The sequence below is a fragment of the Carya illinoinensis genome, chromosome 5 (assembly GCF_018687715.1).
Source record: "Carya illinoinensis cultivar Pawnee chromosome 5, C.illinoinensisPawnee_v1, whole genome shotgun sequence".
Lineage (NCBI taxonomy): Eukaryota > Viridiplantae > Streptophyta > Magnoliopsida > Fagales > Juglandaceae > Carya > Carya illinoinensis.
This window is the reverse complement of record NC_056756.1, coordinates 5,518,455-5,571,392: the sequence shown is the minus strand read 5'-3', so window position 1 is coordinate 5,571,392 and position 52,938 is coordinate 5,518,455. Positions and strand designations below refer to the sequence as shown.

General features: G+C 36.3%; 3 protein-coding genes across 4 annotated transcripts; 1 reads left to right on the top strand and 2 right to left on the bottom strand.

Annotated features, from left to right (window-relative positions):
• The first annotated feature begins 7,448 nt into the window (after positions 1 to 7,448).
• LOC122311404 (scopoletin 8-hydroxylase) lies at positions 7,449 to 9,151 on the top strand. The gene is made up of 3 exons (XM_043125954.1): positions 7,449 to 8,025; positions 8,168 to 8,519; positions 8,666 to 9,151. The coding sequence occupies exons 1-3, from the start codon at positions 7,526 to 7,528 to the stop codon at positions 8,921 to 8,923; spliced, it is 1,110 nt and encodes a 369-aa protein (XP_042981888.1). The 5' UTR covers positions 7,449 to 7,525; the 3' UTR covers positions 8,924 to 9,151.
• Positions 9,152 to 23,304: 14,153 nt separating this feature from the next.
• On the bottom strand, positions 23,305 to 28,031 carry LOC122311650 (cytochrome P450 81E8-like). The gene is made up of 2 exons (XM_043126271.1): positions 27,074 to 28,031; positions 23,305 to 24,108 (listed from the first exon to the last, which is right to left on the bottom strand). Exons 1-2 carry the CDS (start codon positions 27,971 to 27,973, stop codon positions 23,476 to 23,478), a joined length of 1,533 nt encoding a protein of 510 aa, XP_042982205.1. The 5' UTR covers positions 27,974 to 28,031; the 3' UTR covers positions 23,305 to 23,475.
• An 11,723-nt stretch (positions 28,032 to 39,754) lies between these two features.
• Positions 39,755 to 51,362, bottom strand: LOC122309884 (cytochrome P450 81Q32-like). Of its 2 annotated transcripts, XM_043123642.1 has the most exons (3): positions 50,643 to 51,362; positions 50,397 to 50,519; positions 39,755 to 40,715 (listed from the first exon to the last, which is right to left on the bottom strand). In XM_043123642.1, exons 1-3 carry the CDS (start codon positions 51,294 to 51,296, stop codon positions 40,083 to 40,085), a joined length of 1,410 nt encoding a protein of 469 aa, XP_042979576.1. In that variant the 5' UTR covers positions 51,297 to 51,362; the 3' UTR covers positions 39,755 to 40,082. The 2 variants fall into 2 exon arrangements, with proteins under 2 accessions (XP_042979576.1, XP_042979575.1); XM_043123641.1 differs by having other exon boundaries at positions 50,397 to 51,360.
• Between the last annotated feature and the right edge of the window lie 1,576 nt (positions 51,363 to 52,938).

Sequence of the window (52,938 nt, the reverse complement as noted above, 5' to 3'; positions counted from 1 at the left end):
TTCTCTAGAGCATCTCTCTCTATCTTCTCTCTCTAGTTTGTTCTCTATTGTCTTGAGTCCTTTAGAAGGCTTACTTAGGAGCTTTGTGGGAGAGAAAGCCTCCTAAGGCCGCACGGGTCGAGTGAAGAAATTCTAAGTCCGTGACAGTTGGTATCAGAGCCAACCAAGTTAGGATGGCGGATCCAAGTGAGATCACCATGGAGGTCCAGGAGACAAGAAAGAGCAAGAGGTCGAAGGACTCAAGCTCATCTATGGAGTCTCGTCTCGATGGGATCGAGAGGGCCATGGCCAAGATATTGGCCAAGATCGAGGAATGGGATCAGTCTCACAGGGAGGTGAGCACCCTCGACAACACGGTGACCAGGATGGAGGTGGCAGTAGCGGATGTCAGGGACCGGCTTGACATCGTGGAGCAAGGTATGGAGGAGCTAGGATTGGAAAGACAATCCGAGTCGCTCAAGGAGTCCATTCTAAGCACCATCCAACCTACCATCGAAGCACAACGTGTTGAGAACGTTGCTTTCCAAGACCGGGTCTTGGGGGAGCTAACGAAACTCCAGGGGCAAATGGAGGAATACCGCGTCGGTCTAGAGGAGACCAAGGCGGATTGGGCTATATGCAAGCGTGCAGTGGCCAATGGGGGCGTCGTCGGAGCTGGGATGATGGCGACACCAAGGGTGGATACCCCCAAACCAAAAGAGTTCGATGGCAAGCGGGATGCCAAAGAACTTGACAACTACATGTGGCACATGGAGCGCTACTTTGAAGCTTTGAACATGCAAGACGAGCGTGTCAAGGTACGTACTGCTTCCCTCTATCTTACTAATCTTGCTGGTACTTGGTGGCGTCGGAAGCATAGTGAGATAGAGAAGGGTACTTGCTCCATTGATTCTTGGGAAGAGTTCAAGCGTGAACTCAAGAGGCAATTCTATCCCGAGAATGTGGCAATTCATGCGCGGAAGAGAATGAAGGAGTTGAAGCACACTTCTTCTATCCGTAACTATGTTGAGGAATTTTCTGCCCTCATGCTTCAAATTACAAACATGAGTGAAGAAGATCTCCTCTTCAACTTCATCGATGGTCTCAAATCTTGGGTGGCTCAAGAACTCAAGCGTCGTGGAGTCAACGACATCTCCACCGCCCTGACCGTGGCAGAGACCTTAGAAGAATTTGAGTACCATAAGAGTGACAACTCTTCAAAACCCAAGTCTTCGAAGGACAATCACACTAAGGGTGGGGGAGCGAAGGGGTTCAAGCCGCCACAATACAAAGACCGTGGAGACAAGCCTTCAACATCAAAGGAGGGCAAGAAGGACTACTCAAAGGACAAGAAGCCAAAGGATGCTTGCTTCCTTTGTAACGGCCCACATTGGGCTAGAGATTGTCCTAAGCGGAAGGCCCTCAACGCTATGTTGGAGGAGAAGGAAGTTCAAGAGAAGTCGCACCTGGGGTGTCTACAACTTCTCAACTCTCTGAAGGCAAGCACGAAGCCAACCACCAAGGATGGATCCTTGATGTTTGTAGAGGTGCTAGTCAATGGGAAGAAGAGTCACGCCATGGTCGACTCAGGAGCTTCTCATAACTTCATTAAGAAGGAAGAGGCCACACGGCTAGGGATTCCTCTTAAGAAGGGTCAAGGGTGGCTGAAGACTGTGAATTCTGAAGCCAAACCCCTCGATGGCGTAGCTCACGGGGTGGAGCTACAACTTGGCACTTGGAGAGGCACGGTGGATTTCTCGGTCGCTCCTATGGATGATTTTGACATCGTGTTGGGGATGGAATTCTTGAGACAGTTCAATGTAGTGTCTCTTCCCCACTATAACTCGGTGTGCATCTTGGAAGGAGGTCCATGCATGATACCCACCGTGTCCAAGCCAAACACCACCCAACTTCTATCCGCCATGCAATTCAAGAAGGGATGGAAGAAGGGCGAGGTGTCATACTTGGCTTCTATGGAGGAAGGTGAAGTGAAGATTTCCTCCCCTCCACCCAAAGAAATCAAAAGGGTCCTCAGTGACTATGAGGATGTCATGCCGCCAGAGTTGCCCAAGCAACTACCACCTAGGAGAGAGGTGGATCATCAGATCGAGATGGAACCCGGCGCCAAACCACCCGCCAAAGCCCCTTATCGCATGTCACCTCCAGAACTTGAAGAACTGAGGAGGCAACTAAAGGAGCTACTTGATGCCGGATTCATCCAACCCTCCAAGGCACCATACGGGGCACCTGTGTTGTTCCAAAGGAAACATGATGGGTCGTTGCGGCTGTGCATCGACTACCGAGCTCTAAACAAGGTAACCATCAAAAACAAATACCCAATTCCTTTGATTGCTGATTTATTTGATCAACTAGGCCATGCAAAGTACTTCTCCAAGCTTGATCTAAGATCGGGATATTATCAAGTAAGAATTGCGGAAGGAGATGAAGCCAAAACAACTTGTGTAACTCGCTATGGGGCATACGAGTTCCTAGTGATGCCCTTCGGCCTCACAAATGCTCCAGCTACCTTCTGCACGCTCATGAACAAGATCTTTCATCCCTATCTTGATCAGTTCGTGGTAGTCTATCTAGATGATATTGTCATCTATAGTTCTACCCTTGAAGAACATGTGGAGCATCTAAGGGTTGTTTTCCGTGTCTTAAGGGAAAACCAACTCTATGTCAAGAAGGAGAAGTGCTCATTCGCTCTAAACGAAGTTCATTTCCTTGGCCACAAAATCCAAGGGGGAAAGCTCAGCATGGAGGAGGGAAAAATTGAGGCAATCAAGAAGTGGGAGCCTCCCACTAAGGTTACCGAGCTCCGATCCTTCCTTGGGCTTGTCAACTATTATAGGAGATTTATAAAGGGATACTCCACAAGAGCATCCCCCCTCACCGACTTGCTCAAGAAGAACAGGGCCTGGGAGTGGTCATCAAGGTGTCAGGAAGCCTTCGACGATCTGAAGACAGCCATCACGGAGAAACCGGTCATGGCCTTACCAGATTGTACCAAGCCTTTTGAGGTACAATCAGATGCATCGGATTTTGCCATAGGGGGAGTGCTCATGCAAGACGGACATCCTATTGCATATGAGAGTCGCAAACTCAATGAGACTGAGAGGCGATACACCGTGCAGGAGAAGGAGATGACGGCCATCATCCATTGCCTCAGAGTTTGGCGACACTATCTACTTGGCTCCCGTTTTGTAGTCAAGACAGACAACATTGCCACTAGTTACTTCCAGAGTCAGAAGAAACTAAGCCCAAAGCAAGCTAGATGGCAAGACTTCTTGGCAGAATTTGACTTTGTCTTGGAGTACAAACCGGGCAAGGCCAACCTTGTTGCTGATGCATTGAGTAGGAAGGGTGAACTTGCTGCTATCACTCAAGCTCAAGGGGAGCTACTCGATGTGATCCGTGAAGGCATGGAGCATGATCCCTTAGCCAAGAACTTGGTGAACTTGGCTAAAGAAGGCAAAACCAATAGATTCTGGGTAGAGGACGGTCTTCTCTACACCATCAGGCGGAGAATCTATGTTCCAAAGTGGGGAAACCTACGTAGGAACCTTATCAAGGAATGCCATGATTCCTTGTGGGCTGGACACCCGGGCCAACGACGTACTCGAGCTTTGCTGGAAGCTTCATACTATTGGCCTCAACTAAGAGATGAGGTGGAACTCTTTGTGAAGACCTGTCTTGTGTGTCAACAAGATAAGGTGGAGAATCGGAGTCCTGCAGGATTGCTAGAACCACTACCCATTCCTTCACATCCATGGGAGAGTGTGAGCATGGATTTCATAGTGGCTCTACCTAAATCCGAGGGTTGCGGTACCCTCATTGTGGTGGTAGATCGATTCTCCAAGTATGCCACCTTCATCGCGGCTCCTAAAGATTGCTCAGCTGAAGAAACTGCAAAATTATTCTTCAAGCATGTGGTTAAGTATTGGGGCTTGCCACGGAGCATTATTAGTGATCGAGACCCTCGCTTCACAGGAAAGTTCTGGTCAGGACTATTCAAGCTTATGGGGTCTGCCCTACATTTCTCTACTAGCTTCCACCCTCAGACAGATGGGCAAACTGAGAGGGTGAATGCCTTGTTAGAGTTATACTTGAGGCACTTTGTAAGTGCCAACCAATCCGATTGGGCCAAGCTATTGGATGTCGCTCAATTCTCCTACAATTTACAAAGGAGCGAGTCCACAAACAAGAGCCCATTTGAGATTGTAATGGGACAACAGCCACTTACTCCCCAGTCATTGGAGACAAGCTACGCGGGGAATTGTCCGACAGCCTTCAAGGTTGCTAAGTCTTGGAACGAGCAATTGGATGTGACCCGTTCCTACTTAGACAAAGCAACCAGGAAGATGAAGAAGTGGGCTGATCAGAAGAGGAGGCACGCAGAGTATCGTATAGGCGACTTGGTGTTAGTAAAGATCTTGTCGAGCCAACACAAGTTCACAAGAAAGCTACACAAGGGGCTTGTACGACGTTACGAGGGACCATTCCCAATCATCAAGAAAGTAGGGAAGGTCTCCTACAAGCTGGACTTACCCTCCAAGTTCAAACTTCATCCAGTCTTCCATGTCAGCTGCTTGAAGCCTTACCATGGTGATGAAGAAGAGCCAACACGAGGAGAGTCCAAGCGTGCACCATTGGGCATAACTACCACTTTCGACAAAGAAGTAGAAGAAATCTTGGCGGACCGTGTCATCAGGCGAAAGAGTCATATGCCACGCCAAGAATACTTGATCAAGTGGAAGGGATTGCCCGAGAGCGAGACAACTTGGGAACCAAAGGAGTCATTGTGGCAGTTTGAAGATCACATCCGAAGGTTCCATGAAGACACCGCGTCGAGGACGTCGCGAAGCTTGGTGGGGGAGAATGTCACCACCTAGGGTTTTTTTAGAGAATTTGCTAACCTTCTAGAAGCCTCCAAGTCTTTTGTAATCTTGTGGAATTGTGTGGAGTCATCTAGAAGGGGCGTTCTAGACAATTTAGAGTAGTGTTCTAGAAAGGGCCTTATAGACAATTCTAGAGTAGGAATCTAGAAAGTTCTTTACCGTTGGATTGATGACAAGTGTCACAATCCTAACCATTCTTTGTACCAAGAGTTCCCTATAAATAGAGGGGCTCTCATTTGTGTAAATCACCAAGCAATAAGAGAAACAAGTTCTCTAGAGCATCTCTCTCTATCTTCTCTCTCTAGTTTGTTCTCTATTGTCTTGAGTCCTTTAGAAGGCTTACTTAGGAGCTTTGTGGGAGAGAAAGCCTCCTAAGGCCGCACGGGTCGAGTGAAGAAATTCTAAGTCCGTGACAACTAGCATTGGCTTCCTCAAAACTCAAAAGTCAATGCATCTTCAAATTTTGATGAATTTATTTAAAATGAACCTACATTGAATTCATCAAAGAGGTATTTGGAAAACTTTGAGCTACAGTAATTGTTGCTCCTCCTTTAAATTTGAAGGTCTACTATTCCACATTCAAACTAATATTTTATTCTAATTTTAATAAACAATGGTTTTATTTTATTTTATTCTAAATTAGTTGGGAATCAATTATTTAAGTACTAAATTAAACTATTAATGTCCATATAGTTAGTATAATTACAAAATATAAAGAAAAAAAATTAAAAATATTATTATTAAGAAAATAATATTATATTATTATTTTGATGAATCTAATGGCTAATCCAATGTGGAATTATAGATATGAAGGTTTTGAATTTATGAAAAATGTGTACTTTTCATCAAATTTTAAAGATAAATTTAATGAGTCCAATGCTAGTGCTCTTACTTGTTTGGTAAAAGGTTCGCTGGCGAGTGCGACAAATTAATTCGGGCAGTGGGAGGGAGCCGAAAGATAACCGAAGAATTGAACCGATGAAGTGAAAATGCATTTTTTTTTAATATCTTTTACACAATTTTAAATTTTTTTAAAAAAATAATTTATTAATATTCACATCCTTAATCATTAAATAAAAATTTAATTAATTACTTTTATCGGTTGAATTAGTATTTTCAAATTAATTATAACCCAAGATATAAAGTTGCGTCGGATATGGGGTTTAGGCTATATTTGGATATTAGGTTAAATTAAGCTCTTTTATAAATAGTAATAAGTTGAATAGATAGAGTGATTTATGTAGAGCTTATATTAAATGAATTTATATATATTTAAATATTAAGATGAGTTTAGTATTATTTATAAAAAATTAAAAAAATTATAAGTCTTATATATAAAGACGTATTAAGTTAAAAAAGATTTTGAGTTTTATATATAAAGAGATTTTAAGTTAAAAAAATTAATAATTAAGTAGTTAAATGTTTAGAACTTAAAATTAAATTAAGATACTATTTGGGTATAAAAAATTTTCATCTCAAACATAAAATTTTTATCTTATCATTATAATTTTCTAAATTTTTATATAAAATATAATAAAAAATTTAATTTTTTTCTTAATTTTTTAAATTTTAAAATAATAATAATATTAAAATATAATATTTTAATATTTAATCTTAAAATTTAAAAAATTTCAGCAGTGAAGCAAAATCTAAATTGAATCGGTAGTCTGGCAAACAAATGAAGCTTATACTTTATACGTGTCGAGCATTAATTGACCTCCCGAGTCGGCGCGCCGTGACCCATGCCGCACGCAGAATGAAACTTCTCACCGTTGCAGTCTTTTTCCTGCGTCTATAATATGAGGAAGAAAACAAAAAACAATAATAATAACGTGTTGTATTAATTTCTGTTCTACTTTACATAAAAATACTAGATGGTTCAGACATACCAAAATCTCTGTTCGTTCTTCATCCGAATTATAAGTCTGCTACCACTTGTTAACACAAACTTACATTTTGTATGTTATAATTTTGAGGGATATTATAGACACAATATTAATTTGTAGCATCTACAAATTATATTATGACAATCAGATAATACCAACAAAGACCCACAAAGAGAGGATATAGATCTTACTTTACCTTCATGATCTTATTTATTATTACGAAGATCAGATCATCAGAACATGCCATGCATGAGTTGAAATGCGATTCAATTAATTAAAAAAGAAATGTATGAATAATTAAGGGTGACACGTTTGAACGGCCGACCAATCAATTAAACATTATTCCTTGTGTTTAATTATATAGATCTATCGATATTTTTATATCTAATTGATCAGTGGCCAAAAATATTCAACGATCGATCGATATCTTTATGCTCATGTCGAGTATCATAAATTAGAAAGAAATTACATGATATGCTTCATTGAAAGAAAGAAAGGAACGGCATTATACGTGCTTGCTTTTTCTTAAAATATAATCCAACTCAAAAGCCATGCGTGCACCTTGCCTAGCTAGCGGCCAATTTCCACCAATCCCATTCCCACCAACCCCCGGTCCATATCCAAGTTATAATCAGAAAGACAGTATTTATTACCACCCAATTGCACAATCAATATTCATTGATCAGCCCCCATAGCTCTCTCTCTATCTCCTCTAATTCTAGCTAGTAGCTACGTCCAACGGACGTGGACAACAAGAAAATGGCTTCGCATTTTGACAATGAAAACTCGCTATTCGACTTTGTCGTCCGAGAAGGCAATGGTGTGAAAGGACTGGTGGATTCGGGCCTCTCAATGGTACCGGACCGATACATCCAACCGATACAGGAGCGTATACACAAGCAAAACACCATCTCACACAAACTTCAGCCAATCGATTTGTCAAAACTTGATGGGCCGAACCATGACCAGGTGGTGGAGGACATCGCTGCGGCTGCTGAGACACTCGGGTTCTTCCAAGTTATCAACCATGGCGTGCCGGTGGAACTGCTGGAGTCACTCAAAGATGCGGCCCACAGGTTCTTCGGCCGATCGCCTGCAGAGAAAGCTGTTTACCGCAACGGAGTGAGCCCGAATCCGCATGTGAAATATGGGACCAGCTTTGTGCCGGATAAAGAGAAGGCTTTGGAGTGGAAGGACTATATTAGCATGGCGTATACCAGCGACACTGATGCTCTTGATTATTGGCCAAAGGACTGCAAGTAAGCTAATTAGCTAGCTAACTATTTTTTAATGAGTAATGCTATGGAAAAATCTTAAATTTTAATTAACCATGAATGTATGCACGTTCAGTACTTTCTAGCTAGAACCTTTATAAGTACTACTCTGGCCTCTAATGTTCAGGGAAGCTGCACTCGAGTACCTAAAGACATCAAGCAAGATGGTGAGAAGATTAATGGAGATTTTGATGAGTAAGCTTGGCGAGACAGTAGTAGATGACTCAAGAATCGATGCCCTGATTGGTTTAAAAATGGTTAACATGAACTTCTATCCAGCATGCCCCAATCCGGAGCTTACAGTTGGCGTGGGAAGACACTCGGATATGGGCACACTAACAGTGTTACTACAGGATGGAATTGGTGGTTTATACGTGAAAGTTGAAGATCTAGAAGACGATGGAAAAAATGGAGAGTACTGGATTGAGATCCCACCTGTCCCCGGTGCGCTGGTCATCAACGTGGGCGATACCTTACAGGTTTCATCAATCATCTCATGATGAAATCTTCATATATAGATATATATATATATATATATATATATATATATATATGTGTGTGCGCGCGCGCGTACTATAGCTTATTAATAAATTATTGATCTGCATGCATGTATGTACTGTTACAGATACTAAGCAATGGGAGGTATAAAAGTGCCGAACATAGAGTGCGCACCACGAGAAGTGAATCAAGAGTGTCAATCCCAATATTCACGACTCCTAAAGCTAGCGAGATAATAGGGCCGTTGCGTGGGGTGGTGGAGAAAGATGGCGTGGCTCGCTACAGGGAGTTTGTGTTCCAGGACTACATGAACAACTTTTTCGGGAATGCTCACCAGGGAAAGAAGTCCCTTGACTTCGCTCGGTTCCATCAATTTGCAGCTTGACCTGCCCTACCTAGCTGGATATATATTAATATATATATACACTATATATATATATATACATATATAGATGTATGAAATGAAAGTTAAAAAATAAAAATAAAAATTGTTCTAAAAAAAATAAAAAATAAAAAATAAAAAGCATTATGTATTAAATAACTCGTCCCGTGTGCACGTTGAAATCTCTTTGATGATACTGAAGATCAAGAATCCATTTGGTATTTCGTCTTATAAGATTTGTTGGTAACTTATATGGTATACTTCACTTCACATGCTCCATTCATTTCATTTTGCTCAATTCTCACAAAAATCAGTATTAATTCACAGGTTTAGGGTCTTCTGCATTCATTTTTTCTTTCTAAAAAGCAAACAATGACTGTTCCTAAATATATTATTATTGTTTTACCCCACCTACCACCAACTCACCAAGTCCACAAAGATTTAAAAAAAAAAAAAAAAAAAAACTCCTCTACTTGGTAATACTCCATTTATATATATATATATATTTATATATAAATATATATATATATATATATATATATATATATTTGCATTATAAGAATGTTAAAAAAAAAAAACAAAACAAAACAACATTATGTATCAAATATTGATCCACTCGTCCCGTGTGCACATTGAAATCCCTCTGATGATATCAAAGACCAAGAACTCGCTTGGTATTTCATTTTACAAGATTTGTTGATAAATTATATGGCATACTCTACTTCCCGTGTTTTATTATTTCTCTTTGTTCTATTCTAACAAAAATTAGTGTTAATTCATAGGTATAGAAGTTCTTGCATTCTTTTTTGCTTTCCAAAAAGCAAGTAAGAACTACTCCTAAATATATTATTATTGTTTTACCCCACCAACCCACCAAGTCCACAAAGATAAAGATAAAGATTACCCCACCAATCCATCGAGTCCGCAAAGATAAAGATACCCCATTGGCCTTATATATATATATATATATATAGATCCAATATAACAAAGTTAAAAAAAAAAAAATCATGTATCAAATACTGATCCACTCGTCCCGCGTGCACGTTAAAATTCCTCTGATGATATCGAAAACCAAGAACCCGCTTGGTGCTTCATCTTACAAGATTTGTTGATAAATTATGTGGTACACTCTACTTCCTGGGTCTCATTCATGTCTTTTTACTTGATTTTCATAAAAATCAGTGTTAATTAACAGGTTTAGGGCCTCCTACATTCTTTTTTTCTTTTTAAAAAGTAAGTAAGGACTGCTCCTAAATATATTATTATTGTTTTACCCTACCAACCATTAACCCACCAAGTCCACAAAGATTAAAAAAAACCTCTACTTGGCAATACCCCATTGTCCATTGATTTTATTAAATTATTTCTGTCATTTTTTTTAATTGTTGAATCATGCTCCTTGAAGAAGAATTGCTGCCCGGCATTTTGCTTCAAATCTAGAGAACAAGCTACTGGAGAAAGAAAGAAAGAGAGAAAAGTGAGAGAGATGAGAGACTTTTGCACTGATGCAATTAATGAGAAGGAAAAAGAAAGAGGGAGAACTTATTAGTTTTGTTTCACACGGACGGTTGTACCAAAAAATTGATACTATTCATTTCATACGGACTTAAAATTCAAAAATAGAAAATTCACTGTTTATCACTGTAGCAACTCCATACACGCTTATTATCATCGAGAGATATGCACTAATAAATCACACACACACACAAATATATATAAAGTGCCATATATATGTAATCTATGGGGTGTGTTATATGTTCAATGATGTCATGCACCGAAGTATAAGAACTCCTGTGGTGGAATAAAGAAATTTCATGTTCTGCTATCTGGCTCATTTGCTCATCTCAATCATTATGTGGTTGGTATAACCAATAGTAATTTGATTCATTCATGCAGTAGCGAAACCAACAATTGTGTTGAGAGTGCCAACTTTTCTATTGTATAATATATTTATGTAAAAAAAAAAGTAATGTTAAATAGAAGGTGAGCAAACTCTACTCACTCATTTTGAAAAAAAAAAAATAGAATCCACCATTAAAAAATAATTTTTTATTATTTCCCATAAATTTAAATTTGAAAAAAGTTACATCCTTGAAAATAGATAATACATAGAAATTAAACAAAATTTTGAGAGTATAAAAAAATTGAAAAGAGACATGTTGAACCCAAGATTTCAAATTATGTAATTATATATTTACACATGGATTTTGATGATAACAAATGAATTCAAATAATAAAAGAGTCTCAACCTCAAGTAATCTATACAATGGAATCAAGTACATCAAGGAAATAAGTATGAGTAAGAAGAAAACAAGTTCACATTAAAGTGATAGAGTAATGTTGTAAATCTCTTAAAAATTTAAAATTAGGATTAAGGCTCAAAATTAATATTTTATCATAAATCATTAAAATATATTTTCCACATCTGCATGAATATTTTGAAAATTAAATTTAAAATTTTGAAAGATGATTGATTGTCATCTTTCACATATACATACCTTGATTAAAGGGTTGAACTGTAAAAATATTAAAGATGATTGATTGTCATCTTTTACATGTGCATGTTTTTTTTGAATATTTTCAAAAGTGATTGATGCTTTTTTTGACTTATGCAAAAGGTAGATGATTTTGTTTGAAAAATTTGAAAAGTAAAGTGTGCTCCTTTTGTTATATGCCAAAAGTAAAAGATTAGGTTTGAAGTATTTGAAAAATGAATGATATTGTTTTTGACAATTGAAAAAAAAGAACCTTTTATTTGAATTTTTTAAAAAAGTGAATGATATTGTCTTTGACATGTGAGTCTTTTTAAATTTGAATATGAAGTCTTATATGCGTATAAATAGATCATTTGAGAGCTTCAAATTCACAACATTTAGAGCATACAATATTCATTCAAAACTTTTATTCTCTTTTCTCTAAACATTGAGCCTTAATTATTGTTTATTTTGAGAGATATATAGTTTACATTGTATTGTTCTTATTTCACTCAGTGAGGAGTGTTTTCTAATAACTTACCCACTATCAGCTCTTGTATCAGAAAAATGGTGAGTATAACCCTTGTGCGTGTAGAAAGTGTTATACATAGGGAATAGTTGAATCACCACGTGTAAGGTGATTGCAAGTGTAGAGAGTGTTCTACACGAATCCTTTGTAGCGGTGTTGTTCAAATGTGTAATAGGTTTCTATCTCCACCTGAAAGAGGTTGAATAGTGAATTTGAGAATTCTCAAGGGATAGCTTGAGGCGAGGACATAGGCAATGGGGCCGAACCTCGTTAACATACTGAGTTTGCTTCTCTTTTACCCTTACTCTTTATATTTATTGCTATTTCATATTTTATTTATATTTTATATGTATATTTGATTTATAATTGTTATTTTTTTAATACAACTCAATTTACCCCCCTCTTGTGTTAGTCATCTGGGCAACAATTAATATCAGAGATAAGAGTTCTGTTATAAGATTAACTATCTTTTGAGTCAAAATCTTATGGCTAACATTACAGTTTTATTTGGTGAAGGTCAATCTAGCAGTTGGCCTCTACTCTTTTGTGGAGACAATTACTAATTCTGGAAAGTTAGAATGAGAATATTCCTTCAGCATCAAGGTCGAGAAATCAAGAAATGTATTGTAAATGGATCTTATATTTCAACATAAGTGGTTGATGGAGTAAAGGTCAAAAAGGAAGAAGAAGAGTTTGATCGTGAAGACGATAGACTTTATACTTTGAATTTAACTGCTATGAATTTATTATTTAATGCTCTCAATATAAATAAATTTAATAGAATAATGACTTGTGCTATGGCAAAAGAAATTTGGGATAACTTGAAAGTTACTTATGAAAGAATTTCGCAAGTCAAGAAATCAAAAATTTATATTCTTACTCATGAATATGAAATGTTTAAAATGAATGATAATGAATCTATTTCTAGTATGCACACTCGTTTTACTAACATCATAAACAACTTGACAGCTCTTGACAAAATTTATTCTAAAGTGGAGATAGTAAGAAAAATTCTCAACTCTCTACCAAAATGCTGGAAATCAAAAGTGACAGCGATTCTTGAAGTTAGAGACCTCAAGAAACTCGAAGTGAATGAACTCATCGGCTCACTTATCACCCATGAGTACACATTGAAAAGAGGAGAAGAAGAAGGAAAGCCAACGAAGAACTTGGCACTTAAAGCTGTTCTTCATAAAAGTGAAAGTGATGAAGATGAGGAAAATGACGACAAAGATGAAGAAGTTACAATGATAACAAGAAGAATTCAGAGGTTTTTGAAGAAAAATAAAACTCCTCCGAATAAATCTTTCAAAAAGTTTTTCAAGAAAGATTCAGGTAAAAATGACGTTTTAATTTGTTATAAATGCAATAAGCCTGGCTATATCAAGCCAGATTGTCCTCTGCTAAAGAAAGATTGAAATAAGGGCAAGAAATCAATAAAAACTACATGGGATGATGATTCAAGTAGCTCAGATAGTGAAGCAAGCAATAAAAAATCAACAAATCTTTGTCTTATAACTAAATATAACATTGAGGTAACAAATCTTGATAATATTGAAAATCCTTCATATGAAAAATTGTAAAATGTTTTAGAAGATGCATATGAGGAATTTGAAAAATTGGATATCATGTATACTGCTTTGAAAAAGAAAAATTCTTTTTTAACAAACGAAATTGCTATTTTAAGAAAAGAAAATATCGTTTTGAAAGATGAAAATCTTGAATTGAATAATAAGAAAACTGATTTAAAAAATATTGTTGAAAATTTTACGAATGGAAAAAGAAATTTTGAAAAACTTCTTGATAGTCAAAGATGTATTTTTGACAAGGCAGACTTGAGATATTTGCCAAAACAAAAATACAAACTTTATAAAAATTTCTTTGATAATCCTTCTACATCAAAGACCAATATTCAAAATTCTTTTCATAAAAATAATTTTGTCAAAAAAAGATACTATTATAATCATTCAAATTCTTTATATATGTCACATGCTATTTGTAATTTTTGTAATAGAAATGATCATAACTATCATGTTTGTCCTATTAGAAGAATCACACAATGACTATTAGGGCCATATGGGTACCTAAAAATCTTGTTTCTTTTAATAATAATAAATAAAGGACCCAAAAAACTTGGATACTAAGAAAAATCATTTTAATTATTTTTATAGGTATGCATGAAGTTCTCTACAAGTAAAAACAAATAGTTTTTAGATAGTGGATGTTCAAGACACATGACGCGAGATAAGACTAAGTTCTTTGATCTTAAATATAAAGAAGAAGGACACGTAACATTTGGAAACAACTCGAAGGAGAAGATTGTGGGAATAAGTAAAATTGATAATAAATATTTTCTCATAATTGAAGATGTTCTACTTGTTGAAGGTCTAAAACATAATTTTTTGAGCATAAGTCAATTATGTGATAAAAGATTTACAGTTACTTTCAACATGGATAAGTGCATTATTTTGAATGATCATGATTGTAATATTTGTTTTATTGCTTTTAGAAACAACAATGTTTATGCAATCGATTTTGAAGAAATTATCTCACAAGATGCTATTTGCCTTTTAGTTCAAAATGAAACTAGTTGGCTATGACATAGAAGATTAGGTCATGCTAACATGAAACTTATTTCCAAACTTTCAAAAAATGATCTTGTGAGGGGTTTATCAAAAATAAATTTTCTTAAAGATAAAATTTGTGATGCATGCCAATTTAGTAAACAAACAAAAACTTCTTTTAAAACCAAAAAATATATTTCCACTACTAAACTATTGCAACTGATACACATAGATCTTTTTGGACCAAATAAAGTTGCAAGTTTAGGAGGAAAATATTATGCATTTGTTATTGTTGATGATTTCTCTAGATATACTTGGGTCATCTTTCTTACTCATAAAGATGAGGCGCATAATGCATTTACCAAGTTATACAAGAGAATTCAAAATGAAAAAGGTTATACTATTTCAAGTATCTGAAGTGATAGGGGAAAAGAGTTTGTTAATAAATATATTGAAACATTTTGTGATGAAAATGATTTTGTGTATAATTTTTCTACTCCTCGAACTCCTCAACAAAATGGAATAGTAGAGAGAAAAAATAGATCTCTTCAAGAGATGACAAGAATAATGCTCAATGAGAACAACTTGCCTAGTTATTTTTGGGCCGAAGCGGTAAGTACTGTATGCTATGTTATAAATAGAGTTATGCTAAGGTCTAAATTAGATAAAACCCTCTATGAGCTTTGGAATGAGAAAAAGCCTAACATTGATCATTTTTATGTATTTGGATGCAAATGTTTTATTTTGAATGATAGGGATAATTTAAACAAATTTGATGCAAAATCTGATGAATGTATCTTTCTTGGGTATTCTACTATTAAAGCTTATAGAGAATTCAATAAAAAACTTTGACTGTACAAGAATCTATGCATGTAGTATTTGATGAATCTAATTCTCCACTCTCCAAGAAATCTATTGATGAAGAAATATGAGGTATAAATAATACGGAAAATCCCAATCTTAATAAAGAGAACACAATAGAGGAAGTTCAACATGGAGTCATTAGGAAAGATCATCAAAATTTAATATAAGATGCAACCAAACATTGGAAATTTATAAAAGATCATCCAGTGGAATAAATTTTGGGAGAACCTTCAAGAGGTGTAAGTACTCGATCATCTCTTAGAAATATTTGCAATCATACTGCTTTTCTATCTCAGATTGAACCCAAAAATATTGATGAAACACTTCTTGATGAATCTTAGATTCTAGTTATGCGAGAAGAGTTGAATCAATTTGAAAGAAATGATGTTTGAACACTTATTCCTAGATCCAAAAATCATACTATTATTGGAACAAAATGGATTTTTAAAAACAAGAAAGATGATTCCGGAATCATTACTTAAAATAAGGCTCAACTTGTAGCCCAAGGTTTTTAATCAAGAAGAAGTAATCGATTATGATGAGACATATGCACCAGTCGTAAGATTAGAAGCTATTCGAATGCTACTTGTATATGCTTATTATAAAGATTTCAAACCTTTTCAAATGGATGTTAAAAGTGCTTTCTTAAATAGTTTATAAATGAAGAGGTATATGTTGAGCAATTTCCAGGTTTTGAAAATCATATTTTCCCAAATCATGTTTTCAAACTCACAAAAGCACTATATAGACTCAAACAAGTTCCTAGAGTTGATATGAGACACTCAATGGTTTCTTAATTGAAAAATATTTTTCAAGAGGAAAAATCGACACAACTCTTTTCAGTAAATATGAAAATGATCATATTCTTTTGATTCAGATTTATGTTGATGATATAATATTCAGTGCCACTAATGAAAATATGTGTCAAGTTTTTGCTAAAACTATGCAGAAAGAATTTGAGATGAGCATGATGGGAGAAGTTACATCCTTTCTTGGATTGCAAATTAAGTAAGTAAAAAGTAGAATATTCATCAATCAATCAAAATATATTAAGGAATTACTGAAGAAGTTTGGGATAAAAAGTGTTAAGGAAATTGGAATACCAATGAGCCCATCAACTAAACTTGATAAAGATGAATCTGGTAAGCCAGTTAACTCGAAAATATATCGAGGTAAGATTGATAGCTTATTATATTTAACAGCCAATAGACCAAATATTATGTTGAGTGTGTGCTTATATGCACGCTTTCAATCATCTCCAAAAGAATCACATTTAATTGCAGTTAAGCGCATTCTTAGATATTTTAGTGGTACAATTAATCTAAAGTTATGGTACCCTAAACACACATCTTTCGATCTAATCAGTTACACAGATGCAGATTATACTGGCTGTAAAATAGATCGAAAAAGTATTAGTAGAGCATGTCATTTCTTAGGTCATGCACTAGTTTCCTGGTTTAGTAAAAAATAAAATTTTGTTGCACTATCTACTGCTGAGGTAGAATATGTTGTTGTGGGTAGTTGTTGTGCTCAAGTTCTCTATATGAAATAACAACTTGAAGATTTTAAACTCATGTATAATCACATTCCAATCAAATCTAATAATACAAAAGTTATAAATCTTTCAAAGAACCCAATACAACATTCTAGAACTAAGCATATTGAAATAAGATATCATTTTCTTCGAAATCATGTGCAGAAAGGCGATATAATACTAGAGTTCACAAATACACACGATGAGTTAGTAGATATTTTCACAAAACCTTTACCAAAGGATAGACCATGTATGATTAGAAGAGAAATAGGAATGATGCATGCTATGAATATCTCTTAAAAGATAGACCAGAGTCAATAAAAATAGAGAGAGATTTTTTAAACACTTTTACATAAACTTGAGATTCTAAACCTCATGTTTGAAACGCTCATTTTCTTCATACGATATCATGTCATCCATATCCATGGGAACTGATGACGACAATGTCAACATATAAAAGAGTTTGGCTTGTTTGAAATGAAGAAAAGAAAACACAAGCATAAACTTGTGGTGATTTTGTGTGGTGAGGTTGCATTTTCATATTGTATTTTTTTCCTACACGTCACCATTTCATTAGAGGGCTGCTCTTCTAATTTAAACAGTCTGACTCATTTTCAACGCTTCTGATAGCTTAATATATTATATTAAATTATATTAATTTTTTTATTTTTTTATTTTTTTAATAATTAGTTATAGTTATAAATATTATTACATATAAATTTTTAAAAAGGTTAATAATTATAAGTTGTATGTTTCACATCTTAAAAAAATTATTAGTTCAAATTAATTTTAATAGTCGGACGCAAGTACGCAGGCAAGTGGGCCTACAATCATCATGGGCACCACCTGTAAATGACTCGACGAAACAGGGTTAATAAATTCAGCCTCCAGGAGTCATTGGACGGGTTTGCAGGGGGTAAGATGAGAATAAAAATTTAAAATATTATTTTTTAATATTATTATTATTTTAAGATTTAAAAAAATTAAATTTTGATTTGAAAAAGTTAAATTTTTTATTATATTTTATGTAAATATTTGAAAAAATTATAATGATGAGATGAATTGAGATGAAAATTTTGTATTTCATCTTACTTCCAAATCTGCCATTGTCTTCTTAGCTTAATTTGGTTTCAAACACATAAATGTATGGTTTGAATATTGAGTTGATATAAGAAGATTTGATATAAAAATTGAAAGTTGAATAAAATATTATTTTTTAATATTATTAGTATTTTAAGATTTAAAAAAATTAAATTATTTATTATATATTGTGTGGAAATTAAAAAAAATTATAATAATAAGAAGAAACGTTTCTTAAATCCAAAGAGAGAGAGAGAAGTCGATGGTAGTTAGGAAATAAGTCGCAGAGGGAGAAGATTTCATGTGTCTTGATACTTTGTGATTTCCTTCTTTTTCTACATACCCACACGCACAGAAAAGGAATATTACTTCAACCAAATCTAGTAAAAGCGAGGAATATACACAACATATTGAGAATTCTCACTTTCGGTAAGAGATTCAGTTACGTACTGACGTAAGAGTACCTCGCAACAAAGTAAATAAAATAGAATTTGTACACTTCTGGCGTCTCACCAGATTTCTTCTAATATGCAAATTTCATTATATGATCAAGAAGTACCATTTTTCTTACATCTTAGAACCTTATATAGACCAAACCAAGAACTGCATATCTACTAGGACTCCATATGATAAGTACTACTCACTTGGGTAAAAGAAACCAGGTAGCCGTCCGAGGGAGGTGGAGCTTCGGCTCCTCCCTCCCCCCCCCCCCCTAACCGTTTCTGTTTTTCTATGTTTTATCCTGAAATAAGATCGGCTCCGGAGGCCTCCACCAGAGGCTGTGACCTGAGACCTCTTCTTCTTCTTTTTTTACACCCAGCTGGGCGGAGAGTTTTTCTTTTGAGGTGGAGGTTCTCGGTTGCGGTTTTGGGCGAGATCCTTGACTGTTTTGTATAGTCTTCTGTGGGATGGTCCCCAGAGGGTTACGGCGTGAGTTTGAATCGGGTGATTTGCTCCTGGGGATGATGGTTTGCTTGTTGGCTCGAGGTGCTTCCCGCGGGGTTAAGGACCTCTGTTTTACCATGGAAAACAGAGGGTGGTTACGGGGTGCAAGCTGAGCTGCATGGAGGTTTTAAAGGGTTTGGGGTGGAGACCGGAAGCTTCTCATGGTGGTTACTCCTCTGGTTGGTGGCGGATCTCAGGGGTCGCAGTGTTGATGGTTTTTTCTTAGTTCTTCTTTATTTTCGATTTTGTTGTTAGATCTGTTTAGATCTGGTGTTTTGAATAGGGGTTGGGAATAAGCCTCGGGTGGCTCTGTGTCCGTTTAATCTCTGTTTGGTTTTCGTTTCTGTGTGGTTTTGGTTTTGGATTTGGCTCTGTGTTCGTTTAATCTAGCTGCAGTAGTTTGGTGATTGTGGCCGGGCGACGGAGACGGTGATGTAATCTGTGAGCAGGGAGTACGCCGCTTCCTCCGTGAAGCGGCCAAACTTTCTGTCGAAACCTGTAGGGATGAAGGGCTGAGCAGGGGCCGGACGGGGGAAGAAGATGGGTGGCGGCTGTAACAGCCCGCTAGAAATTCAATTAAGGAATTTCTATTGACTTTAGGAACCTCGTGAAAACTCTGTAAGTTTACACGAATCGACTAATCGCATAAATTTTAGCCTGTCAACATAGTTAGTGTTATCACTCACTATGGTGCTAGAAATGCGATTTTAATTATTTGAGATAGTTAAAAGTGTCAGAATACATTATAGTCTACACCACTAGGCTTAATTAAATATTTAGAATTTTTCAGTACTAAGTTTATTACGTTTATTTTTGGAGTGAATAGTAACCTCGGTAAATGTACTGAGCGCAGTGTTTTCAAAATCATAGTGTGAAATGTCCAAATTAGGATAGCGATATTTTATTTGGACACTTGGCAAGATCTTAACCACACATAATGAATAGTATTAGATACTTGGCACAAAGAGAAACCATTAGATGGAATTGTGAAGGAAATCAAGGTGTGAGATCATGACACCTAAGCAAAATACACATTTGGAAAATATCTTAAGAATAGAGATTTAAAATACACATAGAAAGATTTTAGCCACCTTACTCTTCCAAGTCTACTCCACATTTGAAAAATATATTGAGCTGATTTTTATAGATATTATTGGATAGAATATTTTGAGATAATATTTTATAGATATTTTGGGTAGGAGAAAACCACACTCAACTCTCAACTCCAGCCTTATCATCTCCCTTATCTCTTCCATAAGCATCTCCAGCCATCACCCACGAACTTATCTTCATTTACACGTTTCTTTAAAAGAATATCAAACATTCTCTCTCGGACAGCTTTTAGGAGTTCTTTTGCATGTCCATTTCGAAGCTATTGTAAGTGTTTTATCATAAAGTCTCCTTCATATAAGTTGTTCCTTTTTGAGTCTAGTTTACATGGATATCTTATTTTCCCCATTTGAAGATCATTTGGTCAGTCAAATATTGTGTAAACTATAGAAAGGTCATTCTGGAAGATAAACTGGAGAATATGTTATAGTTTGGAGTTTTTGACCAAGCTAATGGATAGATATTGGTCCGAAATTTTTATGGAGTATTGTTAACATGTATATATGACTATTGGTTGAGGATTTTTGCATGATTGAAGGTTTTGATGAAATATTTGCTTAGATTTAGAAACTTAGAAACTGGAAGAAGAAAAACAGTTTCTATTTTGAGAAAGTTTAACTCTTTGGTGGTCTAAACCTATTCTAATGACTTTGATAATTTTATTGGAGGATCCTAAGCATCTTATATACATGTTATATTATTATTTTGAAGATATTTGATGTTAGTTTCAAAGATATGAAATTTTATACAAAGAGATATTCAGATAAGCCAAAGTGTGGATGTTCTTGGCTAAATTTATGTTTTGGTTAATTTTTAACCATGTGATCTTGAATTAGAAGCTTATATATGTTTTAGGACATCTTTTTAAACCATGTGATGGTTTGGTTTGAAGATCACATATTTATAAGTCATAGATCAAAAGGTTGATCAAAACAAGTTAGAAACAAAAATCAATAGAAATAGCATATGAGAATTTCGGCCCTATGGAGTTTTAATAGTTGTGATTAGTTTTAAATTTTTCTAAATTGATATTTGAGTTGAGGATAAAATTTACATGAGGCATGTAAATTTTGGTGACTTTTGGAGTTAGTATGCAAAATCCTTAAGTTATGGGTAAAACGGTCTTTTTCCTACATGTAGGAAGTAAAATGGAAATTTTACTCTTTAAGTTAGTATTTTTCCATATTTCAAATTATTAGTGATTTAGTACTAACTTTTAGAATCACTAATTACAGTTCCTCGTGATCGCGCTTGAGGTTTTATAAGAAACGCGGAGATCGAGGTAAGTTAGCTTTTAACTTACTAGCAGTCTACTGTGTATGTATGTGTGTTATCATATATGTGTATGTATGTGTGTTATCATATATGTCATGCCACGCCAAGTTATCACGTAATTGTTTATTATACAGAATTTATTCTGTCATCAATTTTTATCTGTTACATAATATATTCTGTTATGTATTACTGTACATTACAAGTACGTCATGCTAAGTATGCCATCTATTACATGTATGTCAAGTCATGTAATATTCACTGTTGCAAGTATGTCATGTTAAATATGTTGTCTATTATATGTTATGCCATGTTACGAAATGTTTCTATCTCAAGTTGGTCATGTATTTCAAGTTATGTTCAAGTCACGTTTCATCTTGAGTACATTATATTTGTGTAGAATACATGGGGCCACAACAACTGTGGAGTATGTATTTTACTACAATTGTGATGCGTAGAATACATGGGGCCACAACAACTGTGGAGTATGTATTTACACGTAGAATACATGGGGCCACAACAACTGTGGAGTATGTATTTACACGTAGAATACATGGGGCCACAACAACTGTGGAGTATGTATTTTTCATGTTAAGTCAAGTTTATGTAGAATACATGGGGCCACAACAACTGTGGAGTATGTATTTTTAATGTTAAGTCAAGTTTGTGTAGAATACATGGGGCCACAACAACTGTGGAGTATGTAGTTTTCATGTTAATTCAAGTTTCAGAGCAAGTTCATGCTAAGTCAAGTTTCAGATCAAGTTCATGTCAAGTCAAGTTCAGTTCATGATTCAATTTAAGCTATGTCAATTATGCTATGTTATACGCTAAGTTATGCTTTAATTACTTATGAATTTGATTATGCATTTATGCTTTTACTGTCATACATGTATCATTAGTCTGTATGGAAGTTTTTTGTTAACTTGCTGAGATTTGTAATCAAATTTCACTTTGGTAGTCCCAACTACCATTCCCCCCGAATGGTAGATCTTGTTACAGGACCTGAAGGAGAATCAGGAGCTGATCAACTAGACACAGTTGACTAAGTGACGGTGCGACATAAATGTTGATATAGTAATTAACGTAAATTACTACTTGTACGATTGAGTTGCATCTCTACTACTTTTTGGATCATAACCATTTTGGACTAGTGTTGTGATCTTAGTTGTTCAATGGATTTTTATGTATGAAGTATGTTTTAAGCATTTGGGATATTTTCAATTTGGTGCATAGTATTGCTAAAGAAAAAATTTATCCGCTGCGAATATTGCATATTGTTAGATGCATGTTAGGAATATTGCATCTTATATGTCATGAACGGGGGCAGGTAACCTTGTGTTGCATGTCTCGACGCTTCAAATATCTGTCCGATCCCAAACGGAATTTGGGGGCATCATAGCGGCGGCTTGTGTTGAGATGAAACCCTAACAGGGTTGGGCCCCCATGGCCCTACGGGCTGGATCTTTAGCTTGGGCAGGGCCTGTAGTTCAGGCTGGGCCATTTAGTTTGACCGGCCCATTTAGTTTTTTGTAGTAATTATGCTTTAGTTTTATAAATAATAAAATAGGCTTATGCCCCACTCCTCTTTTGGAGGAATGTGGGTGTTAGTCCTACTCCTCTTTTGGAGGAAGGTAGGTGTTAGTACTCTTCCTCCTTGGGAGGAGAGAGTTTGGTTATTCTCCTCCTCCTTGGGAGGATGGAGCGGGTGTGTACCTCTCTTCTTCGGAAGGAAGGTTGTTTAAGCTCTGGTTTTGATAGAGCGCTTTCTCTTCTGACTTGTTGTCAGGAGAGAAGGTGTAGAAGTTTAGACAATGTCCGTCACAAAGAAATTTGTTGACGGGGAAGCTCCTGAGCAGTTGCGTTAGTTGACTTATAGTCGGGTCTCCTGTATTGATAAGTCACAGTTGTAACTTCGATTATGAATGAATGCAGATGCATTTCCCCCTTCAAAAAAAAAAAAAAAATAAGTACTACTCACTACTACTAGACTTTTAAAGCAAAACATCAACTAGTAATAACACGGCATGGGTATTCATCCCTTTATTGATAATTACAAACATGGATATTTACTCCCTTACTGACAACTACAACCCCTACGTTATCTTCGTACCCTATAAGACTCCTCGTTATGCTAGGACTCCCTCACATACATCCAGTAACTCGAGATGACATTGCTCAAATCAAATAACATCCACAAATTCAGACGCAGAGTTAAGCTTATTCATGATGGGGCGAGCTTTACACATAGCCTCCAATGCCACAACTTTGGGCATGATGACTCCATGACCCTCAGTCATGTCAATCTCTTCATCGTTGATCCTCTTCCACTCGAAGCATTGAATCAATGATCCCAAAATTAAGCCCACCATGCGTTGGGCAAGACTCGCCCCAGGACAAGCCCTCCTTCCCAATCCAAATGGCATCAGTTTGTGTGCATCAGCTTTGCCACTTTTGAACCTCTCAGGCTTGAAATCAGTTGCATTGTCCCATACACTCGGATCTCGATGTATGGCCCATGCATTGATCAAAACGATTGTGTTGCTCGGCACATCGTATCCTTCAATGGTACAGTCTTCGGAGGACACGTGGGGTAGTAGTAATGGTACAGCAGGATACAACCGAGAAGCCTCTGAGATTATATTTTGAAGGTAGCACAACTGAGAGACACTTGATTCGTTAACTAATTTTTCTTGCCCAATCTGACCATCCAATTCAGCCTTAGCCTTTTTCAATGCCTCAGGATGATTGAGTAGACAAGACATTGCCCATTCTAATGTCACCGACGACGTATCAGTCCCCCCAGCTAAGAAGACCTATTTGGTATTAATCATTCAAATGGTTAAAACAATGATTACAAGATATTATAAAGGTAACAAAAAATAAACGAAAACAATCGCTAAAAGTACTGATGTAACCATTTTAATTATCTCAAATGATTGACAAACAAGTACAAACGAATTAATAATTTGTTTTTAACGAGTAGATATTATGTTAATAGACGAAGAATAAAGATTTAGAAAAGATTGAAATTCTTAAAGGAGTTTCAACAAGAATATCGGAGCAAGCAATTGTCTTAATTAGATCATTCTCAATAGATTAGTCAAAATTAAAGGAAATTTTTTATGAATGTAAGATAAATTTGATTTGTAGTTATCCTATTCAAATAAATCTCCACATTAGAATAGCTATTTTTTTTATTATATATCAATAAAATAATATAAGATGAATTCGATTTTGGCTATTCATATCAAATCTCCACATTGGATTATCTATTTATTTATTATATAATAATGAGTAATTAATAATTAAAATAATTTTTTTAAATTATTAATTTATTTTATTTTATCATAGTTTACTATTCTACCTATTATATGTAAATTTGTAATCATATTCTAATTAAATTATGGATTAAAAAATTATTTTTTTCAATTGTCATTTAATGCTAATAACCACAAACGTATAATTAAACTCATCTTAAATTCTATATAAATGTCTTAATTACAAATCAAATTTTTATATTTCCCATCCAACTATATTTTTTTTATCAAATTTTCTTCTACCCAACAACTATATGTACTCCATTTTCCAATCCAACAATCTTTTTTTAACCAAACTTTATTTTATTTGACAATCATATGAGAATAACATTAAACAGGTTCATCCGTTATTTTTCCAAACAATGGCAACCAATGGATGTAGGCCACATAGGGGATATATGTTCCACTCGGTGGGTGTGAGTAGTAGAGGAAAATCAAATTATTAGGAGTCATCTTTCGAGACCCAACCTCTCTCTCCCTCTCTCTCTCTCTCTGAGGACGAGAGATGATTGTTGCCAAATCTATTTGCATGAAATCGAAAACTAGATAGAGACTGTATTGCAGTCTTGAAGTAGCTAATCCTTCTAGTTTTATTATGTTGGGATGATTGAATTGCTACAATATCATTATCTCTTGCGCCATGAATTTAACACTTTTAGGTTCAAATGTGTCAAAACAGACTTTCTTTAGAGCAACAATCTTTTTGATGTCTCTATCTCAAGCTTTATACACATACACATTGCTATAAGTTCCCTCTCCCTCCTATAACACCAAAGATTTGTGAAAAATCAACCAAGTAAAATTAAACCAACAGTTTTTCTGTAGTTTGATTTCGATGGATATGAAGAAAGAGAAGATAAAACCAAACTTAAGATCATTTGCTTTTGAAAATGAGGTGTAGTTTCTTTCTTATTGCTTCCAATGATTAATTCATCATTCAGACAAGCTTCTCGGTTCAGAGAAATTTCTGAGGAAACAATAGACTGTCTAGAACAAAAACGCAAATCCGACTTTTCAAATTCTTTGAATTAACAACAACTAAGAATTTAACACAGACACGGAACCCAATTATCAGTAACCCAACTGTGGGTGCACTGGTTTGTGAGTGTGGGTGCGATGATATGGGTCGCTAGTCTGAGTTTGCCAATCTGAAGTAGGAGATTTCAATTCCGATAAATCGTGCGGCTGGAGTTATGAAAAGGGGAAGAGATGAAATCTATTCCCCAAGTTGGGTATTTTGCAAAGGGTATAGGCATTTCGATGTGGCCAGGTTTAATCATGTTTCATGAACTCAGCTGATGTGTCCCCTTATTAGTGGTCTTCGATAAAGTCCCCTTATAGGATTCACCTATGTAAAGAGGGGCTGCAATCATATCTACATAATTTTTCATCCAACTATCTTCTTGTACCAAACTTTCTTCTATCCAACAACTATATATATATATATATATATATTCCATTTTATATCCAAAATTTCTTCTATTCAAAATTTTGTTAATAATAATTATAAAATAGTTTGAATAAAGATATTTTATTAAATTTTAGAAAGAATATATAGGATATTGAATAAAAGTATTTTTTAAATAAATATTATATCAAAAATTTGAAAACAGTTAAATAAAATAAAAAAGTTGTTTAAATATAATTTTTAATATATATTTATATAATTGGTAAAAAATGATATCGATTTGTGTGTTCAAATAAAATTAGATAAAAAAATTTAAAATAGAAAAATATTTTATAGATAAGGCTTGAATCTTGAGAGTAGCCGAACATTTTCTAATGTACCTTTGCAAATCGCCCCTATCCATCACTATTATGAGGTGCTCAAATTTCATATTAAATCACTGTTCAATAAATTTAGTACAAGACTGCGATCGATTGTCGTAATTTGTAATTCTCATTACGTTTATTTTTTATTTTGGGATGGTGGCATGGTGTGTAGTTTTCTCGTTAGGTTTATTTACTGAGCAGTAGCACAAGACGGGTCTCAATAAGTACAAAATTATATATTTTGTTTTTCTAATTTATTTTTTACATCTTTAAATATTTTTTTAAAAAAATTTATAATATATCACTAAAAAATACTTCTTTAATAATTAAATGACTTCGTTTATTTTTATAAATAAGATAGGATAAGATAAGATTAGCTGAGATAAAAGTTAAAAGTTAATAAAATATTATTAAAATATTTTTTTAATATTATTCTTATTTTAAGATTTATATAAAAAATAATTATAATGATGGAAAAAAATTAAAAATTTTATGAAGATAAACGAGGTCCTGAAAACAACTGGCGGGACCAAAGAAACTGTCAACGAGAATAGCATTTCTGTAACCTACTTTCTCCGCCACATAAAAAAATAATAATAATAAAAAAAATAAAAATAAAAAATAAAAAATCATTCATGCTCAAAATAGAATAAAAAAAAGGTTGGAAAAAGGGATGCACTGCACTTACCAGTAAAAGCCCCTTGATAATCTGGTCAGTATAATATTCAGGCTGTGATTTCTGCAGAGAAAGCAAATGGTCAACCATGGTATTTCCCTGCTCCTCCTCACGCCTCTTCTCATCGATAAGGCCCTGCAAGAACGCATCGGTCCTCTTAGCAAGTCTCTTCATTCTCTTCTCCAAACCCCCAAGATCGATCCATTTAAGCAAGGGCACAAATTCTCCAGGATTCGACGCCCCTGCATTAGCTGCTACCTCTTTCATTATCTCCCTAAACTGTCTCGCTTCTTTCTCGTCCTTCACGTCCTCCCCGTACCCATAGTACCTCTTCCCCGCCACCATTCTCATTACGATGTTAAATGTGAGCTCCGTGAACAATGATTTCAGCTCCACCTTGGCGAAATCTTTGCACGAGTTATGTGATAGTTTTCGGAGCAAGCGCTTGATCTCGTCCCTTCGTATGCCCGAGAACATGTTGATACGGTTAGTCGAGAGTATCTCGAGGGAGCTTATGCGACGAAGATTGCGCCAGTGATCGCCATAGGGGGCTGCTACGACGGTGGTGTGGTTGTAGCCGAGGTGCTTGCCTACGGTCCCGGCAGGGCGGTTGGCTAACACGATGTCGTTCTTGGTGAAACATTCCTCGACTGCGGATGGGGAGGAGACTACAACCACGAGGCGAGAACCAAAGCGAAGAGAGAAAACCTGGCCGTATTTCTGCGAGAGGCGGTGAAATGTACGGTGGAGGGGTTTTTTAAGGAGATGGAGATGACCCAAGATAGGCAGAGGATTGGGTGGGCTGGGTGGGAGGTGTTTGGGGAGCGTTCTTGTTTGGAAGTAAAACTTGAGAGCAAAAACAAGTAGGAAGCTGAGGAGTGAGAGGAATGAGTAAAGCAGGATGTCTTCCATGATTGCCTTTTGTGTCTGGGTTCTATGAGATATTTTTGAGTTTTGATAGATATCGATCACTGTAACGGTGTGCAATTTTGGATACTCTATACGGTAATTGTTTTTTTTTTTTTTTAATTATTTAAAGAGAGCTGCTATGGGAAAGTCTCCTGTATAGCATGACACGGCACAAATTGTGTCCAGTGGATAAGTACAGAAAAAATAAAATAAAAAATAATAAAAGTCAAATCTCTTCCCATCTAAAGATGTTGGAAAGACACCTGTCTGCCACCAAAATTCCCTCTACCTCCCATGTCTCCCCATCTTGTTCACTACTGACTTTTTTGGATCAACCCCCCTCATGATACGCCGAATATAGCGGACTTGAAAGTCCTTTAACTTTTTTCTTTCACTATAATTAATTTTTTTTTTTATATTTTTTTAATTTAAATTATAAACTGAATTGAAGGTTAAATAAAATATTATTATAATATTATTTTTATTTTAAAATTTAAAAAAATTAAATTATTTTAAAATATTAATTAAAAAATTATTTATATTATATATTCTAATTTAGAATTTATATATTAAAATATAATTATACTAATTATAATAATATAATAATAACAATATTTATTTTATTCTAATTAATAATTAGAATAGAATTCTAATATTTATTTTATTAGAATTTAAATTCTATATATATTCTATAATTCTATATATATTCTATATAATTAAAAATATAATTCTAATTAAAAATAGAATTCTAATTTTCTATTATTCTAATTTTTATTAGAATAAAATAATAATAAGAATAAAATAATAATAATAACAAGAATAATTTATAAATAATCTAAATTAAAAAATAAATTGTAACCAAATGCTGCCTTAAGGTCTTTCCTTTATAGTTATGAGTTCCTATTTCTTCAGTTCTGGCAGCTGCCAATACCCAGTACCTTCTCTAACTCTTTCTTTAGGTTCTCTTCAACGCTTTTTTTATTTGGTAGCTGATTGAATTTGGTGAAAGCACTCTTTGCATTTTATCTTGATTTGTATGTTTACTTGATGATTTTTAACTAAATTGGAAGTATCTATTTTATCTTCATTTATATGTGTATACTTTAACCTTCTACAATTTAAAAAAATTTTGAAAAAAAATTGTAGAGCAGCAGACATGGTCAAGATTTGTAGTGTTTTTTTTTTTTTTTTCCTTAAAGTAATCGTTTTTATGTACAATCTCAAATTTTTCTTAAAAATTTACAACTGCTGAATAAAAGTCATGGATGCGCATAAGAAGATAGAACTAGAAAATGATCTACATTATTATCAACGACATGTAGTTGGAGACAAAAGCTTCCCACCGACTTTCTTTTAAGAGAATAACTTAAAATCGGCTAATCCTACAACACATTTTTATTGGAGGCCAATAGGTGATGGCCACGTAAGGGAGACAGAAACAAATTCAGAGTGCCACAATGCAGGGAAACGAGACCCCCCTCTCGACCTCTCTCTTCACGTGACACGGAAAGCAAATCTCTCTCCTCTCTTCTCCTTCTTTGTTTTGAACCCAATCTTCTCCTTCTCTGTTTCGAACCAAGTGATTGCAGTACGCAAAAGTCGTCTTCTACTTTGCTTGTCTGTTTCTACCCAACCATCTGCATCAAATAAGTAGATTTAAAATGCAAGATCCAAACTTAACCAGTAGCGCCAAGAACATAACTAAATTGACTCAAAGGTAGGAAGATTTTTCTCTCAATTTATTTCTTAAAATTTTACAACAGGCCATACTCTGTCTCTGTTGTAGAAGATGACCATCTCTTTCCCTAGCCACAACCTTCATTTTTAACCAACTGTATCAGCCATGTCAAGTTAGAAACTAAAGAAACATTTGACAATGGGATAATAAAATATTACGAAATTCGCCCCACATATTTGTTACAAAATTAGGCGACTAATGCTCAAGCCAACTCAAAAAGACTTCACTAAAAGAACCTAATGCCTTGTTTTAAATTTTTAATCGCAGTGATCACATTTCCATCAGTGACCACATTTCCATTAAAATAACTATGCTAATATATATCTTGCAACCCTAGCCAGAACCCCAACTACCAAAAGTTCATCCCCAACACAACAAATTAGCAACCATAAAATTTTTCTTGTATCTCAGTTCTATGGCACAAAACCAGAGCCCCATCATTAAGTTACCAAAACAATGAAAAAAATCGTCCTGCAGACCCCATTATCATATTTTATTCCATCAAAACTTGTTTTTCTGGAGTTTCCCCACAGCCAGATTCACATGAAACTATAAAGCAAAGACAAAATACGACTTCCAAGACCATAAAGAAACAAAAATAGAACTTTTCATCATCCAAGCAGCACAGAACGAGTTGAGATAAACGTATAGAGATATCGACCTAACAAAGACTCGTAACAAAAGAAAACTCAAACAGAATTATCCAGGAAAAAAATAGATAAACGGGTCTATAGAGGCACATATTTGGATGAAAACACGATTTAATGTTAGGGTTTCTAAGAGAGAGAGAGAGAGAGAGAGAGAGAGAGAGAGAGAGGAGAGAGAAGTTTTCATTTCAGTTCAGATAGAAGAAAGGGAGACGAAAAGTAGGAGTGGGTTTAAAATTATCCCCTGCATCGCGCAGTAGTGAGTTTAAAATTTACCTCTTACGTGACAAATTCTGATTGACCTCCGTTATTCTCCATTTATAGGAGTGACCGGTCTAAAGCGTTTCTGTTCTTTTAATTAGTGTGCAAAGGGATTCTTTTATGAAGAGTAAAATGGAGTTTTCATACTTTCGTGCCTCCACCCTTCGTGCATTCTAACATTTTTCTTATTTGAAACACACCTCTTTCGATAGGAAGTTTTGATATTCTTCCCATTCGAATTTCTACCCATGTTGAATTCCAGCCTGTGTCAAATCTCCTCCCCACCTGTATTGAACCTCCTCTGCCCATTGTCACCAACGACGCCGTCTCTCTTTCAAGTAATCCCAAGCCCTTCTGCACAGCCCATTTGCACAATCCCCATCAAAGGGTGAGTGGTTTCTTACCCTAGAATCCCTCCCTATCAGTTGTATTCTTTTTTGTTTGTTCATTCTCTTTCTCAAAGTAAGTAATTGGGAAATAATATTAATTTTCATTGTTTACCCATTTTTCTTGATATCGATCTTAGTCCTCTGAGCTAAATCAGTTGCAGCTAAGTTGTGGAGATAGAAAGATTGTGCATCAAAATGAAAAACTTTACAAAAATTTTGTCCTCTCCTTCGTTACTCTTCTAAACATATTCAGAAGCAGACATCCGAGGTAGTTCCACTCCCACTTTTCAAAGTGAAACATTTTCCAACTCTTTTGCAGCCTAACATTGCAGTCATTTTGCGCTCTCTCTCTCTCTCTCTCTCTCTCTCTCTCTCTCTCTCTCTCTCTCTCTCTCTCTCTCTCTCTCTCTCTCGCCATGGCACAAGCTATTCGAAAACCATACAACTTGGGCTCCTTCTCCTCTCCAATATCTCACCTCATTTACAACAAGCACCAAGCGAATAGTCAAGGCCTATATGCGTTATCTCCATGGTGAAAAAGTAGTCGTCGTCATTTCTCAGTGGCAAATTGCCAAACTAGGTCTAGTACTTCCTCTAATATGTCTGGTACATCATGTTGACAGATGAGGTTTGAAGTTGTTTTGGAGTGGTAGTGTTTGTGGAAATGTCTAGGAGGGTAGATCCAGTTACAAAGCTTGCAATATCATGTTCTATATGTGTTGTTTGTGTTTCATTGATAAAGCTTGTAACTGTTAGAAAATCAAGGTGAAAAGCTTGGAAAAAATGAGTTTAGGCAGTATCCTAAACACTAACTGTGTAGTATAGTATTGCTTAGCTTAAGGTGTATTATAAATGATGATATATATATATATATATATATATATATATATATATATATATATATTTTTCCTGAAATTCAACAGAAATTTCTTATTTTGATGCGTCTTTGACATGCATTATGAAGCCGAATTGCATCTGTTTTGTTACAGTTGATTGTTAGGTTCCCATATGTAATTTCACTTGTCTTTCTGGGCTTAGCGTTTCTCTTCCAATATAAAAATTGTTGAATTTCTAATGGACTTTCACTTCACTCATGCACTAATTGGAAATTTGTAACATGCACTGAATGTCAAGATTTGAGGATGGTGCTGGACTAAGCCACCAAGAATTTCGGCGATGTCAAAATGGAGGTGGGGCATTCCACAAGTCAGCTTGCATTGATCCGACAGCACTCATAGTAATTGGTGCTATAGTTCATCCAAAATTCGTTGTAGGTGCATATGTTCATATCGGATCGGGAACTGTAATCGTACCTTCTGTTACAATCGGCCAATTGAAAATAATAGGGTGAAACTTCTTCTTTATACAGCAATACAAAAATTTAATTCTGTGTATTATCGTTCGATGTAATGTGACACTGCTCTGGCGATCTTATGGTAGCCACCTCTCCTCATTTCTTTACGCTGTTCCACTGAAGCCTTTGTGCAATAATATATTTACTTTGAAGAAAACTCTTGAGCATATTACCGAATCTGGACACTGAAATGCAGTAGAATGATGCTCTGTTTTTCAAGAGTAGAAACAGAGGAAGCACACAAGGGTATGCTCTGATACCGTGATGGATATTAAATTGATTAATTGAAATCATATCTTACAATATGTTCTGTACATTGGTGCAAATATATACGGAAGAACATGAAAAACAAATCACAATAATCCTAAAATTTCCGAGGTACCACATGGTTCTAAACACAATTCTGCAGTAATTGCATGGGAGAACATGTTCTGCAGTAACTAGAAGGTACAGATGAAGCCGTGAGTATCAAGCATCAACAGCGAAGCAATAGACCTTGCTCACTCGTGAGGCTGGAGTCATCAATTAATCCCTAAAGCATTTCAAAAGCTGCAAAAAGAACAGAAACGCATGAACCATTTCACCATATTGCACTTCTAAATTATTGAAGTGATTAAATTATCATATAGTTATAATGCAAAAAGAACAAACCCTTTTTTGGTTCAATGCAATTATAGGCCTTCTAGATTCTTCATGATCATAAATTACCATCAAATGGAAGGTACGGAGATTTCTTCTAATGCTGTTGCATTATATATATCATGCGGAATAAACCCTGAGAGAGAATGAAACCTGCCCGAAAAGTTTGGAACACCCCCTAGTCCTCTAGGAATTCGGCCACTATGATCATTGAAAGAGAAATCGAAGAGCTTGACAAAGGGAGAATCAGTGCAAGGAGAGGAAGGGATATGGCCTGTTATTGATTACTTTTGTTTAGACCAAAGACATGAAGATCGAGCAAAGTACTACGAAGAAGCAAGAGATTAAAGGTTTAACTACATTATATGTTAGACAGATATTGGAGCAAAGTACTACGAAGAAGCAAGAGATTAAAGGTTTAACTACATTATATGTTAGACAGATATTGGAGCAAAGTACTACGAAGAAGCAAGAGATTAAAGGTTTAACTACATTATATGTTAGACAGATATTGAAAATTTAATAATTGTTAGACAGATTAAAGGTTTACCCAGTAGTGGATTCGCTCATACTACTCCATCCCCATAGATTACAGACCACTAACTACTACTGCACAATTTCTTTCAGTTGTGTTTTTTAGTACTGCAGAGAAAAAAAATAAAATAAAATCCTTCTATCTCAAGCATCAACATTTTAATCCACCTCCAGCTTTCACATTGCAGAGAAAAAAAAAAAAAAAATCAAATCCTTCTATATAAAGATACGATTTTGTATTTGAGGAAAACCTAAATAAAGAGGACAGAGTTGGGCCATATAAAATCTGCCATGTTCATAATAAGAACTCAGCCATGTACAAACAAACACATCGAAAGAAGAAGAGGAGACCTATAAAATAAGTGTAAAAATAACCCAGCCATGTAGAGAGAGAGAGAGAGAGAGAGAGAGAGAACCTCGGAGGCAGGTGAAGGTGGGGGGAGAGGCGAAGGCTTGAGGGAGAACGTGGGGATGGGGAAAAAAATTTGTACAATAATGATTTGGGATTCTTATTTTGGGGGGGGGGGGGGGGGGGGGGGGGGGGGGGAGTGGGAGTAAAATGTGCATTTTGAGAAGGATTTTTCATGTGAGCCGGTTTTTAAAATGTGCATTTTGAGGAGTATTGTTCATATGGGACGGTTTTTATCTGGTCCAGACCAGAATTTGGATAACTTGGTGTCTAGTTGCGATTTTCAAACCGGATTTAATCCAGTCCGAAACCCACATTTTGAAACCCGATACCCAAGTTTTTTTTTTTTAATCCGTAATTTCAGACCAGCCGTCATCTTCATCCTCAGTCCTTGCGAAAATCCAGTCGTCATCTTCATCCTCGTACCTCATCTTCATCGACATATGTAAGTAGAAGCTTTTATAATGCCACCTTCATCATCCTAGATGCTCCTGTTAGTTGATTTTATCTTGTTTTGGTCATTTGATGCTTATAGTTTTTGCGTCTATTTACCCATTTTGAAAAGTTAAATGAGTTTGTTTAGCTTAGGCTGCCGCTAGCTTTTGGGTTAGATCTGTTGTCTTCAGCCGTTTCTTTTGTTCTCTATTTTTTTTTTGAAATATTTGTTCTCTGGTTGTTGATTTTGGGAGATCTCAAAAAAATATATATTGAGAACCTTGCTAGCTTCTGAGGGCCGGGAAGATTCTGATGATCTACCATTGCCATTGGTATGTAGAATGTGTTTTGATCTCATGTCCTTATCCATAATTTAAAATTGCTCACATTTGTGGCTGAGTTTGATTGGGGATTTCACATTTGTGGCTAAGTCATAAAGTATTACAACAAATTGTCAAATACTTTAGATGAATAAGTGTACATAATTGCCTAAAACTACATATCATTTAGAATATGTATGGATCACACTCTTGGGTTTGGTTTTCAGATTTTGTTATTGTTGTTGGCCAAAACCCAATGATAACACTCTCTTCTGTGAGTTGTAATGTCGGTACAACTTAAGGGATTGGTAGTGACTCATTTTCTCTTTCAGTTCATATGGAGGAGCATGGGAATCTTCCAACCCCTTTATTCATATCTACACAACAGTCTACCCATTCCATCCTATATTTACCCAAAAAATTCAAGAAAACACCTAGTAACCAATCGGTAGTTTGGGAACACTTTGTGAAAATGCTACCTATTGACCCCAATAACTCAAAAGTTAAGTGCAATCATTGTGGTAAGCAGTATAGCTGCCACTACAGGAATGCCACTTCTTCTATGAATCATCACCTTTATAATGTATGTGAAAATTTCCCTTTTAGGATTAGAGGAGTTAGAAAAAGTAAATCCTCTAGTGGTAAAAGGGGTGCGGATGTAAGAGTATGTAGCCCACAAGGTCTAGTAAAGTAAGACGCTGAAAAACTTAGGGTATCAATTGCAAAATTTTTATTAGGTGTGAATTGCCTTTTAGGCTAGTGGAGCACTTAGGGCTTATTGAATATGTGGCTAATTTAGAGCCTCGATTTACATTACCATCTCGACTCATTCTAAAAATGGATTGTATTAAGTTATATAACGAATAGAAGATACAGCTAAATAAATTATTAGATGGTCAAAGAATTTGTCTAACCACTGATACCTAGACATCGGTGCAAAACATGAACTACATGTACATTACTGTACATTTTATTGATTGCAATTGGAGATTGCATAAGAAAATATCAAAGTTTTGCCAAATTCCCAATCGGAATCCACATTCAGCACTGGAGGTCGCATCTTGAATCTTTTTAGGAGCTTATTGTCTCCAGAGACTGTCGAAACTCTCATTTGCACCCAAAATTGGTTTAGGACCAAACCTGTCGACATCCAGGAATTGGAAGAATACATAGAGTTGATGGACCTTGAATGTAAGTTTGAAACTTGAAATATTTTTTTAATATCTATCTAACTTAATTTATTATATATCTAACTCTATGTTTTTAATATTTTTTTAGATGATTATCTAACTTTATCTTCACAGCAGACGGCTGTGAATTAGCCTTCCCAATCATATTGAAAAGAATTAGAATAAGTAAAACTTTTATCTGTTCTATTTATCTATCAATTAATTCTTAGTACTGAAGATATATATGTTCTTCAATTTGCAGGGCCTTAATTGTGAATATTGAGGATATGATGAAGAGCTGGACTAATTGTTTATCCGGATAGTTTATTATTCTGTTAACTTGCTATTCTTGAATGGTTTGATTCCATAAATAATAATTTTGAAATTTTAAGTTTTCAAAAATAGGGTGACGAATCTGAGCCGACAAGCAAAGAGACATTGTTTTGTCATTTTCAGAGAAGTTCCTAGCTTGCTAGCTGCATGTCAATTATTGTTGAAGATATTTGGTGTGATTTGGGGTGATCTCTTGTTTAACCTTTTGACTACATTTTCACATGACTCCCGGCCTATAGCATATTTTCCCAGTACTCTTGAGTCTCTTTTTGCTGTTCTTGCCGGGGAGGAGGGGGTTACTTCATATTTCTTATTGCCATGGTTACAAACCACAATCTTTAAAATAAGATAATATTATTATAAGGCCCTAAGTTGGAATGTTAGGTAAATGTGAGCATCCGATAAAGTTTTTGATTATCTTTTTTCTTGTGTCTACCTCAAAATATTCTCAATGTGTCCAAAAGTACTATTTCCTTCAATATGACCAGTACTCACGATCTATTTTAATTTTTTGTTTGATTACAGCATATATGGTATCATATTCCTTTCTAGCATGACTTCTAATTTCTAAGTAGCTAGCAAGAGCGAAAGCTACTAGCTAGCTGGCCTTTGCAATGATCGATGCTGAATGAGATTTGTTTTATGTAAATCCAATTTGGTTAATGGCCCTTGAGACCGGATTTATACCACAAATAGAGAAGTAGTAGATCATATCCTAATTTGATATGAGGCTGACCACGTAGTTTTTGCTATAAGTTGATATTATAAATAAACTAATGTCTCTTTTTTTATTTTTATTTTACAGTCTGATGGGTTGTCATATGCTGTTGTTCATGGTCCTCTTCACTGGATTCAAGCACATTTTAAGCATTACTTTTGACTAGTTGTATTCTGGATGTATTTTTCCAGATTTGTTGTCATTTTGTTTGTTAATCAAGTGGGTGCTTATAACTTTTGTAGCATTACATCATCTCTATGGTTAGTTTGGATAATTGTTATAAAAATAGCAAAACGTGATCAAGTATAATTCATAATCACATAATCAAAGTGGCTACAATCTGACACAGGTTTATTAAAATTAAAACCCAGGTTCAACCCGAAACTCGAAATCCAACTTTTTCAAAATCCGGATACTTCCAATTTTCGGACTGGATTTGACCTGGGTTAACTCCGGCTCGGATTTGAGACCCGGGTTCCTGGGTTGAAATCCAAATGATCAGTCCTAATTTTGAAAACAAAAATTAAAACAAATCCATCTCACTGGTATGTGGTATTGGAGAGAAGGGGCCTAAGAGTAGAATTACCCAACTAAGAAGTTACATTTTCTGTTGGAGCTGCAATCCAATCAGCTCCGATCGAGCTGTGAAGTTCCAACGTACCAATTAATATCTGCATGTTTATAATCAACATGTTGATCATTATACGAACTCGCGTGCGATCGGTGGCATGTACGTATAATGTGCTTGCAATTGGAGAATATTGGCGCAACACACATGACCCTAATTAAGGTTGAGTCCTAGCTTCACATAATTTCATACAGCTTGGAGTGTTGAGAGAGACACAGATCTGACCAATCGTATATTTATATATCCATTTCTCTTAACATTAAAAAAATTCAAACCATTCATCTACAAATATAATTACCAATATTTGATTTACTAATTTTGTGTGGTTTGATTAAGTTAAATTTTGCTAAAAAAATATATTTATAACTTAATATATTATATCACATCACGTCAATTTATTTATTTTTAATTTATTAATAATTAATTATAGTTATACATATTATTACGTATAAATTTTTAAAAAGGTTAATAATTATAAATTATATAATATGTTATAAACTATCTTGAATTGTATAATCACATTTAGCTAGTCGTCAAATGCATAGTGCTAGCATAGTGAGCTAGCCGTCAAACTCATAGTGCTAGTCGTCAAAAGCATAGTTAGCTAGCCGTCAAATGCATAGTGCTAGTCGTCAAAAGCATAGTCTCTTTTGTAACTCTATATATATGGGTATATTGATGTTATATGATATACAAATCAATAAGAGAATCTCATCTTCCCGTTCTCTCTCAATCTCTTGAAACTCTCTCTTTTCATTGAGTTCATAACACGTTATCAGCACGAGCTTAAGCCACTAGCACGCTGCCTGCCATTCCGTCTTCTTCAGAAATCAAATACCCACTACCCTTTGCAAGATTGCAAGTCCTTCAGATCATGAGGATTTGAGAAGCCATGGGCAGATCAAAAGCTACGCCTACTCAGAAATTAAAGTTTCAGAGTTATTTGGTGGTCATTACCCTCCACCAGAGCCAAACGCTGAGCTCAAAATCTCTACACCATGCACGTCAATTAGCAGCGACCTCACCATGGGTTCTCAAGATGGGTTCGGTCAGTCTAAGGAGTTCCTGGACTTGGTGAAGTTCATCGACGAGCACAACACTGCAGAGAAGAACCGGAGAGTTGGTTTTCAGGAACCGGTGCTTTCATTATTAGCTCAAGCCTCCAGCTAGCAAAGACAGGAAATTTTTTTTAATGATTTAGCATGCCATAATTGACTAATAAATTCCATTAGCTTTCGAGAGTGGTTGGCATATTATATTGAACTAATAATTTATATTAGTTTTTCCTACAGGAGAAGAAAAGTCAAAAGGCATGGGGCTTGTCGGCAACATATGAACAAAGAAAAAAAAAAAAATAAATAATGAAAGAGAAGGAGACCTACATGGCCACCACTTGAGCTTGTGCCAAAACGAGCAGGACCCATGCCTCGCAAGCTATATTCTTATTTTTCAATTTCGTGCTAAACATTTGAGTTTCATGGGCTGCTATTTTTCTTGACTTTCTTACATGTTTACTCGAGGTTCTGATTATTGAGGCACTGGATAAGTTAGACTTTTCTTGAAAACTTTTGAGTAAAAAGTGGAGTTAATAACACACGCAAAAAGCTTTCACATGATAAAGTCTTCAGAGAGCTACAAGAGATTCAGTTGAAAAACAAATTATGAAGTTAGTAATCTTTAACTTCAAGTAAGTTTTTAATATATTATTTACAATTGCTGAGGTGAATATTTATGATTATATTCATTATTATTACTTGATAAATTCTATGTTTATTTACATAGTTTAGATATAAGTTTCATAACCTCTCTGAGCTCCATCTCTTTCTCTCTTCTTTTGAAAGTTTTATAACACGTTATGCCTCTCTCTTTTTAATGATTTCATAACATAATACTCATTTAAAAAATAATTTTAATAGTCGGACGCAAGTGCACAGGCAAGTGGGCATACAATCATCATGGGTACCACCTGTAAATGGCTTGGCGAAACACGGATGATAAATTCAGCCTCCGGGAGTCATTGTCTTCCTAGTTTTCGTTTCAAACGCATAAATGTATGGTTTGAGTACTGAGTTGAGAATATGAGATAAAAGTAGAATTGATAAAAAATTTAAAAGTTGATGTTAAGTACTGACGTAGGACCTCACAACACAGTAAATAAAATAGAATTTCTACACTTCTGCCTTTTGGCATCTCACCAGATTTCTTCCATCTTAGGTTCCAATATGTAAATTTCATTAAATGATCAAGAAGTAACATTTTTCGTACATCTTAGAACCTTATATAGACCAAACAACTGACTCAAACAACAACTGCAGATATACTAGGACTCTAATGATAACTACTACTAGACTTCTAAAGCAAAACATCAACTAGTAATAACACGGCATGAGTATTCATCCCTTTATTGATAACTACTAAAATGGAAATTTACTCCCTTACTGACAACTATGACCCCTACATTATCTTCATAACCTAGACCCCTCTTTATGCTGGGACTCCATCACATACATCCAGTAACTCGAGATGACATTGCTCAAATCAAATAACATCTACAAATTCAGATGTAGAGATGAGCTTATTCATGATGGGACGAGCTTTACACATGGCCTCCAGTGCCACAACTTTGGGCATGGTTAACCCATGACCCTCAGTCATGTCAATCTTCTCCTCGCTAACCCTCTCCCACTCGAAGCATTGAATCAATGATCCCAAAGTCAAGCCCACCATGCGCTGGGCAAGACCCGCCCCAGGACAAGCCCTCCTCCCCAATCCAAATGGCATCAGCTTGTGCGCATCAGCTTTGCCACTTCCAAACCTCTCAGGCTTGAAATCAATTGCATTGTCCCATACACTTGGGTCTCTGTGTATGGCCCATGCATTGATCAAAACTATTGTGTTGCTCGGCACATCGTATCCTTCAATGGTACAGTCTTTGGAGGACACATGGGGTAGTAGTAACGGTGCAGCAGGGTACAACCGAAAAGTCTCTGAGATTATATTTTGAAGGTAGCATAATTGAGAGACACTTGATTCGTTAACTAATTTTTCTTGCCCAATCTGACCATCCAATTCAGCCCTAGCCTTTTTCAATGCCTCAGGATGATTGAGTAGACAAGACATTGCCCATTCTAATGTCACTGATGATGTATCGGTCCCCGCAGCTAAGAAGACCTATTTGGTATTAATCATTCAAATGGTTAAAACAATGACTACAATATATTATAAAGGTAACAAAAAATAAACAAAAACAATCGCTAAAAGTACTGATGTAACCATTTTAATTATCTCAAATGATTGACAAACAAGTAAAAACGAATTAATAATTTGTTTTTAACGAGTTGATATTATGTTAGAAGACAAAGAATAAAGATTTATAAATGATTGAAATTCTTAAAGGAGTTTCAACAAGAATATCGGAGCCGGCAATTATCTTAATTAGATCATCCTCAATAGATTAACCAAAATTAAATGATATTTTTTATGAATGTAAGATGGATTTAATTTGTGGTTATTCCATTTACATAAGTCTTCACATTATAATAACAATTTTTTCATTATATATCAATAAAATAATATAAAATGAATTCGACTTTGGCTATTCATATCAAATTTCTATATTGGATTATCTATTTATTCATTATATAGTAATGAGTAATTAATAATTAAAAAAATATTTAATTTTTTAAAATTATTAATTTATTTTATTTTATCATAGTTTACTATTCTATATTAATTAGTAATCATATTCTAATTAAATTATGGGTTAAAAATTATATTTTTTCAATTGTCACTTAATGCTAATAACCACAAACATCTAATTAAATCCATCTTAAATTCTATATAAATGTCTTAATTACAAATCAAATTTCTATATTTCCCATCCAACTATATTTTTTTTACCAAATTTTCTTCTACCCAACAACTCTATGTACTCCATTTTCCAATCCAACCATTTTTTTTTTTTTCAAACTTTCTTTTATCTAACAATCATACAAGAATAACTTTAAAGAGGTTCATTCATTGTTTTTCCAAACAACGTCAACCAATGGATGTGAGCCACGTAGGGGATATATGTTCAACTTGGTGGGGTGCACTATAGAGGAAAATCAAATTATCAAGGGTCATCTTTCGAGACCCAACCATCTCTCTCTCTCTCTCTCTCTCTCTCTCTCTCTCTCTCTCTCTCTCACACACACACACACACACACACACACACACACACACAAAGGACGAGAGATGATTGTTGCCAAATCTATCTGCATGAAATCGAAAACCAGATACAGACTGTATTGCAATCTTGAAGTAGCTAATCCTTCCAGTTTTATTATGTTGGGATGATCGAGCTGCTGCAATATCATTATGTCAAAACCCCAAGGTAGGAGGCCACAGGCCATCCCTTGACAAGCACCCTGCCATGCCCAAAGAATACATCGAGAGCACTGTTGGCATCACTTGATTGCCTATAGACTAAGTCGTTGGAGAATGCTAGGCCACGACCACCCTCAAGCAGGCAACGCACAGTTGGCGTGCCCACAACTTGCACTTGTGGACGAGCGAGGTTGTCACACCATGCTCAACACAAGGCCAGACTGTATGTTCGCCTAGTGCTCGTGCGCAGCGTGCACGCATAGGCCATGCACAAACACAGCACACATGCACCCATGCATGGCCTAGGCGCCAATGCATGCCCACCCAAATTGGAATTGATGGCATGGCTACCCAGTAGGCTCACGTAGGCTAGCATGTCACTGGCCAAGGCCTTGTTGCTCAACGCCTTGGCCTTGGCCATGCTGACGAATGCCCAGACCCCGCGGCTTGGGCCATGTTGTTCAACGCCTAGGCCTCGTTGGCCTGGGCTATGCAGCAGCCTGCCACGCTTAAATCCACCATGGTCCAACCTAGCAACTCACTAAAGGCGCCCATCCCACACAACCTGGGCCACACATTGGCCCATCAACGACATGAGGCCTTAACCAAGAGGCGTGGATCCTGCAACCATTATCCACTTTGTAAACAGGTTATTTGCATTCTAATATAAGTAAGGCACTTGGCCATTAGGATATTTTATCTTTGAACATTTTGGACAAATTTGGCTTGTAAGCCCTTGTAGACACTCTTGTGCTCTGTCACTTAGACTCCATTTGGTGCAATTCATGAATGCCAAAAGAGAAGGCTAACCCTGTGCAATTCGTGAATCAGAGTAATCTATTGTTCTCTTTGTTTCCCCTATGTTAATGCATTTTCGAGGTATTTCATCATTGTCGTTTGTTGTTGTTGCATTGCATTTGCCTTTACTTGCTAATCATTTTACACTACTCGGGTGGGGCAACGCATAAGGTAGCCACAAGTTGCCATTGAAGGGTGTTCAGCCTGCACTAGGCCTCCATAATCGAATCTGGAGTAAGGTCAGGGACAAGCTTAGCAGTTATTGCCAACCACCCAAGCCACATGCCCAGCCTTAGCCACCTGTCTAGCCATGATCGCTTTCCTACTTTGTAGGGATTAACCGCCTACTCCATAAACTGCTCAACCACCCATTCGGCCAACCTACAAAACCGCCCATAGTCACGTGTGCTTCACCATCAGGGGGCATGTATGCTTTACTCCGCCAGCTTAGCCCACTTAACCGCCTTATCCTACTCAACTACCTGATCTCATTCAACCGCTTTAACCCACTCAACCGCTGCACATGCATGCACGCACGCACGCACGACCACTAGCATTGGGCCCAACAACACCCTTTCAATACTCATACTAGTTCAACCAACACCATTCAAGTCATCATAGTCAAGCAAGTGGCAGATCACGTTGGTCATCAAGGCACAAGGAGGGGTGTGGCAGCTTGGTGTCTAGGGTCTTGACCGAGGACCCTATCACCAAATTGATGCTTTCATTGAGAGCAGACACGTTGCTTGAAGGTTCAAGAAAGGTTCTCACTTCTCTGACAAGGTAGGCAACCCATCACTCATCTTTTGTGATTTTGGTTGGGGGATCTATGGAGGATCCCAACGTTGTTGCATTCTTTTGTTGTTGTGAAATTGTGAAGTTCGAGGATTGTAGTAGAGGATGGAGTAGCTAAGCTTAGAGTATTTGCCATGCAAAAACGTGAGCAACCCAAGGTCAGATTCACAGGTTGAGGTTGGGGTCAGTTATCCTTGAAGGTGAAGGACCCAAGGTTGGAATGACGAACCTTCACCATCAGCCCACTTTCACCATTTGAGATTGATAGTTTGCAAGCCTAAGCCGACCGTGTGGGACAGTTTGGAAGCCACTCAACCGTGATACACAGAGGTTAGACAGTTGCAAGAGTAAACATGTAAGAGAGGCAGTTCGTAGAGGAGATTACGTGCATTTCTATTAGGGCCCGGCTGAAAATTCCAAAGGATCACACCAACAAGATTACTTCAATTATTGATGATGTCACCAACAACTTAGCCAAACTACGTGTGGCCATGGAGAATTCTAATAAAGATAATCAGATGGCCATGGAGGCTTAAGAAAAGATATGAATACGACATTGGAGCTGCTAGAGAGGAGACTAGCAGAGAACCACCCTAGGACACCACCTCATGAGGATGATGCATATGTTGATGGGCAGGAAACCAATGTGACAAAGTCAATGCATGTAGCCTTAAAGCAGGATTGGAGGCATGGTGGCCGTGTAAAGAACCGCCAAGGGTATTATGAGAGGTGGATCCCGAATGAAGCTTTCGAGAAATAGGACCCAATGGCTAGCTATTAGGCTATGAGCGCTAGCATTCATCATGAGTAGCAGAAGTCTGAGCACGAGCAAGGTTTTGAGAACCCCTACCAGCATGAATAGCCAAGGGTATGGAGAAGACAGCCAGACCGTGGCTATCATGGGCCACATTATGAGAGAAGACCATGAAGACCGAAGGGAAAACCGAAATCAGGATCGAGGACCTAAGCGGCCTAAGGTTGACTTTCCAAAGTATAGTGACGGTGATCCCTATGAGTGGTTGGACAAGGTCCACTACTACTTTCATACATATGATATCCTACGCCATGAGAGGGTGTCAATAGCCTGCTTTTACCTTAAAGGCAGGGCTGAAAAATGGTGGCATTAGATAAGGGACCAATATGATAAGGATCGCATAAGTCTGGGGTGGACAGCCTTTGAGAAGGAGCTCCTCAGTCAATTCGGGTCATCACTAGTTGTCAATCACCATGGGTAATTGGCCAAGCTAAAGCAAGAGGGCAAGGTCCAGCATTAAATAGAGGAGTTTAGGCAGTTGTAGATTATGGTTAGGGGCTGGTTCGAATAAGCTTTGATTAACACATTCATTGGTGGTTTGAAACCTTGGCTTATTAAGGAAATCAAATTTAGACAGCCTACAAGGCTTCCTGAGGTGATGAAGATGGCTAAAATTCTTGAGAGCCATGCTAGTGAGCAGCGCCAAACCAAAGACATGGGGAGCAAGTCTTTCAAGATTGTGCAAACCAAAGTCTCTTGGAAGGGAAGGGACACATCAACCATCACCTCTAAACTGAAACCTGAGATCAAGAAGTCATCCAATGAAAAAGTGTAGGAATGCATCAAGAAGGGTCTGTGCTTTAAGTGTGGAGACAAATGGGGCCTAGGTCACAAGTGCAAGGCAGATCAGGCCTTGTTTATATTTGAAGACGAGTTGAGTGATGATGAGTCATAAGGCAGAAAGGAAGCATTTAGCCAAGAGATGGAAACTGAATTTGGTGACACACTAGAGAAGGCAGAGCTATCATTGAATGCCATGGCTGTCATTTCTAAACCCACGTCCATGAGATTGATGGCATGGGTGGGCAAGCATGAAATAACATTGCTAGTGGATAGCGGCTTCACCCACAACTTTATTAATTCCAACATTGTTAGCAAGGTTGGTCTTAAGCCGAGCCCTATCCCACCATTTAAAGTGAAGGTTGCAAGGTGTGACAAAGTCCAGTGTGAGGCCCTCATTCGAGAAGTTAAGATAAATGTGCAAGGGGTCCAAATTATGGCAGACTTGTATGTGCTACCCTTGGTCGGCCTTGACATAGTCTTGGGGAATGCTTGGCTGAAGAGCCTTGGCAAGGTTGTCCATGATTATCACAACATGACAATGAAGTTTAAGCTTGGCTCCAAAAAGCGCCTTTGGACAGTCATTGCTAGCAAGGAGATCAAGTCTTGCGAGGCTATAATGTTTGAGAAGCTATGTAAAGGCGAGGCACATTGCTTCGCCATAGTAATGACCAAAGAGGATGTATTGAGGCAAGCCTAGAACAAGAGTCAGGAGAGCACCCACGATGAATTAGAGCTGCTGCCTGAGGAGCTCAGGCCAATTTTAGAAGCCCACAGGGGGTACTTGATGTGCCCACTAACCTCCCACCTCTTAGGGAGTTTGATCATCACATTTGGCTAGTGGATGAAGCAAAAATGATCAATGTGTCATCTTATATATATGCCCACTTTTAGAAGAGATAAATTGAACGGCAAGTAGATCAAATGCTGAAGAGTGGCCTTATCCGCCCTAGCATCAGTCCCCTCATCGGTGCTGTCGGTGAGGAAGAAGGATGGCACATGGAGGTTTTGTACCGACTATAGGGCCTTGAATGAAGCTACTGTCAAAGATAAATTTCCAATTCCCACAGCTATGTTAGACAAGCTGCATGGAGCCACAATGTTTTTCAAGTTGGATTTGAGGGTCGGCTACCATTAGATTCAGATGAATGGGGAAGACATCCATAAGACAACCTTTATGACTCACTCAGGTCATTATGAATACCTGGTGATGCCTTTTGGCTTATACAATGCACCATCAACTTTTTAAGCCGCAATGAATAGCATTTTCAAGCCATTATTTCAAAAGTTTGTGCTTGTCTTCTTCGATGACATCTTGGTCTATTTTAAGACCATTGAAGAATATAAGCAACAATTGGAAAATGTGCTAACAATTATGGAGGAGCATCATTTTTTCATTAAGGCCACCAAGTATGCCTTTATGGAGAAGGAGTTAAGAGTACTTAGTCTCCTTCATTTCAGGAGATGGTGCCAAAGTTGATCACGAGAAGATAGAGGCCATGGTGGATTGGCATCTACCAAAGGACATCTCGGCCTTGAGGGGATTCTTGGGGCTCACGGGATATTACAGATGGTTTGTCAAGGGCTATGGTCTCATAGCCAAGCCACTCACAACAATGCTCAAGAAGGATGGTTTTGATTGGACAACTGAGGCTAGGGAAGCCTTTGAAGAATTGAAACGAGCCATGACCAAGACACCTATGTTGGCACTACCCAACTTTGAAAAGCCGTTTGAAATTTTCACATATGCAAGCAATGAAGGTATCGAGCTGTATTGGTGCAAGACTGAAGGCCTTTAGCCTTCATCTCTAAGGCATTGGGGCCTATGAAGAAAGCATGGAGTACCTGTGCCCAGGAGCTATTGGCAGTTGTACATGCTGTCAAGATGTGGAGCTCATATCTCTTAGGGTGCAAGTTTACCATCATCACAGACCAGCAAGCCTTAAGGCATCTATTCTAGCAGAAAATAGTCACCCCTGAACAATAGAAGTTTGCTGTCAAGTTGTTAGGCTTTGAGTACGACATAGTCTATCAACTGGGGAAGGAAAATAAGGTGGCTGATGCCTTAAGCCGAAGGGAAGGCAGCCAACTACTTGAGATAGTCAGTGATGACGAGCAGTCATCAAATTTGGCATTGAGTAGGATAGAATGGCGAGTATGGGACAAGATCAGAGAGGCTACTCAATTGGAAGCAAAGTCACTTGAGATTATTGAGCTCTTGGATGCCCAAGGGCAAGGGGGTGTAAACTACAAGGTAAGAGATGGTCTCATCTTCTACAAGAACTATGTCTATGTGCCATAAAAGAGATTCTAGATCATTTTCATAACTAATAAAGAAGGTGGCCACTCAAGATGATTGAGAACATACATCCAACTGAAGCATTTCTTCTATTGGGAAGGAATCAAGAGTGATGTCAAGAGACTTGTGGTCGGGTCTGATATCTGTCAAAATGCCATGTACGACACAAGGTCAGAAGCGAGACTTCTCCAACCATTGCCAATTCCAAATAGAATTTGGAAGGACTTGGTAATGGACTTTATAAAAGGCCTACCCATTAGCGGGGGACATGAAGTGATCCTGGTGGTACTAGACAATCTAAGCAAGTACGCCCACTTCATTCCTCTGTATCACCCTTATACGGCCAAGTTTGTGGCTAAAGCATTTGTTAATAACGTTGCCAAGTTGCATGGGTTTCCAAGGACAATAATGTCAAATCGGGACAAGGTCTTTATGAGTTCATTTTGGAGGCAGCTCTTTGAATTGCAAGACAGCCAGCTCAAGATGAGTTCCTCTTATCACCCACAAATGGATGGCCAATCCGAAATGGTCAATAGGACATGGAACAATATTTGCGATGCTTCTGTCATGGGAGCAAATGAGATGGGCAGATTATCTTCCATGAGTAGAATTTTGGGATAACACCTCTTACCACTTTTCCATTGACAAAAGCCATTTTGAAGTGGTAAATGGCAGGCCACCACTACTCTTGGTTAGCTATGAAAATGGCTTAATCAGCAATAATAAAGTGAAGCAGGAGTTGATCAATAGGGACGAAGTACTGACCATAGCCATCTTAGTCAAGCAAGTGGTATATCACGTCGGTCATCAAGGCACAAGGAGGGGCGCGACAGCTTGGTGTCTAGGGTCTTGACCAAGGACCCTATCACATTATCTCGCACCATGAATTTAACACTTTCAAGTTCAAATGTGTCAAAACAGACTTTCTTTAGAGCAACAATCTTTTTGGTGTCTCTATCTCGAGCTTTATACACATACACATTGTTGTAAGTTCCCTCTCCCTCCTATAAGACCAAAGATTTGCGAAAAATCAACCAAGTCAAGTTAAACCAATAGTCTTTCTGTAGTTTGGTTGCGATGGATATGAAGGAAGAGAAGAGAAAACCAAACTTAAGATTGTTCGCTTTTGAAAATGAGGTGTAGTTTCTTTCTTTTTGCTTCCAATGATTCATTCATCATTCAAATAAGCTTCTTGGTTCAGAGAAATTTCTGAGGAAACAATAGATTGTCTAGAACAAAAACGCATATCCAACCTTTCAACTTCTTTGAATTAACAACAACAACTAGAGATTTAACACAGACAGGGAACCCGATTATCAATAACCCAATTGTGGGTGCGACGGTATGGGTTGCCGATCTGAGTTCGCCATTCTGGAGTAGGAGATTTCAATTCTGGTAAATCGTGCGGTTGGATTTATGAAAAGGAGAAGAGATGAAATCTGCTCTCCAGATTGGGTATTCTGTAAAGGGTATAGACATTTCGATGTGGCCAGGTTTAATCATATTTAATGTACTTAGCTTATGTCTCCCCTTATTAGTGGTCTCCAATAAAGTCCCCTTGCAGCATTCACCTGTCTAAAGAGAGACTGCAATCATATCTACTAAATTTTTCATCCAACCATCTTCTTGTACCAAACTTTTTTCTATCAAACAACCATATCTACTCCATTTTCCATTCAATAATCTTTTTTCGCCAAACTTTCTTTTATCTAACAAGCCTATCTATTATATTTTTCATCCAATTATATTCTTTTGCCAAACTTTCTTCTATCCAACAACTATATCTACTCCATTTTCCATCCAAAATTTCTTCTATTCAAAATTTTGTGAATAATAATTATAAAATAATTTGAATAAAGATATTTTATTAAATTTTAGAAAGAATAGAAAGGATATTGAATAAAAGTATTTTTTAAATAAATATTATATCAAATTTGTGAAGACGATAAAATAAAATAAAAAGTTGTTTAAATATATATTTTTTAACATATATTTATATAATTGGTAAAAAAAAATTATATGAATTTTTGTGTTTAAATAAAAGTAGATAGAAAAATTTTAAATAGAAAAATATTTTATGGATAAGGTTTAAATCTTGAGAATAACCAAACACACTCTCATGCACCTTTGCAAATTGCCCCTATCCATCACTATTATGAGGTGCTCAAATTTCATATTAAATCACTGTTCAATAAATTTAGTACAAGACTGCGATTGACTATTGTAAATTATAATTCTCATGACACTTATTTTTTATTTTGGGATGGTGGCAAGGTGCGTAGTTTTCTTGTTAGGTTTATCTACTAAGCAGTAGCACGAGACGGGTCTCAATAAGTAGAAAATTATATTTTTTATTTTTTGAATTTATTTTTTTATATCTTTAAATATATTTTTTTTAAATATTGCAATATCATTAAAAAATATTTTCTTAATTACTAAATAACCTTATTTATTTTTATAGATGAAATAAGATGAGATAAAATTACTTGATATAAAAGTTAAAATTTAAATAAAATATTACTAAAATATATATTTTTAATATTATTTTTATTTAAGATTTAAAAAAATAAATTATTTATTTTATTTTATATAAAAAATTAAAACAATTATAATAATAAGAGAAAATAAAAAAAAATTATGAAAATAAACGAGGTGCTAAAAACAATTGTCGGGACCAAAGAAACTGTAGATAAGAATAGCAAGTCTACTATCTACTTTCTCCACTACTAAACAAAAAAAATATTCATACTTGAAGAAAAATTCTTCTTGTCATCCTCATACTTCACATACCATATTTATTTTAATTTTTTTTATTTTTTCTATAATATATATGTATTGTATGGATGATAAATAAAATAATTTAATTAGTTTAATAAGAATAAAATGAAATAAAAAATAAAAAAATAAAAAATAATATTTCAATATATAAAATGTGTGGTGTAGGATGTTGTATAGCATTCATCCAAAAAAAAAAAATAAAGGGATGCACTGCACTTACCAGCATAAGCCCCTTGATAATCCGGTCAGTGTAATATTCAGGCTGTGATTTCTGCAGAGAAAGCAAATGGTCAACCATGGTATTTCCCTGCTCCTCCTCACGCCTCTTCTCATCGATAAGGCCCTGCAAGAACGCATCGGTCCTCTTAGCAAGTCTCTTCATTCTCTTCTCCAAACCCCCAAGATCGATCCATTTAAGCAAGGGCACAAATTCTGCAGGATTTGATGCCCCTGCATTAGCTGTTACCTCTTTCATTATATCCCTAAACTGTCTCGCTTCTTCCTCGTCCTTCACGTCCTCCCCGTACCCATAGTACCTCTTCCCCGCCACCATTCTCATTACGATGTTAAATGTGAGCTCCGTGAACAATGATTTCAGCTCCACCTTGGCGAAATCTTTGCATGAGTTATGTGATAGTTTTCGAAGCAAGCGCTTGATCTCGTCCCTTCGTATGCCCGAAAACATGTTGAGACGGTTAGTCGAGAGTATCTCGAGGGAGCTTATGCGACGAAGATTGCGCCAGTGATCGCCATAGGGGGCTGCTGCGACGGTGGTGTGGTTGTAGCCGAGGTGCTTGCCTACGGTCGCAGCAGGGCGGTTGGCTAAGACGATGTCGTTCTTGGTGAAACATTCCTCGACTGCGGATGGGGAGGAGACTACAACCACTAGGCGAGAACCAAAGCGAAGAGAGAAAACCTGGCCGTATTTCTGCGAGAGGCGGTGAAATGTACGGTGGAGGGGTTTTTTAAGGAGATGGAGATGACCCAAGATAGGCAGAGTATTAGGTGGGCTGGGTGGTATGTTTTTTTGGAGCCTTCTCGTTTGGAAGTAAAACTTGAGAGCAAAAACAAGGAGTAAGCTGAGAAGTGAGAAGGATGAGTAAAGCAGGATGGCTTCCATGGTCGCCTTTTGTTTTCTCTATCTTATGCTTGCAATTATTGCACGTCTCTGAGATATTATATATTAGAGAGAGAGCAGGTGTTAGAAAACTAGCACTCGTCTAGCTAAAGATTGATCAAGTTTTAATTAAGAAATCTATTTTTATAACTTTAGTTAACTACTTTTCAACAATTAATTTTCAGCCTAGTTTAATTTGCCTGCTAATTAATTTTCAGCCTGCCTCGTAAATGTACAGTTTTGAATTTCATTTGAGTTTAAATATCACAATAAACTTTCTCAATATATGTATTGATGTACAAACAATATTATATGCAGTTAGTTCAGCTTTCAAGTCAAAGAAGGAACTAGGCCCACAACATTACTGACGTCAGTGAGTACGTAAATGTTTTTTTAATTAGTCTTCTCTCTTTTGCATCAGACGTCACGCAATCGCCTACCGTTATTTTATGTTAAATGTTGCATGTAGGGTCCGGAAACAGTCTTGCTATACGGCCTCTCCACTGTAGCACAATCTCCACACAAAAAACAAAAAACAACTCCCCCCAAACTTGTTTCTCTTACACTGTTTCGTTGCATAGCCCTCCTCACCACTCGTCTTCCTAAGCTTGATTATCTTCCACGCGCTATTTGAGATGTTGAGAATTCTTATCAGAAAGTCAAAAATGTACGAACTAGAGGAGCACATAGTTGAGAGTGCAGCGTTCTTTTTCCCTCGTAGAATCGGAAACCTATAATAAAAAATTAAAACACAAGCCAAGCTCAAAATATAAGCCTATTGTTATAAAGCTAATGAAAAGAGATAAGGAACAAAAGATAAAAAAGAGAAAAAAAAAATAGAGATAAAAAAATGTATAGTATTTAATATTAAAATTTTTAAAAGATACCTCTTTATATATATAGAAATATAAAGGAAGCACTGGTCGTATAATTGACAGTCCTTCGTCATAATTTACGACTGAGGACAGTTAGTTATGATAGTTATGAATGGTAATAATTGACGGTTAAGGACGGTTAATTATAACGATTACGGGTGGTCAATTATGACATTTAAAAATAGTCAATAATGACAGTTATTATGACGACTAAAAATGGTTATACAAACCGATTTATAACACTCTCAATTTGAATGATCACAAATAAAGAATATATCTAGTTAAAATCTTACCAAGGAAAAATTCTGTGAGAAAAAAAACTAATAGCGAAGGAAAAAGAGTACAGTGTTCATGTGTACCGCCAATCGCTTTAGGATTGCCTCATTAAAACCTTATAAAGGAAACCCAATAGGAAAAAACCTTAGCGAAGAAAAAAGAGTACAATCAGCACTAGTCTTCAAAATATTTACTCCCTCTGAAAAGTGCATTATGATAGGTTTTAAAGTTTTCACATTTTAATGTTCTGCACAATCTTCTCAAATGTTGCAGTTGATAATGTTTTAGTGAATAAATTTGCCAAATAATCACTGATTGTATTTGCTTAACATCAATTTCATATTTTTTCTCATAAATTGCAATGATCTCTCTATGTGGATCTGAAAGATAAACTGCATCCGTATATCCAACTAATTGTGGACTTGATCTATATTGATAAAATAATCACATATCAATTGTACCTTGAAGGTAACGAATGACATGTTTAATACCAT

What these genes read in the sequence shown, in the direction of transcription:
- LOC122311404 (XM_043125954.1), top strand. Translation starts at nt 7,526, where the DNA reads ATGGCTTCGCATTTTGACAATGAAAACTCGCTATTCGACTTTGTCGTC. An exon ending in TATTGGCCAAAGGACTGCAA is followed by an intron (nt 8,026 to 8,167) that starts GTAAGCTAATTA and finishes TCTAATGTTCAG; the next exon opens with GGAAGCTGCACTCGAGTACC. An exon ending in ACGTGGGCGATACCTTACAG is followed by an intron (nt 8,520 to 8,665) that starts GTTTCATCAATC and finishes GTACTGTTACAG; the next exon opens with ATACTAAGCAATGGGAGGTA.
- LOC122311650 (XM_043126271.1), bottom strand. Translation starts at nt 27,973, where the DNA reads ATGGAAGACATCCTGCTTTACTCATTCCTCTCACTCCTCAGCTTCCTA. An exon ending in TTATCAAGGGGCTTTTACTG is followed by an intron (nt 24,109 to 27,073) that starts GTAAGTGCAGTG and finishes AATACCAAATAG; the next exon opens with GTCTTCTTAGCTGGGGGGAC.
- LOC122309884 (XM_043123641.1), bottom strand. Translation starts at nt 51,296, where the DNA reads ATGGAAGCCATCCTGCTTTACTCATCCTTCTCACTTCTCAGCTTACTC. An exon ending in TTATCAAGGGGCTTATGCTG is followed by an intron (nt 40,716 to 50,396) that starts GTAAGTGCAGTG and finishes AATACCAAATAG; the next exon opens with GTCTTCTTAGCTGCGGGGAC.